Genomic DNA, 72089 nt, shown 5'->3' on the forward strand with positions numbered 1-72089 from the left:
TGAACATGTGTTAATTTGTCATCGATCGAACACCTGCTATGTGTCAGGTCTGTTATAGGCATTGAAATTAGAAAGCCAAAGAGGAAAACTCTTCATGCCCTTGGGGAGCTCACAGTTTAATGGGAGGTTTAGAGATGAATACTGATAATTTTATTACAGGATTTACAAGTCGCCCGAGAGGTAAGAGCTGGTAACACAGGAGCCCTTAGCTTGAGAAGACCAGCAGGGAAGGTCTCTGGTTTAGGTAGCTAACCATACAGTAAGAATTCGCCAAATAATATGTGGAGAAAGGGGAGGATATTCTTGGCTAAGGGAGGAGCACTGAGAGAGCTTGGAACAGGTCAAGAGTTGCAAATACTGTAGTTTAGTTAGACTGAGCAAGAGAATAATATGAAATGAGGCCAGGAAAACAGGCAGGGACCAGATCATGATAAGGAGTTTGAATTTTATCCTAAGGCAATGGGCAGTCACTGAAGGATTCTAATGAAAAGTGACATGATCTGATGAACAGTTTAGAAAATTCATTCCGGCAACCTTAGGGAGGATAAATTGGAGGGCGATAATCTTGGAGGCAGGACAAGATAGTTAGGAGGTGGTAATAGTTAGAAGAAGAAACATAAAAAGGAACTAGGTAAGTTTGAGTTAGCTCAGCAACAATAGCACATACATGATTGTGTGGGTAATGATGGAGCATGAACAACATGTGCAAGGTGCAACAAGAACTTGCACGAATTATGTTAATGCACTTTTTAAAGAGATATATTTGTGCTAATAGACATGTTAGTCATTTTCCTGCATCTCCCATGACCCCAGTTGTTGCTGTAGAGACTTGATAATGAATTATTATTGCTATTTCATAAATTTCCATATAAATCACTCTGCCACAAAGACACACGCCCAAGAATGTTTATTGCAGCACTGCTAACAATAGCAAAGACATAGAATCAACCTAAATACCCATTAATGACAGATTGGATAAAGAAAGTGTGGTACATATACACCATGGAATACCATGCAGCCATAAGAAAGAACAAGATCATGTCTTCTGTGGGAACATGGATGGAGCTGGAGGCTGTTATCCTCAGCAAACTCATACAGGAACAGAAAACCAAATACTGCATATTGTTACTTATAAGTGGGAGCTAAATGATGAGAACTTATGACCATAAAGAAGGAAACAACAGACACTGGAAGGTGGGAGGAGGGAGAGGGGCAGAGAAGGTAACTACTGGGTTCAAAGAAAACCCAACAGTTATATCTGGGTTACAACTGGGTTATCGGCTTAATTCCTTGGTGATGGAATAATCTGTTCAAAAACCCCTGTGACATGAGTTTATCTATGTAACAAACCTGCACATATACCCCCGAATCAAAAATAAAATTTAAAAAACTGAGTTTGGGAGACAGGAACTAGCAACGGTCTTCCTTTACTGACTTGCCTACTCCTAACCTGGTTTATGAGGTAGATGGGTAAACGGAGAAGAGTAAACCTCAAATCAATGTGTGCTCTTCCATTCAGACTTTATTTTTACCATCTTTGCTTAGAACTATGCCAGCCAAGTGATTAAATGCTACAAAAATGTCAGTGGCTACACAGACAGGTCATGAGTCATATTGGGATTAACTGGATTTATCCACAATTTAAAAAATATTGATGTGACTCTAAAAGTATTTTAGGTTTGGCAGGACTTTGGGGGATTCTCTTATTTATTAATTTGTTGATAAGGCTAGTAAAATCAGTGATGAAAAGCAATAAGATATCAATGCAAATATTGACTAAAATATTTAGATCACCAGATTCCAGAGTAACAAATATATTTCTGTATAAAAAAATCCAGTCTAGGAAACCAGTCTACTATGTCACACAATTAATAATGAACAAATAAACAAAATAGTTTGAGCACTTTATCTGTATCAAGCCCTATGCAGTGTGTGTGTGTGTGTATGTGTTTGTGTGTGTGTATTTGATGCATATTTTCTCATTTAAGACATTTACCTTAAGGTAAGCAGCCTATAAAAGTTGTGACCATGGTTCAGCCAAGATGTTCTGACATCAAACGCTAGGCCCTGTCCTCTAACCTGTTCATTTTACCTTGCCTGCTGTTTCTAATAGGCACCTAATTCTTTTCTTTCAGACCATTGACTACCAAGTTGCTAGGCCAGGATTCAAACTCGGGTCTGCCTGCCTCCTGAACCCAAGATTTTGAGCATCACATTGGAGTACACAAAAACATGCTAGAACAGTGCTACTCAAAGTAGCCAGTCCATAACATGTCACTAATCCCCAAGGAAATGAAAGAACTTGGTCCAGAGTATAAATGAACACATTGGTTGCTTTACCGGGAAATGTATGCTATTTAAAAAGGAGTGTCAGCTTACTGGTATAGTTGGCTTAGATTCTGGTCAAGCTTCTTGATTATCTTGTTGCAATGTGTTAGCAAAGGGTTCACAGACAGGTGGCACAGGTTCATGGACAGCATTTGACTAGCAACACACCGGATCACTGTGTGGGTGCCAAATTCATCTGACTAGACTATCCCAAGGAAACTGCAAGCAAAATGTTTCATAAGTCCATACATGCATCATGGCTAACAAATGTTTCACTAAGGAATAAAGACGCTTTCATAGGCATATTTGAAATTTTTGAATGAGCTATATAAATCTTTTAGAATTTTTCATCAAAAGTTGTGTTTCAAAGTGAAGTTAACTTTCTATTTAGAGCACTGAAGTTGATAAGAGTTCTACAATTATACCTTGATTTTGATACTACACTTATAGAAGTTATGATGACTACATTGTTCAACAATTTGGGCCTATGATTTATATAGTTCATGTTAACCATTTTTTTACATATAACCTTGGAAAGCCTGAATAAAGTGCACCCTAGAAGTTCTATAGAAATATATATATATATATATATATATAGCATTAAAATAATAGAAAAGAGGTGGAGACTCAAATGAACAACTACCCATTTCTTCATAACTAACATCTTTAGTAAGATTTTCATAAATTTTTACAAAACTATTTTGAAAAGCATGAGTTTTGCAATGCAATTTGGAGGTCAACAATGTCTTTATCAATGTGTTTTTTTGGTACAATGATATTTACCAACAGTATATGGGGGAAATTTTATTTCCAACATTCTTACAGGTTTTATTTTACTTCCTTTCTGTCCTTTTTTCTTTTCCTCTCTCTTTCTTTAAAAAAAAGTGGTCTACCCAAAGCAAAGTCCAGTGCATTTATAAATTCTAAGAGGCAAAAAAACCATTATTATTTAATTTAATATTCATTGTTTAGCTGGAAGCAATTTCAAGCCCAGTTGAGGTAATAGTTTTTAATACTTCACAGCACATTGAGACTTACATAATTTTAAAAACTGCTGCATGCTGATGTCCACTGATGTCTTAGACTATAATTTTATAACTTTGAATGATATAAAGGTTTACAGTTGCTATTTTTTTGCATATTGCCTATCAGAGGCTTGATTAGGAATGTGATATGAATCTGTCTAATGGAGCAGGAACTATCTGTATGGGGTTAAGCTTTTAACCCAAAAATGTTTACTGAGCACCAATTATGCACAAGTAATTTGAAGTATTGGCCTTGTCTCTGAAAGGTGCTAACAGATAAACAACATCATTCTTCCATTTAGGCCGTAATTCTGTTCAGAAATTAAAGAGCAAAGGTTGTGAATGTCAGTTTTTCTTTCTTTCCTAAAAATCAATAGGTAATTACACTGACCCAAAAGGCAAAATGAATTCACTCTGTGAGTTTACCATTCATAGGACAGGACTTCACATTTACATGCCCATTTAAACATGCCCTGCTACAGTCACTTCTGAACATGTAAGAAGAGCTTCTTTGACATTCTGAAAAAATATTAACTCTAAAAGTTAGAGAGTAAACAATTTTAAGTGTTCAAATAGTACCTTCAAAAAATGATAAATAATTTCAATTTCTCTTTCAGGTAATAACATTGAGATATTGAGGTTCACTGGGAAAAATATTTTTGTTGGCACTTGGCACTTGGAATGCTTATAACATCACATCTTTAGTGGTATTACTTCAGCTATACCCTGTCTCATTGTTTATACAGATAGTGATGCATTTTGGTTAAGAATCTTAATAACAATAATCCTTTATATTTGTACAGTCTTTTTCAGTTCCAGGGCAGTTTAGATTTACCATCATATTAAATTCTTGCAAGGACTCTGTGAGATGACTGTAAGATTATTATTCTCATTGTGCCGTTGGGAAAACTGAAGCTCACAGAGTCCAAAGGCTATGAAGCATGGACTGGAAGCTGCCTGTCTGGGTTCAAATTCTGGCTCCATAGCTTGCCAAATATGTATAATTTGGAGCAAGTTACTTAACTTCTTTTGTATCAGTGTCCTCATCAGAAAATGAGGGTAATAACAGCACCTACCTTACTGGATTGTTATGACAGCTTAGGTTAATGTATGTTAAATACTTAACAGCAGTACCTGGCATATGGTAAATGCTACATGCATTTCAGAAATTGAGCCCAGATTTCTGACTGCATGTCTAGTGTTCCTTTCATTACAATAGTGTTTCAATTATGTCTTGTTACACCACTTCATGTGGTGGTTGACAGGGTACTGAACTAGAGGCAAAAGTACTACTACAGAAGCATATTCTGATGTTGTAGCTTCTACATTTTCCTGAATTAAAAACAATTAGGTAGTAATAATGTTCATGTAAACTATTTAGTAATCCTTCATGTGTACCAGGCTGGGTATCAAGCAAATAACGCATCTTTTACATGTATTATTCTATTCAATCCTCACAGCAGACCTGTTCATCTCCACTTGCAAACAAGGAACTGGAGTCACCAAGAGGTTAAGTTGTGCAGCGAGTCAGAGCATAGTGATAGGCATCAAAAGGGAGTTTCACGTCTGACTTAATATTGGTATCTGTGGAATGAAACAGGAATGTGCTTAATCATATCAAGCGATCTGATACTCAAACCTTTGTCTTCACCAGGGGTCACTGTCCTGGCAGTTACAGCATATTGCAAAACTGAAATCAAAGCTAAAGGCCTTAGAAATTTTTAATCTAAGCAAGAGCTGATTGTGTTTTAGTGGTGGATATCCAGTATAGTTTCCAACAATTGCAAATTGAAAGTAAAGGGAAAGTAAGCTAACAGACTCCTTAAAGTATCCACAGTCTTGGATAAAGCTTTTTTCTTCCAAATCTGCAATTATTCTTTTAAGGATTCAATTTAATTTATTATTTAAATTATTTTTAACATATATTATTTTAAAACTAAATTACATACAAATTTTCTTTTCCCTAATCTAAAGTTAAAATAAATCACTTTGTAATAATAACTGTGTAGAATTATATGAAAACATCATGTCTGTATTTTCAGTGCCTTAAGACACTTGGAATCTTTGGAGAATCTCACGTTCTAATTTTATTGGATTAGATATGCATGGCTTGGTGGCCTCAGAGGACAAGACTTAGGAGTAGCCCCAAAACATAGTCATCAGAAAAAAGAAAGAAAGTGGGGATTATTCTTTTAAGCAATTTAACCCAAAATCCAGGTTCCATGTTGTTCCGGCTTCAGAGTGAAATTTTTGTTCTCATCTAATTTTAAAGTTATACAACAACAGGAATGCTGTTAAGAAAACTCTGAGCATGAACCAAACCCGAGTGACAATACAGAACCCTGTTTTTATAGATGTTTGCCCCTAAAATAATAAAGTATAAAATATAAACTGACAAAATGGAATGCCCAGTCAAATAATATGATGTGACTTTGCATACATTTTATATCTCCTTACATGTCCAAAGGAGACATATTTTGTCAACATACAAATTCTGAGTGGCCTAGGAGGCAAGCCTATTCACAGTAATCCTCCTGGGAAAATAAGAAAGGAAGAGTAAGTACTAACTTTAGTATTAATTAGTTTTTGTGACACCATGGAACTTCCAACTTACAGGCTGGTAGGGATAGGGCACTCTGTCTCTATAGCATTGCAAAAACTGCTTTTCCTTCCATTTCTGCTTCAGATCACATGTTCTGGCTCAGCAGGGGCTAACGAGATGGAGGGAGCAGAATCTCTGTCTCTCCCTCTCAGATATTCTGATAAAGCCCTACTCCTGTCAGTTGGAGATCAGGTGTGGAGTTTCTGTTGGGTAATAATTTCCAATTTTAGTTATCTAGAGTTTAATAGCTATTGTTTTAAGTTATTGTTTTAAAGAAATAAAAATCACTGGTATATTTTAAAGCATCTTAATTAGTAGCCATGTATTATTTTCAATAGCTGATAAACAATTAGGCTTTAAACATTAAACATCAAATCATTAAGAAATTCAGTTGAAGTAATCAGAACTAATATTGATGAAGAGGAGTATGACTGACTAGGAGGGCATTCATTTTTCCCCCAAAATCACACTGGGTAAATATGGTAACAGATGAATAAGGCCACACACAAACATCAACTTAGTCACTGTATAAGCATGCCATTTAAAGTGATTTTTAAGCTGACCATCACCTAATTTGGGTAACTACATTTCTAGGTTCTACCTGGACTCCTCTGATGTGTGTGCCAAGACAGACAACACTTTCATAAGCACATTATAGACTCAAACAAACAGAAGTGACAAAATGTGCAGAAGGACATTGTAAATTATTCTACAGGGGACAGCTTCATGTCTAGATAATTGTTTTCCTCCTTCTTAGTATTTGTTGCTAATCATGAGAATAATTGTCCAATTCACCTACTGTGTCTTCTCACAATTACTATTCAATGCATTTTTCAGATATTTTAAGACGTTCTCAAAACTGTGGAGCAAATCATACAAATGGGGTAATACACATGAAAACAGGTACTTCCCTTGCCCCGCTCATACATTTGATCTCTTCTTTCCTGGCTGCTTGCAGATTGAGTTCACAGAAACATATGGGGATAAAGGAAGAAGGCTGATTTTTAAAGAAGCAGATTAGAACCCTTCCCACGCTTGGATGTCATCCTCCTCAAAGTAGATTAATGTTCTCTACTCCATTTCTGTTTTCTTCTCTCTGGTTTTACTGTATTTTTTTTTCTTTTATTGCATTGGCAAAATCTGCAAAATTAAAAACTTGTCCTTTAAGGGTAAACATACACAGAGAGTCTTTTTCATCTGCTTAAGTTCTAAGTCAGCAGAATTTAATTTCCCTGAGCAAAATAGTTCCCTGACTGTGTCTTGTTAATTACTAAAGTGTTCCTTCCCTAAATTTGTTTTCATTCTTGTATCTCCTTTGAGTTTCTCTCAGGAAGAAGTACCCAATCAATCTCAGGGTCAGTGGCTGGGGGTGCCATGGCCTTGCACCTAATGCTGTTTCCATATCTATTGAACCCTCGTTTTGACAGGACGTTGGCTACCGAGTTCTCCTTTTGCATCTCTTTCCTCTCTTCTCCTGGGTCCACATCCTCCAATCACAATGACCCCCATCAGTTTCAAAGGTTCCATGATCCTTTGCCTTTCTGACATTATGATTTCCTCTGTTAAGTAATTTTTTTCTTTTGTAGCATTTTTTACAATTTGAAATTGTGTATTTACTTTGTGATTATTTGCTTAATGTTCATTTCCCTCACCAGACTAAGCTCCATGAGGTGGGGGCTTGATCTATATCATACATGTTTGTAATACCATGCTTTGCATAGCCAGGCACAGAATAGGCTCTCAGTATCCTGGGAATGAATACAAGCATGTCCAGAATTCTTTACCAATCATAACAAAGTGCCAGTGTCACACAATTTGCATTTACATAAAACAATCAGATCGTTTTCAGCTTCTATCGGTTATATTTCAGAATGGGAGTCTCTGATTACATTTCAGGAGATTTTCCTAGGTTTATCGGTGAGCTCTGCCAAAATTGTCTCAAAAACTACGTTTGTAATTTATAATTCTCATGGGAAGCACACAGACAAGGAAAAGAGCCTGAAATAGAGAATATAGTTAGTTTATGTTGAATCTATGCATTCTATTTCAGAAAGTAATGTTTTCCCTGCCTTAGAATCTGAAGGTTCATTCATTTATCCAATAAATAATTATTGAGTGACTTTTATATGCCCAACATTGCCCAAGGCCCTGAAGATTAGGCAGTGAACCAGGCATGGCCAAAAGTCTTCTATTGCACAACTAACTACAAATCATTCCCCAAGCTACCCTCTCCACCCTCACCCACCAGCACAGACAATCAGTCCATTTATCTCATCGTTCACTCTGGATCTTTCAATGAAGTGGAAGAGAAGAAAGACTGCTTATGAAGAAAGTAAAGAATTTTGAATTTTTTGAGATATATGGAATATAGAAAAATATAGATTTCACCAGCAATTGGGGTTGGAAATAATAGGCTAGTAGATTTAAAAAAAAAAATCCTTAAATATTAAAATGACAACAAACATATCCTGGAACAGTGGTTCTTAACTGGGGGTTACTGTTTGGGATATATCATAATCACCCGGACTGTTCTCTTCCCCCTGCCCCAAATGCAGCCCCATTTGGTCACATACAGACTCCACTTCAGAGTGTATTGCCCTACACAATGATGTATTTTGGGTGATAAGTTCTGCACTTATTAAACAAATGATCAGAACTTCTATTCTCCACTATTATGCTGAGAATAAATCATGAAGCTGTTGATTCTTAATCACATATCTACTTTGCTTTATCACTTTTTGCAATTCTAGATTGTGTGGCCATTATCCTGTGGGGAGAGATGAAAATATGTTTCATACATGATGCAGTCAGTCAAAGAATCTTTTTTATAAACCTCTTTGTCATATTTATAGAGGCGAATGCTCAAGAAGTAAATGTTTTTCCAGTTACATGAACAAAACAGTTAATTCATTTCACTTTCTTTTCAAGGTGAAATTAGTGAATCATCATCTCTTTTCCACCAGGAATTTACCTTGGTTATTGTTTTCACCTTTATTTGTGGCTTCTTAATAGGGTCATCTGTTACTATAAATTTGAATATATCAAAAAGTTGGTTAAAATAAAAGAAGAAAATATTCAGACTAATTTGACTGATCTTTCATTAAACTCTAGTGAGGGAAGAATTGCTCATTACTTTTTGGTTGGTGTTGTTATTTACTGAATACATTGGCCCTCTAAGTTGGCAGCACTAATTAGATATAATAAAACAGGTGTTTTCTATTAACTAAACAACAAGTAATTAAAATTTTTGTATGGTAGATTAAAAGTGTGACATCATGTTAAGAAGATTAAAAAACTCAAATAAAATTGAAATAAACCAGTGGAACTGTGGCTCATTTTTTATAGAAATTTTATAGTTTGCTCTATTTTACCTATTGGTCATCTGCAAAATTAATAAGATTAGTCTCTATATTAACTAAAATAATAGGTCTTATTCTCTGTAAGATGCATTTTAATATGCATAAAATCTCAAAATTTTTAGTGATATTTGACAATTTAAAATATATTAACTACCAAGTTTAAAAGAAATTCAAGCTATTGAGATACTGAATATGCTTATCAAAATACCCATGCTGATTAGCTCTGCCTTCCACATATTCTGCTATTCTTCTAGGGAGTGGCCCAATCACTTTCATATCACCACCAATTCTCTGCATAAGTCCTATTAGGAATCTAAAATTTTGGGAGCGGTGGCTCACGCCTGTAAACCCAGCACTTTGGGAGGCGGAGGTGAGCAGATCACTTGAGGTCAGAAGTTTGAGACCAGCCTGGCCAACATGGTGAAACCCCGTCTCAGAAATAATGCCACATATCTACAACTATCTGATCTTTGACAAACCTGAGAAAAACAAGAAATGGGGAAAGGATTCCCTATTTAATAAATGGTGATGGGAAAACTGACTAGCCATATGTAGAAAGCTGAAACTGGATCCCTTCCTTACACCTTATACAAAAATTAATTCAAGATGGATTAAAGACTTAAATGTTAGACCTAAAACCACAAAAACCCTAGAAGAAAACCTAGGCAATACCATTCAGGACATAGGCATGGGCAAGGACTTCACGTCTAAAACACCAAAAGCAATGGCAACAAAAGCCAAAATTGACAAATGGGATCTAATTAAACTAAAGAGCTTCTGCACAGCAAAAGAAACTACCATCAGAGTGAACAGGCAACCTACAGAATGGGAGAAAATTTTTGCAATCTACTCATCTGACAAAGGGCTAATATCCAGAATCTACAATGAACTCAAACAAATTTACAAGAAAAAACAAACAACCCCATCAACAAGTGGGCAAATGATATGAACAGACACTTCTCAAAAGAAGACATTTATGCAGCCAAAAGACACATGAAAAAATGCTCATCATCACTGGCCATCAGAGAAATGCAAATCAAAATCACAATGAGATACCATCTCACACCAGTTAGAATGGCGATCATTAAAAAGTCAGGAAACAACAGGTGCTGGAGAGGATGTGGAGAAATAGGAACACTTTTACACTGTTGGTGGGACTGTAAACTAGTTCTACCATTGTGGAAGACAGTGTGGTGACTCCTCAGGGATCTAGAACTAGAAATACCATTTGACCCCAGCCATCCCATTACTGGGTATATACCCAAAGGATTGTAAATCATGCTGCTATAAAGACACATGCACATGTATGTTTATTGCGGCACTATTCACAATAGCAAAGACTTGGAACCAAGCCAAATGTCCAACAATGATAGACTGGATTAAGAAAATGTGGCACATATACACCATGGAATACTATGCAGCCATAAAAAAGGATGAGTTCATGTCCTTTGTAGTGACATGGATGAAGCTGGAAACCATCATTCTCAGCAAACTATCACACGGACAAAAAACCAAACACAGCATGTTCTCACTCATAGGTGGGAATTGAACAATGAGAACACATGGACACAGAAAGGGGAACATCAGACACTGGGGCCTGTTGTAGGGTAGGGGGAGGGGGAGGGGGGAGGGATAGCATTAGGAGATACACCTAATGGTAAACAAATAGTTAATGGGTGCAGCACACCAACATGGCACGTGTATATATATGTAACAAACCTGCACATTGTGCACATGTACCCTAAAACTTAAAGTATAGTAAAAAAAAAAAAAACCTAAAATTATTATTTTTAAAATCACAACTTTCTTTTCCACTTCCTCCAGTTCCTTGAGGAATTTGTTCATCGTCTACTGGGCCTGTTATGTCATTTTCAGTTTTGCCTCTGCTCTCTGCCTGGAATGTTCCATAATTGCTTTTCAGGTAAGATACTTCTGGGTGGGAGAGCACTGAGCCATTTTCTTTGTGACTCTAAAATTCATAAAACTTCATCAGTCTTTAAAAGAGTAATGGATTCTGCCTGAGAGTGCTCCTTAACTCAGTAACTTCAACTGAAGGCTACATTTATTTTCTTCTATATAGGTTTTGTTTGTCAAAGTATATTTGTTCAGACAATTGAACATCTTTTTATTTACTCTAATTAAGTATATTGTTATTTATTCAATTTCCAAGAATTTAAAAAATATTTTAGTGATTAAGGATTCCTATTGAAAATAGTTAAATAATATTTTAGATAAATGTGGACACAGGCACAATTTATTTTCTAAGATCTTTAGGAAGCAAGGACTAATAGCTGGATACTAGCAAATATGATTCCTGTCACTGATGCTTTCAGAGCAAAAGTCACACCTACTTTTGCTTTATAACATACTGTACTTAGATTCGATCTTGCTATTAGAATAGGCAGGTCAATGGTCCTGCTGCAACAGCCAGAAAAAGCTGGATACATTATAAATATAACATTTTGAAAGTAATTGAATGATGTGGCAGCAGCAAAGACTAAATGAATTAAAATTCCAGAGAGAGGAGAACCTTTTTGAGGAAAGCTGATTATCAAGTGTTTCCCAGAAGGTTTTGCCTATTGTGTCGTTAGGCTGATGATCAAATATGGCCCAGCCAGAGAACCTCTGCTGTGGGGATAGAAAAACCAGCAAAGCTTTTAGTGCTGGGCTAGGGTGAAGCAATGGAAGCTCTAGGGCACTTCCAGTTTTCTCCATGGGACATTTGCTGAATCCTGAGGTTGCAAGAAAAGATGGGAGGCCAGGACACAAACTTCTGAAAAGCGGAATGCAACTCCCAAAGTCAGTCGTGCTTAGAAAATATACGGTCAGTCTTCCCTTCAAGACATTTAACAAATATTTAAAGCCATGTGGGGCAGGAGCTAAGCAAAATAATCTCTGAAGGGCATGAACAAAGCTTCTATAGCCTTTCAGGACTGAGAAGACAAAGACCTGTCAGACTTTCATGCAGAAGTTCAGGAGGGCCATGCCCTAAGAACAGGGTGGATTGGAAGTTGGCTGAGTCTTAATCAAACTACAGCCCAGCTGGGATCACACTCAGTCTCTGATAGAATTGAGGAGTTAATCCTTTCTCCTCCTCACCTTAAATGACTCTCAGAAGAAAGAGAGGATCTTTTCAGGTGGAAGATAAGATTATCTAGGGCCTCCGATATTTGTTTAAACACAACATGCAGAGAGAAACTAAAACTACCGGATATTCCTAGAAGTAAAACCATATGGCCATTAATAAAGAGGAAGCAAAAGACAGTAAAAGCAGACAGACAGATGATCTAGCTATTGGAGTTAGCAAACTGGGACTTTTTAAAACTGCTTAATATGTTCAAGGAAAAAGAAGAAAAGATAGATATAAGAAGGTAAAAGTTAGACAACTTCTCCAGAGTTCATCTCTGTTGGCTTGAGTCTTTAAATCTTCTGTTTTCTGGTATAGCCCTATTGGGTTTTGATACTATGCTAGGATTCACCTTCCATTTTAATCTCTTTCCATGGGCTTGGGCATGTGTGAGTTCAAGCCTTTGTTAAACTAGAAATGTGATTCCTGATTGTGTCACATTTTGTGACATGAGTATGCGATTAATCCTGTGTACAATTGTGTGACAGATTTTTTTCCTCTTAAAACAAAAGATTTTAAGCACTAAGGTTACTGAGGTTGATAGTTAAGTCAGTGACATGTGGAGGAGGTGATGGGGGGGCTCCGGCCCAGAGGAGCATTTCATCACTGACATTTTTTCGATTTGTCAGTGTGCCATGAAAATAAAAACTTGACAGCATTTCAGTGGGTTTACCATTGTTTTTACATGCTCTTCAGGCAATGCACACCTTTACTGCCCACACCCATGTTGGATATGGCCATCACCTCCTCCTGCCCCTTGATCAGCCTCCACATAGTCTCTTGAAATTGTTCATTTAATCTTATAATTAGAAAAGTCTCCCAAGTCTCCAATTGTTTCCACAAATAACTGGATTCCTTTAAAAAGATGCAACTTACAAGATTAGAAAACCTCTACAAAGCAATCAATAAAATCTTCAATGTGTCAAGTTGTTAGGCAGGCTGGGGAAAGAAAGGGAGCCACCACTGATCTCTTTTTTCGTGTGGAGAAAGTTGAAGGGGAAAGTTCATTCATAGGAGGTGACATATTGTCAACTGAAGTTAGATCCTAAGTAGTTATAGTGCCCAGTTGATATACGTTTAAAGGACATCTTTTAACAAAGATGATATGTCTCCAGGACATTCTTGAGCAAAGCACAATTATCAAAAAACCAATTATCCAGCAACCTCTCATATTTAGAAAATAACCCAAAATATTAAAAATCTATGAGTAACTGAAATTAGAATCAGAAAATCTGTATATAAAGCTGTGTCGGTCTTTAAGACTATTCACAAATCTTCTAGCCCTCTTACTTCCTAGAATGTGGTAGAACTGCAACACCCACCCTCTTTGAATTTGAGCGCAATCACGTGACTTGCTTTAGCCAGTGAATTGTGAGAGTTCTATGAAAATATCAAGAAAAGATATGTGAAGATCGGGCTTTCATAAGTCTTGAGACTTCAATGGCTACCATAAATGGAGTACTTCTGCTCCTGTTCATTGGACATATAGCACGAGTAAGAAATACCTTTGTGGTCTTAAGTCTTTGAAGATTGAGAGATATTAATTACTGCAGCATAACCTATCTTACACTGACTGCCTAAATAGTCTTCACAAAAGTGGGCATAAATGGTCACAGCCAGAGAAGAAATGTGAACTATAACTTCTTCCCATCAAAGAGAAGACTTTTAGGTTGCATTCATCCAGAAAGCTGTTCTCCCACCAAAAACCAAAACTTTCAAGGTGCTCATGGAAACAGAGAATATCCAGTGCCACACAAGTTGAATGGTACCATTCCCGGGATAATGTCATTTTGCAGTTCGAAGAAAGTACATTATAAGGTAGCAGACCTTAAATTTTGGCATGCAGCAAATCTGGACATTTTCTAGATCTTGGAAATGCAGATAACAAAGACTACAAAATTATAATAATTCTTACCTTCAAACAATTGCAGGTTCAGCATTCCTGGTGGAAGCAATCTGGGCCTGGTTAAAGGAAGTGGCTGTTCCAAAAGTAGAAGGGCAGACAAAGCCAAATCTGGGTGAGAGATGAAGAAGGAACTCCAGAGCAAGCCACAAATGACTTTAGCTTCAAATAGAATCAAAAGCCAATTAAAGAATCATGCTACATTTATAAAGTATATAGGTTCCATGATTCAGTTGATTGTGTATTTTTCTCATTCCATAGTGTAGATTCAGACATTTACAATTCTTTTACTGTGTTTATAAAATCTCAGAAGTTTTTTTCTAATCCCAAGTAATATTATTGTTTAGTGTTGCTACCTTCAACAGTTCTCTTAGGTAGATCTAGACAATTTGCTGCAGCTTCTATATCAACACTTGCTGCTTCACCTTGCACTTTTATGTTATAGAGATGGGTTCTTTCCTTTAACCTCATGAACAAAACTCTGCTACCTTCAAACTTTTCTTTTGCAGCTTCCTGATTGAAGCCTTCACAAATTAAAGAGAGTTAGAGCTTTGCTCTAGATTAGGCTTGGGCTTAAGGAAATACCGGGGTTGGTTTAATCCTCTATGTACTAAAACTTTCTCCATATCAGCAATGAGTCTGTCTTGCTTTTTTCTGAGTCACGTGTCCACTGGAGTAGCATTTTTAATCTCCTTCAAACATTTTTCCTTTGCTTTCACAACTTGGCTGTTTGGCACAAAAGATCTAGCTTTCAACCTAACTTGGCTTCAACATGACTTTCTCACTAAACTTAATCATTTCTAGTTGTTGATTTGTGACCCTTCCTTTCATTTGAACACTGAGAGGCCATTGTAACATTATTATTTAGCTTAATATCAATACTGTTGTGTATCAGGGAATAGGGAGGCTGGAGAAGAGGGAGAGAGACAGGGGAATGGCTGATCAGTGGAGCTGTCAGAACACATACAACATATATCAATTAAATTCTCCATCATATATGGGCACAGTTTGTGGCACCCCAAAACATGATAGTAACATCCAAGATCATTGATCACAGACCACCATAAAACATATTATAATAATGAAAACATTTGAAATATTGATAGGATTACAGAAATGTGACACAAAGACACAACATGAGCACATGCTATTGGAAAAATAAGGCTGATAGACTTGCTTGATTCAGGGTTGCCACAAACCCTCAATTTGTAAAAATACAGTATCTGTGAAGCACAGTAAAGTGAAGCACAATAAAATGAATATGCCTGTATTTAAGGAACAAGAAAACTGAGCTAACCTTGAAACCAACCTGCCTCGTTTTCCGGTCTTAGGTCACCTACCTCTTATGTCCTTCCTCTCATAACAAAACACAATTTGACTCTGATGATAAAGAACCAAATTATGCCATGCTGAAAAAGACCATGTGGCTATAATCACATTGCAATAACTCAATTGGGAAGAGGAGGGAAAAGCATATAATAGAGGGTATCATAGCTAACAAGCAAATTGCAAATGTGTTTGAAGATGATAAGCTGAGTCCATGATTTTCAAACAAGAACACCAAACATGAGCTGTTCAATGTGTTGCTATCATTGAAACATAGAAAAAAATGAAGAAAATTCCTGAACTTTTACTTTTACCTATATTATTAACCACAGTAAACTATTCAGCTCACCAAACTTGAATTCAGGCATCCCAATTGTCCCAAGGGTTTGGTTTAGAATAAAATGTGTTGCTAAAAGTATAGAAACACTCCAGACTGTTGGTATTTTCCCCTTTAAGCATCACAACTATTATTGTTATTACTATTTTGGGGTAAACTGTTTCCAAAATGTGCAATCCAAAGAGGATATAAAATAGAATCTCATGTTTTCTTGATGAAATTCTGCCATAGTTGTGAACATATATGACTCTTCAGTGCTGGCAGACAGTAACATCGTGATGAGCTATTGAGGTATAGAAGGCCACTTACCCCTATCTGAAATGTGCCAGACTAGAGTGTTTTAAAGTTTTTAGGTCTGCTTTTTAGATTTCTTCTTCTTCTCCCATGCTATCATGCCATGCCATATTCTTCTTGCTATTGTCAGTATCTGCATCTAGTGACCCAAATCTCTACCTCACCCCCAAGCTACTTACCACTACTTCTTGAAAAGCTTTGGTTCATAAATAACAGCCAACATGGCCAGATAAGAATAACATTTAAAAGACAACATCCTAAGAATGCAGTTCCTAACCTTTGGAAATTATAGAAACATGGAAGAATCTAAAATAAAGTTGTAAACACTCTTCCCATATTCATGTCTGCATATAATTTGGTGGCAGGGTTTGTGAAATTCATTTGTAGATGTTGGAGCACACAAATAATGATCTAGAAGTATGAGAATTATTCTAAGTGCTTTTCTGACCAAAGGAGTACTCCTACTTACTGCATCCTTTGGGCACCAAAATATTTCCTCTCTCTAATGATTGGTTTGAACATTCTAATGCAGCTGCTTGTAATGGGAGCAATCAATAAATATTTGTTAAATATTCATCAATAATATTGATGGATTTTCAATGTAGAGAAAACAGCCTTATATTGGAAGAAATTATCTTCAACTTTCCTAGCTGGGGAAAAGTCAATGCCTAGCTTCAAAGCTGCAAAGGAGAGGCTGACTTTCTTGCCGGGAACTACAATGCCTACCTTCAAAGCTGCAAAGGAGAGACTGGCTCTCTTACCAGGAACTAACACAGCTGGTGACTTTCAGTCAATGCTTATTTACCATTCCCAAAATCCTAGGGCCCTTCAGAATTATGCAAGATCTTCTCTGCCTGTGGTCTATAAATGGAAACACAAAGTCTGGATGAAAGCACATCTGTTTGCAGTATGGCTTACAGAATATTTTTAGCACACTGTTGAGACCTGCTTCTTAGAAAAAAGATTACTTTCAAAATATTACTGCTTATTGACAATGCACCTGGTCACCCATGAGCTCTGATGGAGATGTACAAGGAGATTAATGTTGTTTTCATGCCTGCTAACACAACGTCCATTCTGCAGCCCATGGATCAAGGAGTAATTTTGAATTTCAAGTCTTATTATTTAAGAAGTACATTTTATAAGCATATAGCTGCCATAGATAGTGACTCCTTTGATGGATCTGAGCAAAGTAAGTTGAAAACCTTCTGGAAAAGAGTCATCATTCTAGATGCTATTAAGAACATTCATAATTCATGGAAAGAGGTCAAAATATCAACATTAACAGGAGCTTTTAAGAAATTGATTTGAACGCTCATGAATGACTTTGAGGGATTGAAGACTTCAGTGAAGGAATAACTGTAGATGTGGCAGAAATAGCAAAAGAACTAGAATTAGAAGTGGAATCTGGAGAAGCGACTGAATTGCTGCTATCTCATAATTAAACTTTAACAGATGTGGAGTTGCTTCTTATGGATGAGCAAAGAAAGTGATTTATTGAGATAGAATTTATTCCTGGTGAAGATGCCATGAACATTGTTGAAATGATAATGAATGATTTAGAATATTACATAAACTTAGTTGATAAAGCAGCAGCAGGGTTTGAGAGGATAGACTTCAATTTGAAAGACATTCTACTATGGGTCAAATGCAATCAAATAGCATCACATGCTACAGAAAAGTATTTAATGAAAGGAAGAGCCAGATGATATGGCAAACTTCATTGTTGTCTTATTTTAAGAAATTGCCACAGCCACCCCAACCTTCAACAACCCCCACCCTGATTTGTCAACAGCTATTGCTGTCGAGACAAGACCCTCCACCAGCAAAAACATTATGACTCACTGAAGGCTCAGATGATCATTAACATTTTTTAGCAATAAAGTATTTTTAAATTAAGGTACGTACATTGTTTTTCAGAAATAATGTTATTGCACATTATTAGACTGTAGTATAGTGTAAACATAACTTTTATATGCACTGGAAAACAAAAAAAATGTGTGGCTGGCTTCATTGCAATATTTACTTTATTGTGATGGTCTAGAACCAAACAGCAATGTCTCTGAGGTAGTTGCTATCTCCAGTCTCCACTAAGAAGATATCTAATACACAGAAATAATAAACAGAATGTGTAGATTCTATTCCTGAAATGTACTGTCTAGGGCAAGTCACAGCTTCTACATTGTGATTGAATCTTTTATAAAGTAGAATTATATAATTGCAATTCCCCTCCTGTCACCAGGGATGTGGTAAAGATAAATGAGGTGATTCATGCAGAATGTGCTGAGGCCCTTAAAAGGTGCTTTGTCAATTGGAAGTGATTTTTTTCTTGTTGTTGTTGGCATCTTCCATGCCCTCGCCCATTAGCAGTCATTACTGTGCTCTGATGGACTGACACAGCAGCAAAGCCGAGACAGCCAGTGAGGTTTAGAAAAGAAGCCAAGAAGCGGCAGGATTAGATGGACCTATGCAGCATGTAGAAATCAGAAACTGGGAGCTTCTTCCTCGGGACCTCAGCCAATTGTGAGCCAGCCTTAAAAGGCAATGTTAAAGCCATAATTTAGCATTGCCTTCCCTTCACCTGTCCCTTCACCACTCCCATCCGTAGTGTCTCGGGAAGTGTCTTTACCTTTCTCATTCTTTACCTTTCAGGACAAGGGACAGCAATGAGAAGCCATGGGTGAATTCAGAGAGAAGGAGATTTAAAGAGTTTAAGGCCACATCCACATGTAGAGTGGGCACAGTGTTAGCTAGCATTCATTAGCCCACCCCTGGGGGTCAGCAGTGTCCTGTGCTAGGATGTGAAGTGAGGAGACATGGATTATATGGATGATGATCATGAACCACTTCCCCTGCCATTCTGCGAGAGCAGTCATTTTGTATCTGATGGACTCATGCATTAGGATGTGGGAATAGGAACAACAGGATGGAATGAGAAGTCTGGAAAGTCAGTCAATGCAGAGGGCAATGCAGAAGACTTCCAGCAGACTCATCAAATCAGGGAGAGGGCTGGGCCCTTAGAGGACCTGCGTGAGAACCCCAGGGAAACCAGAGCTCGAGGAACTCTAGTGCAGGCAATTCTCTTCAGATGGTGCTATTGTGTTTACTCCCAGAGAAGAAGCAGTGCTTTCCAGTAATCCCTCAATGCCTTTGAGGTTAGGAGAGGTTAAAAATATAATTGATTAGTTAAAACACCCGGGTTTTGGTACAGTAAACTCATGAAGATGGATTTGTACATTTGGGGGCTTGGAGAAGAAAAATGAAGTCTCTGATTCTTGCATACCTAGAGAAAGCAGAAGTGGGAGACTTTACCAGAAAACCATAGTAACAGACTTGTACTTCAAAACAAATTTGCAAACAATTTCTGATAAATCTCTGCCAAAGTAGCATTGAGCATTTCTGTTCAAACAATGGGAATGTGTCAGTGACTGGGTACTGCATCATTCATTGCAATTGTGCATAGCAGAATTTTGCATATATGTGACCTACAGGGTGGAGATTTCAGTCATCACACAGTGGGCACCTACTACACATATGGTATCTTGTTATCTCTCATTCCAACTCTATGAAGTATTGATTACTATCCATTAACGGATGAGGAAATCAAAGCTCAAACAATTTAAATGACATACTTAACATCCTATGTGAAAATGTAGAAGAGCCAGTCTAGAAACCAAGATCTCCCATCTTGAAGTTGGCATGCTACACAGGAGCCACTTCCATTCAGTACTCTTTAAAAGATGCAATATACTGTCATGTTTGACAGACATAGAGGGAATAACAAAAAGCAGTATTAAAAATTCATGCATGTCAGAATTTCAAATTTTGGATTTACGGTATTCAGGGCATTTCCTCCTACCATGGGAAAAAAAAAAGAAAAGAAGAGAGATAAAGGACAAGCTAGTATTGGGATCCTACCTCCCCATCTACTTAACAGATCATTAAGTAAATTCAACTGAAAATGTGAAAGATTTTCAATTTTAGTTGTTCTTGGAAACAACCTAAGTTGCTTCACATTTGGGCCCTCCTACTCTCCCCCATGTGTTGACTGTAGTGCCACAATTATCTTTCCAGAGGTCCTCTTAGTTCACATGAGGTATATATGTAGCAAGGGAGTGGGGAAGAAAATACAGCTGCATCTATGAAATACTCCATTGTCAGTAAGGGGGGTCACTGGGATTAAATATGAGAAGGCTATAAAAGTTAGAATGATGATCTAGCACTACTATTTATTATTTTGTAGTCGTATTTCTCATAAAACTAAATGAAAAATGTAAAGCTTTTTCCTTTTTTAGGTGAGAAAATAGAATTTCAAAACTGACAACCTTGGCTAAGCAAGGCAGCTCATGGCTGTGATCCCAGCACTTTGAGAGGCCAAAGTGGGAGGATTGCTTGAGCCCAGGAGTTGGAGACCAGCCTGGGCAACATGGTGAAACCCCATCTCTACCAACAACAACAACAACAAAAATGCAAAAATTAGTGAGGCATGGTGGTCCGTGCCTATAGTCCCAGCTACTCAGTAGGCTGAGGCTATCACTTGAGCCCAAGAGGCAGAGTTCCAATGAGCTGAGATGGCACCACTGCACTCCAGCCTGGGCAACAGAGTGAGACCCTGTCTCAAAAATAAAACAAAACAAAAAAACCTGATAATCCTGACTTGCAAATTCATATAGAAACTAAGTTTCCAGTTAAAAGCTCCTTCCAAAATGGCAGCAAGTTTTCAGCAAAGGGAGAGAAAGTGTAATTTCAAGCATGAAATCAACATACATTTATTGAGGACTAAACTTATGTTAGATGCTGTAGTGGATTGAATGGTGATCCCCAAAAGATACGTCCATGTTTTAACCCCTGAAACCTGTGAATGTGATTTTATTTGCAAAATGGAATTTTACAGATATAATTCATTATTTTGAGGTGAGATCATCCTGGATTACAAAAGTAGGCCCTAAACATAATAACTAGTTACCTTACAAGAGACAGACAGGAAAAGGCAGAGGTATAAAGGAGAAGGCCATGAGAAGACACAGAGATTGGAGTTACAGAGCTACAAGCCAAGGAAGCTAGAATGGTAAAGAAAAATTCTTTCCTAAAGCCTTCTGATGGAGCACAGCCCGGCCAGCACCTTGATTTCAGACTTCTAGGCTCCAGGACTGTTGTTTTAAGTCACCCAGTTTGTGGTAGTTTATTATAGCAGCCCTGGGAAACTAACATACGTGCTAGGAAAAGAGAGATCCACAAATTCTGATTTTTAGCCTTGATGCCGAGGATCACAGTCTAGTTGGAGAGCTTGTGAACAAGTATATGGAAAGTGCTTATTCCTGTTTCTGGAAGTCACTGTAGGTTAGCAGAGCTAGCAGGAAGCCAATGTAAATATGAAGTGGGAAAGAGTGAAGACTAATAGGACCTACAAAAGCAAACTGAAATCTATACTCAGTTCTCGCTGACCTGAGTTTCAACAATGAGTGTGGTGGATCCACAGAAGTTGACACCTTTGGGAATTGCCAGACAAGCACACCTAATTTAATTTCAATTTAAGATAAACAACAACTAATTTTAGTATAATTATGTCCCAAATATTGCCTAGACACACACTAAAAAATTATTTGTTTATCTTAAATTCTATTTTCTTGGGCATCCTGTGCTTTTATTTGAAAAATGTGTCTTCTTTACCTTTTCCACATAGTGGCTTGGGACTCAGAGATGCTATAGAAGATCAGTCAGCAGAGACTGCCCCTACCCCAAGACAATCAGTGGTCAGCAAATCAGCAGCAGCACCTGGTGCCCTACATAGACCTTCCGGTTCCAATGACAGCTGCTTCACTTCTGCCTTCCTCCTTCCAAATCTCCCACTAATTTATCTTGTGGCTGACCCTTACCCAGAACCACAGAGAAGGGGAAATTATAAAAAAGCTTAGCTAAGTTGATGCAATAAAATAGCTATAATATTATTAAATAAATATTCAAACCCTACCAACAAAAATGTGTACCTTTCTCTCTGTCTTCAAGAAAGTAACTTAGAATGGATAATAAATTCTGCTCCAATAACATCATTTTTTGCCACTTTTGTCTTTCTACCATTCTTTATAGAATATTAACAGATTTAAACTGTGGGAGTCATGAACTCCAGCCAATGTATTTTTTCAATGGGAAGCAGGGGCCCAGATAGGTTATGTGAGTTACCAGAGAGCAGACTTATTAATGTATTAGAGTTAAGCTAAAACTTCTGGTCTCCTTTTTCCTAGATGTCTTTCCTCCCTGCCAATCTACTTTATTACTTCCGTCAAACCTGGGTTCAGTTCTGTTTAAGTAAGTCTTCCCTAATTAATTCTGGTCCCTGACCACTTTTTTGTCCAATATTGCTTTAAATATTTAGACCTTATGGTTATGTTATAAATTCTACACAAACAGATGTTAAACAAATCAGTTTTACTAAATAGCTCTGCTTTTTAAAAGCATAAATGCTGTTTCTCCCAAAGAGCAAATCTTTTTTACCTCAAGTAATTTGTAATAATAGTTCCATTTTATTTGGCAAAAGGGCATGCTGACAGAATTCTATACAATAAGTGGAAAAACAGAAATTTGCTAATGAAAATTTTTCCAGGTTTAGAATGTAAATAATAATGCATTTTCGCCTATGAATTAGGGTGACTGATAACCCTGTTGATACCAGGAATTTGTTACATTTCACTGCCGTATTCATGGATCGCATGTTAGCTTGTGTCTGCAGGTGTTTCTATTGGAATAAATAATAGTTTGCACTTTAACTGAAACATTATTTCATGATAAACTAAAGGAATTCAAAGCACTAATCACATCAACAAATTATGCAGAAATAACAGCCTCCATGTGAAATATAAGGGTCATTCAAAATATGAGATAATTTCATGAAAATAAACAGTTTTTCTATTTATTTGCTACAGTGGAAGATGGCAGATGGGTTAACTAAATCCAGATTGTCTTTTGCTACAGGTATAATAGACATGAATTGAGCTGAGGATGCTAAAGAGTATTTAATGTGTTACACAGGAAGTACCATGATGTCGCTTGATGCATTCTGTCTACCAAAGACAGAATCTAACTGCAAATAGTGAGAAATAATGCATTAGGCAAAGAAAACACGGTATTTATGCTCCTGTGAGGATCAAGTTTAAGAAAAGATTAAAATGCTATCATCTAGATAAGCAAGTAGAACAAGATGCAGTATTTTGCAGAATATGTTGAAGGAAAGCAAAATATCTGCAAGACTATTTACAAAAAGTACTTTGAGTGTGTGCTGAAAGAAAGACAAAAAGCTATCTGCAAATAATGGTGAGAACTTTAAAATGAGCCAGATGCATTCTGCCACAGAACTGCCTCAGACAGGAAACCTCCATGGCTCACCCAGAAGAAGGCCAATAGAACTGTACAGGACACCAGATTCAATTAGGGAGAATTACCAGATTCTTGCTGCAAGTTTATCTTGTGATCTTTAATATTTAAATATATAAATATGTAAGTTAATGAATTGAAAAAATTCCCTGCCAGAGCTTGACAAACTAGCACCGATAAGACAGGGATATAAATATATGATATCATCTATTCTCCCACCTCCTCTGTGCAGTAAGTTTTAGAATAATGACATGCATGTCCTGTCTATAATAAGATAGAGAAAACTTTATTTTCTTAACCAATAACCAGGCTCTCCAATTTTAAGTCCTAAAGTTTACCTCTGAAAGAAGGAGGTCACAGCTAGATTTGTTTTTTTAACTCCTAGATTAAAATGTGTATTAATTTCTTAAAGCTGCCCTAACAAAACCCCACACACTGGGTGGCTTATAACAACAGCAATGTATTCTTTTACAATTCTGGAGGCTAGACATTTGATCAAGTTTTGGCAGTGTCTTCCTGTCTCTGAAGCCTCTAGGGGAGGGTCCTTTCTTCTCTCTTCTTTCTCCTGGTAGTTGCTGGCAATTCTTGGGTTGCCTCCTAGTAGTCCTGAGCCTGATTGGCTGATCGTTCCAGATCGGTTCCTTCTAGTTCTGAGTTGAGATCACCAGTGCATTTTTTATGCACAACTTTGGTTTTACCTCTGCCCTGTGTTTTATCTTGAGGTTAATTGCTTTTGAGAATAAAACCATAAGCCATCAAGACAGAGCACAGCTGGGTTAGAATGAATTCCTTCCAGCAGTAATTTACCTACCTGATGCTTGACAGGGATATTTGCCCAATTGAAACATTTCTGTTATTCCCCACTCTCTTTCTTCTCTGCTTTCTGATTTGCATTGTAACCCTAGAAGCATCACAATTGGCCCTCCTTTCCAAGTCACAAACTGAAAAATCTTTCAATGAGAGTCTTGAATTTCAGAGACATCAACAGTTTGCACTTGGTTCTCAGAGCTGATGAATAACGGAACCTTTGGAAGTAGAGTCCATCAGTTTCTCTCAGCTGCTAGCCTGAAATTCTAGGGTTACTGAGAGAAGAACAGTGGTTCAAATATTGTGCATAAGTATGTCTCAGCATGCTCCATTCTGGTACCACAGTTCCAAATTTCTAATTCTGTGAATTGATCTGGAGATTTTAAGGAAAATCTGCTTCCCATCCTGCCCATCCTATATCCCCTGTTTCTTTCTACTCCCACCTGGAAAACTTTCTTCCTCCAGTAACACCAGCGACATTTGGTTTCTGCCTACTGACTGCCAAGCACAAGTGTGCCTTGTGCTTTGTGTAGAGGTAGGTATTATTTCTATTTTACATGAGGAAACTGCAGTTATTAACTCAATCTGGCTGTCTCCAAAACCCCATGCTTCTACTTCATCATGCTGTATGAGTCTCCTGTTTATTTTGTTTGTTTGTTTGTTTACTTGATCCCTTAAAAATGTTTTTTGTTAGATATTTATTTCAAGTTTCAAAAATAATACATACTCACACGGAGAAGCTGACCAAAATAAAGTCCCAAATCTCCCTGGCACCTGCTCTTCTACTCAGCTTCATATTATCTTCCATTTGAACCCTGAATTTACTTTACGTGGCTATCCCTCCAGGTAAATATTTACAGAAGGAATTTGTTCCTTTAAGGGTTACGTAATTGTCTGCATAGAATGAATAAACTAGAAATTATTCATTCATGTAATCATTGATGATCATTTACATTTTTCCTAGGTGTTTTTGGTTTGTTTGTTTGCCCACGGGAATTATAAATAATGCTGAGGCCGGGCACAGTGGCTCACTCCAGTAATCCCAGCACTTTGGGACTCCTAGGTGGGTGGATCACGAGGTCAGGAGTTCGAGACCAGCCTGGCAAACATAGTGAAACCCCATCTCTACTAAAAATACAAAAAATTAGCCGGGCATAGTGGCAGGCACCTGTAATCCCAGCTACTCGGGAGGCTGAGGCAGGAGAATCGCTTGAACCGAGGAGGCGGAGGTTGCATTGAGCCAATATCACGCCATTGCACTCCAGCCTGGGTGACAGTGTGAGACTCCATCTCAAATAATAATAATAATAATAATAATAATAATGCTGAAATTAACATGTTTGTATATATGGATGCTACATACTGATGCTTTCCTCTGTGTAGAATAGAATATATCCCCAAAGCAAAAACATGGAAATATATTTATTTTAATATGAATTTCCAGTTAACCTTCCAAAAATTTTGTAGTGATTCATTTCCTCATCCATAATGCATCAGTGTGCCCATTATCCAAAACTATGACCATCATTAGATATTATCAAGTTATCATTTTTTTTTTGAAAAACTGAGAGTAAAAATGACTTCCATTCATTTTTGCAAAACAATTTTGTTTTAGCACAAGAGTAACCTCCACTGCAAATTCATATTTTATAGTCATGGAAAAAAGTGTATATGTATGTGTGTGAATTTGCATGCTTTTCAAAAGACAAAAAAAGTTATAATGTTGGAAGATGAAGGAGACAGATAGCTGCTTAAACCCAGAGAAAGCAGTATGTGTGATGTAGAGCTTTAATTTCTAGACACCTCTGTCTCATTGAACATCCAGAGGTTGAGGCTGAGTCCTTGTCTGTGAAATCAGGAAAATAACATCTGACCCTTAACTACTAAAAGGTGAGTAGGAAGATTAATGAGTTCATATCATTAGCACATTTGAAACTCCTGGGGAAAAGGTGCTTTGGAAATGTAATATGTCTTATATTTGTTCCATAGGTTACATAATGCAATTTCAAAGTACACAGTGCCTATTTTGTAAGAGACTCCAAAAATTTTACTTTGTGCATAAAATGAATCTCATTTTAAAAAATCCATTGTACCTGTTATATAAGATGCATATCATAACTAGATGCTTTTCAGCTTTATTCTCACAGCAAGGGATGCTAACAATCTCAATTTAATACATTCCTAATTCCAGGGATGTTCTTTAGGAGAGATTGCATTCTGGAGTCCTTGAGAGGAAAAAAGAATTTTGACTAATGGTTAAAAAGATCAAAGATATTTAAATGGTGGGTTTTCTATGGGGATGTGGAGCTCTCCAGTTTGCAATAAAAATTCTGCTCAAGCAAGGATGGTCAACCAGTATATTTTTAATTATGTTGGGAAATGTGTGTCATTTGAACACTTCTGAACAAGAAAGCTGAGATGTTACTAGTTTCTAGTTAAAGTCATTGCAATCGGTTTCTATGAAAAGCATAAACCCTTATTCATTGGGGGCAATCATGAAATACATCACTTCAAATAAATGGCCTGGGCTGAGATGGTCACAAGAAGATTGGTCTGAGATGGTCACAAGAAGATTGGCCTTAAAGCAGATAATTTAGGCTAGTCTCCACAATGCCAAAACAGCTGGTCAGGCTTTCCAGTGGGTTCAGTGAAGCTGACTTTCAGGCCAGTTGTTTGGTTTCCTAGACACCTGCTTAAGTCATGCTTACAATTTACCATTTAATGAGTGTTCTGGGGGAAAAAATATCAAATAGGTAAAACCACAGATGCAATGTGATTGCAGATGATGCCTCTTAAGCTCCATTTTTTTAATCTGTCTCAATGTATTTATGAATATTCTGATAGAGCAAAGAAAATGTACATTTACATCTGTAGATGTGAGCATAGATTGTAGCTAGGCAATTATCTTATCAAACTCCATCTAGTTGATGGTTATAAAAGAAAGGAATCATCTCTAGCAAGATGAAAATGGAGGTGATTTTTCTCCAATTTATAAAATGCTATAGCCAGGATCAAGAAGAGGGTGGATTTTGAAGGCAGATAGATTTGAATGAGCACCTAAGGTCACTGGCTATGAAAGTTGAAAATGCAATTTAATTTTTATGAAAGCCTCTATTTCCTCACTGATTTCTTTTTTTGTTCCTCTGACATGCTTTAGGATCAAAGGTCTCTAAATTCTGTATTCCCTATGCTTGGATTCCTCTTTCTGTAATTATCCACATAGTTAATTCCTTCATCTTATTGAAGTCTTTGCCCAAATGTCATCTTCTCGATGAAGCCTATCATGTCCACCTTATTTAAATTTTAACCCAACCCCTACCTTGAACTACTACTTTCCTATTCTTTTCACTTTGTGCACATTATGTATTGCCTTCAAGATTTTTATCATATATTTATTTTATTTTCATATTTATTGTCTATTTTCTCCCCCTAGAATATAAAATCTATGATGGTAGGAAATTATAGTATGTTCATTCACTGATATATTCCAGTACCTAGAACTGTGCCTGGAAAAGAGTGCATGTTCAAAAAAAATATGGTGAGTGAATAAATAAAAGAAGCTGCTAGAGTCCCTTGCATATAATAAGCTCTCAAACATATTACTTCCCTTTCCTCCCCTTTAAGCAGCTAAATCTAAATACAGATTATTGCTCAAGCTTTCACCCTATTATACTGCCAAGTGGATAAATTCAATGACTAATGCAATTGAGTCCTGAATGCTTCTGCTATTTTCTTTAAGAGGTACGGTCATCTGCAAGATTTTTAAAAAATATATTATTTGTAATAAAACTTTTGAAGATGACCACTGCCTCAATGGAATAAGTAATCCATTCTTTAAAATGTGCTTAAAGAAAGAAATTCCAGGCCAGTCGTGGTGGCTCATGCCTGTAATCCCAGCAGTTTGGGAGGCTGAGGCATGTGGATCACCTGAAGCCAGGAGTTTGAGACCAGCCTGGCCAACACGGTAAAACCCCGTGTCTATTAAAAATACAAAAATTATCTGGGCGTGGTGGCTGGCGCCTATAATCCTAGCTACTTGGGAGGCTGAGGCACGAGAATTGCTTGAACCCGGGAGGCAGCTGTTGTAGTGAGCCGAGATGGTGCCACTGCACTCCAGCCTGGGCGACAAAGTGAGACTTTGTCTCAAAAACCAAAAAAAGAAAAGAAAAGAAAAGAAAAGAAAAGAAAAGAAAAGAAAAGAAAAGAAAAGAAAAGAAAAGAAAGAAAGAAAGAGAGAGAGAGAAAGAAAGAAGAAAGAAAGAGAAAGAAAGAAGGGAGGGAGAGAGAGAGAAAGAAGAAGAAAGAAAGAAAAAGAAAGAAAGAAAGGAAGGGAAGGGAAGGGAAAGGAAAGGAAAGGAAAGCAAAGGAAAGGAAAGGAAAGGAGGAAGGGAGAGAAAGAAAGAAAGAAAAGAAAGAAAAAGAAAGAAAGAAAGAGAAAGAAAGAAAGAAAGAAAGAAAGAAAGAAAGAAAGAAAATTCCATCAACCCCCTCAAGTATTTATTCAATGTCTAACAAACCTCCAGTGTAGATCCACCATTTATTCCATAAGTTCAATGTATTTTCCATACTGTTTTCATTGATTGTGTTTTTGTCTGGCTGACTTCCAATGATACAGAGGCGCCTTTGTGTTATCTATTCCTACTATAGAAAGGAAAATTTCAGTCCAACTTGCCTGTTGACCTATGTAAGGTAGATCTTTCTTTAAGCCCAGAGACTGACATTTTCCAAACCTTCCTTTAGAATTGGTATTTGTTGCATGTTGAGCTCTCCAGGAAGCAGATGCCAATCAAGATGGAGTTAAGGTGGCAAAAGGTTTACTAGGTAGTAACCCTGAGAAAGGGCATGAAGCTGGACTAGGTAGAGATCTGTCAGGCTGAGATGTACCTAAGAAATTCTTTGCCATAGGGAGCCATGGAGTAAAGATTGCCTATTGGAATCTTTCTTTGAGCAGAAATAGACAAGCCCTTATACCCCTGCCTTGCTCAATCATTGGCTGGGGGATGCCCCAAGGATAGCAGCACCTCAGCTCCAAACCTGAGGAGGATTCTGAAGCACTAACAGTTGGAGGCTGTTAGCTAACCATCCTTTAGCTGAGCAGCTATCTGGTCTCTAAGGGGCATCTGAGCAGTGCCTCCCCATGTCAGCCACTGTATTGTAGCATATGCTGTCAGGACTCCACCATGTCTCCTCTGTACTCACTCTCTCCATGTGTGTCAATGGCTTTCTTGTGCAGGCACCTGTGACACATCACTGCATGATATCTCTGACATGCTTGGCCAGTATGCATGGCAGGCCAGAGGGTGAGGGAGTTGCTGTTCCAACAGTAGCCTTCAGCCAATGACTGTGAAGGGAACTGGAGAAAAAATGACCAACTTCCTCCCTCCTCTGATGGGACAGTTCATGTTCTATACAGTCTCTCAGAAGTCCCCAGATAGATTGAGCCCCAGTTATCTGCAGTGTTAATTTCCTCATGAATGCAACTCTATACTGACTTCTTGATCTTGCCTGTCTCATTTCTCTACTTCCCTATCAGCACTTCTTGGGAATTACCTCCCAAATGAACCACTAAGACTCGAGTTCTTGTCTCACAGTCTGCTTTCTTGGGGAACCCAGCCTAAGATAACTAGCTAGCTCTGTATGTGGTTTATAGAAAGAACTCTGCCCACTAACTAAAGGTAAGATGGAGTGAGCAAATCTGGAGAACATCAGGTAACTGGTTCTAATAATCCCAGGGAGGTCAAATATCTTGACAAAGTTTACTCCTGAACTAATGGAAGAGTTAGAAGTGAAACCCAAGGGTCCATTTATTGCATTTTGAGTTGGATGAATTCTAATCATATAAAAGGAGGCGGATGAGCATCTAAAATAGACATGGGATATCATTCTTCACATACAGGTCCTGTGTGTTTCTTCTAGCTAAATAGGACACATTACTTTTTACTGAGGTACTCTAATAACATAACTTCACATTCTCATGCCTTTGAATTTTAAAATTACTTACATTTATTTTATTCCATTTTTCACAGTGACCTAATTATACAGCTAGGGATTTGAGGCTCCACTTTACCATAAGTAAACTGAGGTTTAGAGAATTTAAGTGCCTTCATTTGACCGTTGTTAAATTTTTAGCAACTAGAAGAGATAGGGGGCATACCCAGATTTTCTGGTTCTAAATACAACCATCTTGCCACTTTATCTTGTTAGTTTTTCTTAAATCCACACATGAACACAAGCAAGTATTTTTCTCCCCCAGTTTTTCTATTAGCACTATCAAAATGTTGTTCCATATGTGTACATTTAATGCCGTATTTGCATTCTAGTGATCTCTAGATGGGATTAACACATTAATAAATACAAAGAAGACAACTTCTAAGTAATATAGATAACTAAATTTAGTTATTAGCATTGTTATTTTCCATCAAAACTTTCTGCAAGCTGGGTGCAGTGGCACCTGTGATCCCAGCATTTTGGGAGGCCAAGGTGGGTGGATCACTTGAGGTCAGAAGTTTGAGATCAGCCCGGCCATTATGGTGAAACCCCGTATTTACTAAAATTACAAAAATTAGCTTGAAGTGGTGGTGCGCTCCTATAGTCTGAGGTACTTGGGAAGCTGAGGCACAAGAATCACTTGAACATGGGAGGCAGAGGTTGCAGTGGGACAAGATCATGCCACTTGCACTCCAGCCTGGACAACAGAGTGAGACTAACTAAAAACAACAACAACAATAACAACAACAACAACAACAAACTTTACTTTGCTATTTGATTATCTTTACTTTCTTACTAAGCTAGAGTTCAAGAAAAAGAGAAATGAAATTAATCTGATAAAAGAAGTGAACAAAAAAAGTCCCTTGAATCATCTACACACTGGAAAAGAAATCCTTCAAGAGTCCTCCTACTTCAGACCTGGAGAAAAGCCATAATTATTCAGTGTGTACAACTATAAACCCTGATATGAATTTTGAAGTGTTCTCTACAAGCAATCTTTTCACATCTCCCACTCCAATTATTTAATCATATAATTCAGTGCCAGCCATGTATGAGAATTTGGAGGGTAAAAATAAAGAACATTAAATTATATTTTGAAAGAGAAAATATTTAATTTCAAGTTGTAGCAGTGGAAATTAAGGCTGGGTGTTTTATTCAGAACAAACTGAAACATGAGCAGAAATGAGTGGTGCAAATATGAATATATAATGAGGAACACTAATGAAAGAAGTCAATCACTTGCGTCCTAACTAGTGAGATGATTGTATCTGACTGTGGAAGTTGTCCATGAGGATCCTCATGGTTCAGCCTTGAGCCTCAGCTGTGTGGTTTGTGCCTGGGCCTGGGGATTGAGACCACAGCTGGGAAAAGGTCTCCTTTGATTACCTCCCTGCTCTTGGAGTTGACAACCAAAGAATTCAAAGTCTAAAATTCTTTCAGAGAAGTAGAGACTTTCCCTCAAGGAGAAATAAAAAAACCTTCAGGAACAAGAATGCTTCATTCCCCTTTAGGAAAGCCAGGTCTAAATGAGCTGATCCCAATCATTAAGACCAGCAGTCATGCTGAGGGAAATGATCTAAAAAGCATGTCTGAGCCAATCAAGTTGAAAACAACCAGTGTTCCTTCAGAGTATTCCTGTCTCCTGGCTGGCCCTGCTGCAGCTGCCTGAGTCTACATCCCTGCCTAAATTCCACATTCCTGATTTAAGATCAGCAATATCCCTATCACCCTGCCTCCATCTTTCAGAAATCCCAACTAGAGCAGACCCAAGGACAACTCTAGCCCCTCTTACCTGGTATCTACCTACCATTACCTTACCTAGGACAGCCTAGGATGTCCTTCCATGCTCCTGTGGGGATTTCAGGACAACTCATAACAGGAAACCATGCTGGAAAACCCAAACAAAGGATCAGTCACCTCACTAGAATAAAAAAGGTTCAGGAGGTTGGAGCCAAGATGGCCGAATAGGAACAGCTCCAGTCTACAGCTCCCAGCATGAGCAACTCAGAAGACGGGTGATTTCTGCATTTCCAACTGAGGTACCAGGTTCATCTCACTGGGGAGTGCTGGACAGTGGGTGCAGGACAGTGGATGCAGCGCACAGTGCGTGAGCCGAAGAAGGGTGAGGCATTGCCTCACCTGGGAAGTGCAAGGGGTCAGGGAACTCCCTTTCCTGGTCAAAGAAAGGGGTGACAGACAGCACCTGGAAAATCGGGTCACTCCCACCCTAATACTGTGCTTTTCCAATGGGCTTAACAAACGGCACACAAGGAGATTATATCCCGCACCTGGCTGGGAGGGTCCCATGCCCACGGAGCCTCGCTCATTGCTGGCACAGCAGTTTGAGATCAAACTGCAAGGAGGCAGTGGGCTGGGGGAGGGGCGCCCGCCATTGCCAAGGCTTGAGTAGGTAAACAAAGCGGCCTGGAAGCTCCAACTGGGTGGAGCCCACGGCAGCTCAAGGAGACCTGTCTGCCTCTGTAGGCTCCACCAATGGGGGCAGGGCACAGACAAACAAAGGCAGCAGTAACATCTGCAGACTTAAACGTCCCTGTCTGACACCTTTGAAGAGAGTAGTGGTTCTCCCAGCACGCAGCTTGAGATCTGAGAACGGGCAGACAGCCTCCTCAAGTGGGTCCATGACCCTCGAGTAGCCTACTTGGGAGGCACCCCCCAGTAGGGGTGGTCTGACACCTCACACATCTGGGTACTCCTCTGAGACAAAACTTGCAGAGGAACGATCAGGCAGCAGCATTTGCGGTTCACCAATATCCACTGTTCTGCAGCCACCACTGCTGATACCCAGGCAAACAGGGTCTGGAGTGGACCTCCAGCAAACTTTAACAGACCTGCAGCTGAGGGTCCTGAATGTTAGAAGGAAAACTAACAAACAGAAAGGACATCCACACCAAAAACCCATCTGTACGTCACCATCATCAAAGACCAAAGGTAGATAAAACCACAAAGATGGGGAAAAAACAGAGTAGAAAAACTGGAAACTCTAAAAATCAGAGCACCTCTCCTCCTCCAAAGGAATGCAGCTCCTCACCAGCAATGGAAGAAATCTAGATGGAGAATGACTTTGACGAGTTGAGAGAAGAAGGCTTCAGAAGATCAAACTACTCCGAGCTAAAGGAGGAAGTATGAACCAATGGCAAAGAAGTTAAAAACCTTTAAAAAAAGTTAGACAAATGGATAACTAGAAGAACCAATGCAGAGAAGTCCTTAAAGGAGCTGATGGAGCTGAAAACCATGGCACAAGAACTATGTGACAAATGCATAAGCCTTAGTCGCCGATGAGATCAACTGTAAGAAAGGTTATCAATGATGGAAGATGAAATGAAGTGAGAAGAGAAGTTGAGAGAAAAAAGAATAAAAAGAAATGAACAAAGCCTCCAAGAAATATGGGACTATGTGAAAAGACCAAATCTACATCTGATTGGTGTACCTGAAAGTGACAGGGAGAATGGAACCAAGTTGCAAAACACTCTGTGGGATATTATCCAGGAGAACTTCCCCAATCTAGCAAGGCAGGCCAACATTCAAATTCAGGAAATACAGAGAACGCCACAAAGATACTCCTTGAGAAGAGCAACTCCAGGACACATAATTGTCAGATTCACCAATGTTGAAATGAAGAAAAAAATGTTAAGGGCAGCCAGAGAGAAAGGTCAGGTTACCCACAAAGGGAAGCCCATCAGACTAACAGCTGATCTCTCGGCAGAAACTCTACAAGCCAGAAGAGAGTGGGGGCCAATATTTAACATTCTTAAAGAAAATAATTTTCAACCCTGAATTTCATATCCAGCCAAACTAAGCTTCATAAGTGAAGGAGAAATAAAATACATTACAGACAAGCAAATGCTGAGAGATTTTGTCACCACCAGGCCTGCCCTAAAAGAGCTCCTGAAGGAAGCACTAAACATGGAAAGGAACAACCAGCACCAGCCACTGCAAAAACGTGCCAAATTGTAAACACCATCAAGGCTAGGAAGAAACTGCATCAACTAATGAGCAAAATAACCAGCTAACATCATAATGACAGGATCAAATTCACACATAACAATATTATCCTTAAATGTAAATAGGCTAAATGCTCCAATTAAAAGACACAGACTGGCAAACTGGATAAAGAGTCAAGACCCATCAGTGTGCTGTATTCAGGAGACCCATCTCATGTGCAGAGACACACATAGGCTCAAAATAAAGGGATGGAGGAAGATCTACAAAGCAAATGGAAAACAAAAAAAAGGCAGGGGTTGGTTGCAATCCTAGTCTCTGATAAAACAGACTTTAAACCAACAAAGATCAAAAGAGACAAAGAAGGCCATTACATAATGGCAAAGGGATCAATTCAACAAGAAGAGCTAACTATCCTAAATATATATGCACCCAATACAGGAGCACCCAGATTCATAAAGCAAGTCCTTAGTGACCTACAAAGAGACTTAGACTCCCACACAATAATAATGGGAGACTTTAAGAACCCACTGTCAACATTAGACAGATCAATGAAACAGAAAGTTAACAAGGATATCCAGGAATTGAACTCAGCTCTGCACCAAGTGGACCTAACAGACATCTATGGAACTCTCTACCACAAATCAACAGAATATACATTCTTTGCAGCACCACACCACACCTATTCCAAAACTGACCACATAGTTGGAAGTAAAGCACTCCTCAGCAAATGTAAAAGAACAGAAATTATAACAAACTGTTTCTCAGACCACAGTGCAATCAAACTAGAACTCAGGATTAAGAAACTCACTCAAACCGCTCAACTACATGGAAAATGAACAACCTGCTCCTGAATGACTACTGAGTACATAACGAAATGAAGGCAGAAATAAAGATGTTCCTTGAAACCAATGAGAACAAAGACAAAACTTACCAGAATCTCTGGGACACATTCAAAGCAGTGTGTAGAGGGAAATTTATAGCACTAAATGCCCACAAGAGAAAGCAGGAAAGATCCAAAATTGACACCCTAACATCACAATTAAAAGAACTAGAGAAGCAAGAGCAAACACATTCAAAAGCTAGCAGAAGGCAAGAAATAACTAAGATCAGAGCAGAAGTGAAGGAAATAGAGACACAAAAAACCCTTCAAAAAATCAATGAATCCAGGAGCTGTATTTTTGAAAAGATCAACAAAATCGATAGACCACTAGCAAGACTAATAAAGAAGAAAAGAGAGAAGAATCAAATAGATGCAATAAAAAATGATAAAGGGGATATCACCACTGATCCCACAGAAATACAAACTACCATCAGAGAATACTATAAACACCTCTACACAAATAAACTAGAAAATCTAGAAGAAATGGATAAATTCCTCGACACAAACACCCTCCCAAGACTAAACCAGGAAGAAGTTGAATCTCTGAATAGACCAATAACAGGCTCTGAAATTGAGGCAACAATTAATAACTTACCAACCAAGATAAGTCCAGGACCAGATGGATTCACAGCCGAATTCTACCACAGGTACAAGGAGGAGATGGTACCACTCCTTCTGAAACTATTCCAATCAATAGAAAAAGAGGGACTCCTCCCTAACTCATTTTATGAGGCCAGCATCATCCTGATACCAAAGCCTGGCAGAGACACAACAAAAAAAGAGAATTTTAGACCAATATCCTTGATGAACATCGATGCAAAAATCCTCAATAAAATACTGGCAAACAGAATCCAGCAGCACATCAAAATCTTATCCACCATGATCAAGTGGGCTTCATCCCTGGGATGCAAGGCTGGTTCAACATATGTACATCAATAAATGTAATCCAGCATATAAACAGAACCAACAACAAAAACCACATGATTATCTCAATAGATGCAGAAAAGGCCTTTGACAAAATTCAACAACCCTTCATGCTAAAAACTCTCAATAAATTAGGCATTGATGGGACATATCTCAAAATAATAAGAGCTATCTATGACAAACCCACAGCCAACATCACACTGAATGGACAAAAACTGGAAGAATTCCCTTTGAAAACTGGCACAAGACAGGGATGTCCTCTCTCAACACTCCTATTCAACATAGTGTTGGAAGTTCTGGCCAGGGCAATCAGGCAGAAGAAGGAAATAAAGGGCATTCAATTACAAAAACAGGAAGTCAAATTGTCCCTGTTTGCAGATGACATGACTGTATATCTAGAAAACCCCATGGTCTCAGCCCAAAATCTCCTTAAGCTGATAAGCAACTTCAGCAAAGTCTCAGGATACAAAAATCAATGTACAAAAATCACAAGCATTCTTATACACCAATAACAGACAGAGAGCCAAATCATGAGTGAACTCCCATTCACAATTGCTTCAAAGAGAATAAAATACCTAGGAAACCAACTTACAAGGGATGTGAAGGACCTCTTTAAGGAGAACTACAAACCACTGTTCAATGAAATAAAAGAGGATACAAACAAATGGAAGAACATTCCATGCTCATAGGTAGGAAGAATCAATATCGTGAAAATCGCCATACTGCCCAAGTAATTTATAGATTGAGTGCCATCCCCATCAAACTACCAATGACTTTCTTCACAGAATTGGAAAAAACTACTTTAAACTTCATATGGAACCAAAAAATAACCTGCATTGCCAAGTCAATCCTAAGCCTAAGCTGGAGGCATCATGCTACCTGACTTCAAACTATACTATAAAGCTACAGTAACCAAAACAGCATGGTACTGGTACCAAAACAGAGATATAGATCAATGGAACAGAACAGAGCCCTCAGAAATAATGCTGCATATCTACAACTATCTGATCTTTGACAAACCTGATAAAAACAAGAAATGGGGAAAGGATTCCCTATTTAATAAATGGTGCTGGGAAAACTGGCTAGCCATATGTAGAAAGCTGAAACTGGATCCCTTCCTTACACCTTATACAAAAATTAATTCAAGATGGATTAAAGACTTAAATGTTAGACCTAAAACCATAAAAATGCTAGAAGAAAACCTAGGCAATACCATTCAGGACATAGGCATGGGCAAAGACTTCATGTCTAAAACACCAAAAGCAATGGCAACAAAAGCCAAAATTGACAAATGGGATCTAATTAAACTAAAGAGCTTCTGCACAGCAAAAGAAACTACCATCAGAGTGAACAGGCAACCTACAGAATGGGAGAAAATTTTTGCAACCTACTCATCTGACAAAGGGCTAATATCCAGAATCTACTATGAACTCAAACAAATTTACAAGAAAAAACAAACAACCCCATCAACAAGTGGGCAAAGGACATGAACAGACACTTCTCAAAAGAAGACATTTATGCAGCCAAAAAACACATGAAAAAATGCTCACCATCACTGGCCATCAGAGAAATGCAAATCAAAACCACAATGAGATACCATCTCACACCAGTTAGAATGGTGATCACTAAAAAGTCAGGAAACAACAGGTGCTGGAGAGGATGTGGAGAAATAGGAACACTTTTACACTGTTGGTGGGACTGTAAACCAGTTCAACCATTGTGGAAGTTGGTGTGGCAATTCCTCAGGGATCTAGAACTAGAAATACCATTTGACCCCAGCCATCCCATTACTGGGTATATACCCAAAGGATTATAAAACATGCTGCTATAAACATACACACGTATGTTTATTGCAGTACTATTCACAATAGCAAAGACTTGGAAACAACCCAAATGTCCAACAATGATAGAGTGGATTAAGAAAATGTGGCACATATACACCATGGAATACTATGCAACCATAAAAAACGATGAGTTCATGTCCTTTGTAGGGACATGGATGAAGCTGGAAACCATCATTCTCAGCAAACTATCGCTAGGACAAAAAACCAAACACCGCATATTCTCACTCATAGGTGGGAATTGAACAATGAGAACACATGGACACAGGAAGGGGAACATCACACACCGGGGACTGTTGTGGGGTGGCGGGAGCGGGGAGGGATAACATTAGGAGATATATCTAATGCTAAATGACAAGGTAATGGGTGCAGCACACCAACATGGCACATGTATACATATGTAACAAACATGCACATCATGCACATGTACCCTAAAACTTAAAGTATAATAATAATAAAATTTTTTTAAAAAGGTTCATATTCTCTTCATCTCAAATGTACCATTCAATTATGAAGCCATAGACACTGCTCCTTGAGTTGGTCCAGCCAGAGAAAGATGGGAAAATTTTCCAGTGTAAGAAACACCAGGGCAAATCCTTCTCTGTGAGCAAGCCCCTCTTTGGCAAGCAACAGTTTGTGGAGGATAGACTTCTGCATGCAAAAGTTTTTACACTGTTGGTGGGACTGTAAACTAGTTCAACCATTGTGGAAGACAGTGTGGCGATTCCTCAGGGATCTAGAACTAGAAATACCATTTGACCCAGCCATCCCAATACTGGGTATATACCCAAAGGATTATAAATCATGCTGCTATAAAGACACATGCACATTTATGTTTATTGTGGCACTATTCCCAATAGCAAAGACTTGGAACCAACCCAAATATCCATCAATGATATACTGGATTAAGAAAATGTGGCACATATACACCATGGAATACTATACAGCCATAAAAAAGGATGAGTTCATGTCCTTTGTAAGGACATGGATGAAGCTGGAAACCATCATTCTCAGCAAACTATCCCAAGAACAAAAAACCAAACACCACATGTTCTCACTTATAGGTGGGAATTGAACAATGAGAACACATGGACACAGGAAGGGGAACATCACACACCGGGGACTGTTGTGGGGTGGGGGTAGGGGGGAGGGATAACATTAGGAGATATACCTAATGCTAAATGATGAGTTAATGAGTGCAGCACACCAACATGGCATATGTATACATATGTAACAAACCTGCACGTTGTGCACAGGTACCCTAGAACTTAAAGTATAATTTAAAAATAATAATAATAGTAATAAAAAGTTAGTGCATCTGCCAAAGTCAGAATTTCTGATCAAAGCTGTCTCTAGCCACTTAACAGTAAAAATTATTTCCAAAACTTGACCATAGCTTTCAGAAAAAAAAAAAACAGAACTTATTTGTACAAGGATCCAAATATCAACCTGGAAATATTGGTTATTTTAATTGCATCACCATAGATAGTTCACTGCATCATAGGTATAGGTTATCTTTTGGCATAGTTTTACTTTTAAACGATAATGCCTTATATTTGTATAGAACCTGAAATTTCTCTAAGTGGTCTCACATGCATTATGTCTATTTTATTAGGTAGCATGCCAAGGACAATTATTGCCATTTTAAAGAATAAGACAGTAATATGATTTGTTATCTGTATCCCCACCAAATCTCACATGGAATTGTAATCCCCAGTGTTGGAGGAGGGGCCTGGTGAGGGGGTGATTGGATCATAAGGGCAGTTTCTCATGAATGGTTTAGTATCATCCCCTTGGGGCTGTTCTCCTGAGAGTGAGTGAGTGAGTTCTCCCAGATCTGGTTGTTTAAAAGTGTTTAGCACCTCCCCTGACCTTCCTCCTGCTCTGGCCGTATGAAGGGCTGGCTCCCCCTTCTCCTTCAGCCATGATTCTAAGTTTCCTGAGGCCTCCCAGCCATGCTTCCTGTAGAGCCTGTAGAACCGTGAGCCAATTAAACCTCTTTTCTTTGTAAATTACCCAGCATCAGGCATTTCTTTATAGCAATCCAAGAACAAACTAAAACATTAAGGATCATAGTAGTTAAACAACTTGCCCCCAAATCATAGTTATTAGATGATAATGCTTGGATTTAAACCAATATTTGATTAACTCCAAAATTCACATTATGGAAGACTGAGGTACAAGTTTACAAAGCTAATTCACAGCAGAGCACAGTCTAGAAACCAGGATTTCCAAACCTTAAGGACTCTATATTACACAGCAGATTCTTATTAAGTTTCTACATATTTAAGTATGGGGGCATATAAAGCTTTGAGTTTCCATAGATGAGAAACTAGTCATCAATCTAATCTTTATAGAATTCAGTCAGGTAAGCTATTCAAGAAAAATATAACAATAAGGTCCTCGGGTAGCATAACTGTGCAATTTTAATGTGATAACCGTTAAGATATTTCCCTGACACGGAGAAGGAAAATCTATTAGTTTATCACAGCTTGCTTAAAATATCCTCAAAGATAATCAAGTCTTTTGCCATGAAGATCGTGACTTATAAGGCAATCTTTTTTATATCAAATAGTTTTCCTGGAGCTTCAATGTAGAAAAGTAGACACTACAGGATTATTAAAATTCCTTCTCTATCCTCTGCATCTTTCCGCCATCTTTATAATGTTCTATAATAATTTTTAAGTGAACAAACCATATATATCAAAGACATAGCCTCCACAAGAGAATTCATCCACACAAAATGAAATTTCCATGGCGAGATGGTAGTTATGACAGTAACTGAACCCGTGAAGTAGCATATGTTTTGTTTTCCATCCAGTCTTCCCAGATAAAAATTGCCTGATAAATTCTGCTCAGGTCCATGGGGACACTACAGACCTGAATCAGGCCAACTCCATCTTCTTCCTCTTAGCTAGGACCGGTTTCTATTATCTAAACAATGTTTCCTAGTGTTTTTAGACATACACTGATAGATATTGTGTTTTTTATGTTTTTAATAAAAAATCCATTAACTCTTGACTTCATTTGCCTGTGAAAATATTTCAAGAGATTAAAACAGTTTGTGATAAATTCTTTTTTATAGCACAGTAAATGATGATGGAAACTTAACTGCCAAATTGCTGGAGGGAAGAGTTTTAATCATTTCACTCTGGTTCTAACATGTTATAGGAAACATCGAAGAATCAGCAGAAGCTTTATTTAGCCCCACAGGAAAAAACACTAATATTTGGACTTCTCATGGCATTCAATTTTAGTTTCCTAACACGTGGACAATTTTGCTCTATTTCTCAATTCTCAACAGAGATGAGCGATTACCTTAGTCAAAAGTTGTTTTTGTAAAAGGTTATTTTTGTGGCCGTGGTGAAACCGTTAAAAATAGTTTTGCTTTCAGAACACTAAAAGGAAAAAGGCTTTATCAAACTTAGAAAATGATAGCATTATTGCATCAAAATTTCAATACAATGTTAAACCTTTGAAAATGCTAGATAAAAAAAATCTGCTTGAAACAGAGAAGACAAACAAAAAGCAATCCAAAATGTACAATAAACATCTACTCTTTACAAAATTAAGAAAGAAAATATCAGCTGTATGTTTTTATTAATCTTCCCTTTTTAAAATGTCCATGGGTATAGTAGATTTTTAAACATTTTATTGCAATCTCTATTGGGCTCTCATTAATATGGTTGAAATTCACTGATTGACCTGATTCTCTTCTCTGACTACTGAGGTTTCTACTCCTCCAACAGAAGTATAAATCACAAACACAGCATCCAATAAAAGTGGAATCCATAGCTCTACTTCTTTTCAGGTCTTATAATAGTTCAGAGGGGTTGGGAGAAACTATTAACATTTGTTGAGCTCCTTCTATAGTCTCAAGATGGATCATAGACTTAAATGTAATACATGAAAGTATAAAACTTTTAGAAAAAACCAGGAGAAAATCTTCAGGATCTAAAGAGTTTTTAGGCATGAAACTAAAAGCATGATCCATAAAAGAAAAGCAAAGATAAAGTGGGCTTTATCAAAATTAAAATTTTTATTTTGTGAAAAACACTATTCATAGAATGAAAACATAAGCTAAAAACGAGAACAAAATATTTATACATACCAAATAAATATTTTCTGTCACATATCCAACAAATAACTTGTATCTAGGATATATTAAAAAAATTATTAAAACTCAAGAATAAGAACACAAACAACCACATTAAAATACAGCCAAAAGACTGAAAAAAAATGCTTAAGATGATATAAGAATGGCAAATAGAAACATGAAAATATATTCAGGCCAAGCATGGTGGCTCATGCCTGTAACCCAAGTAATTTAGGAGGCCAAGGCATGCAGATCGCTTGAGTCCAGGAGTTAGAGACCAGCCTGGAAAACGTGGTGAGACCACATTTCTAAAAAAAAAAAAAAAAATACAAAAATCAGCCAGACTTTGTTGCACATGCCTGCAGTCCCAGCTACTTGAGAGGCTGATGTTGGAGGATCGCTTTAGCCCAGGAGATAGAGGCTGCAGTGAGCCAAGATCACCCCACTGCATTCCAGCCTGGGTCACAGAGCAAGACCCTGTCTCAGAAAAAATAAAAGAAAGAAAAAGAAAGAAAGGAAGAAGGAAGGAAGGAAGGAAAAAGAAAGGAAAGAAAGAAAGAAAGAAAGAAAGAAAGAAAGAAAGAAAGAAAGAAAGAAAGAAAGAAAGAAAGAAAGAAAGGGAGAAAGAAGAAGAAAGAGAGATCACTACAGTGATCCTCCAACCTCAGCCTCTCAAGTAGCCGGGACTGCAGGCATGTTCAACAAAGTCTGGCTGATGTTTGTATATATATATTTTTAGAAACATGGTCTCACCATGTTTTCCAGGCTTGTCTCCAACTCCTGGACTCAAGTGATCTGCATGACTTGGCCTCCTAAACTATTTGGATTACAGGCATAAGCCACCATGCCTGGCCTGAAAGAAAGAGAGAGAGAGAGAGAAAGGAGGAAAGAAAGTTCAAAATGATTAGCCATCAGGAAAATGTAAATTAAAAGCACAATTAGATACCACTATACATCTTTGAGAAGAGCCAAATTTTTTTAAAAAAAAGAGAATACTGTCAATACCAAGTGCTAGAGAGGATATGAAGCAACTGGAACTCTCATACATAGTTGATAGGAATGCAAAATCGCATAGGCACCCTGGAACCTTTGGATATTTACTGGAAAAAAAACTAATGTCCACACAAAAAATACACAACTATGTATAAGAGCTTTATCCTCAAATTTCCCTAAACAGGTTAATGGATAAACCCACTGTGGCACTACACATCCATACCATGGAAAAGTACTCAGGAATAAAAAGGAAAAGCTACCAATATATGCAAATTTGTAGACAAATCTCAAAGTCATTATGCTTTGAGACTTTGGGGGCAGTATTATGCTGAGTGAAAGAACCTGTTCTCAAAAGATTGTATGATAGAGGTCCAAATTTACAATGGTTTGACTTAAGGATTTTTCAACTTTACGATGGTCCAAAAGTGACATGCATTAAGAAGAAACTGTACTTCAGTATAGTATTCAATAAATTACATGAGATGATCAACATTTTATTATAAAATAGGCTTTGTGTTAGATTATTTTGCCCAATTTTAGGCTAATATAAGTGTTCTGAGCATGTAGGGTAAGCTATAATGTTCAGTAGGTTAGGTATATTAAATGTAGTTTTGATGTACAGTATTTTCAATTTATGATGGATTTATCAGGATATAACCCAATCATAAGTCGAGGAACATCTATCTGTAAATGATTCCATTTATATTATATCACATTCTCACGAAGTCAAAACTATTGTGACAGAGAACAGATCAGTGGTTTCCAAGAATTAGGAGTGGAGGAAGCTTTGATTGCAGAGGGGTGACATTGGGGGAATATTTTGTGATGATATATCAGTTTTGTCTTCTGATTTTGGGGGTGGTTACACAAATCTACTCATGTGTTAAAGTTCATAGAACTGTATATCAAGTGAAAAAAATCAATTTTACTCTATAGTAATTTTTTTAAATACAATTTATTATAAAAATAATAAAGGAGATTTTTTAAAAAAACATATTTCATCACTATTTCTTCTTTTGAAAGAATTCTTCTGCTGCTAACAGATAACAGATAATTCCTTTTCTCCAATATCTTGGGCCTTCCGAAGCTAACACTGGCTTTTCCTTCTTAATGACAAATCCGGCAATGATGAACATACTGATAGCATCATTAAGTATTCAATTCGTGGCATGCCTTTTTCTAAGCACTTCACATCCATTTCTACATTTTATATTCACAACGTGCTTGAGGAAGTAGGTTTCATTAGGATCTCCAATGTATAGAGGAGAAAACTGGAGCATGAAGATGTTAAATAATTTGGCCAAGATCGCTCAGCTAGTAAGTGCCTGACTTCATATTCAAATCGAGGCAGTCTGGCTACAGAGTCTCTGCCCTCAACCATAGTATTATACTACTTCTTTCTAAATTCACCTGGGTAAGCCTTAAAAATAGACTGTATGCAAACCACTTGGCTATACTTTGTATTTCTAAACTCTTGCAAAGGAAGTATAGACACAAGATCCACCAAGTCTTTTCATCTGCATTTCAGCCCCATCTTCTAGTCCTCCTTTTCCTGAAGGAATGTTACCAGGGCTAAAACATTTTGACAATTTCCTTGAGTATATTTATTTAGATATATAAAAATAAATACATTTGATTATAGTGTTTGAATCTAAAAGAGAGGCTATCTATCATCTTCCTTTTGCCAACATAGGTTAGATATTAAAGCACTGGATCCTAGGAACAGGCAAATATTTTGCCTTTATTGTCATATTTTTTTGTGAGAGAATGACATAGATCATTTTCAAGAGCTCACGTAAATGAAAATTTACCAAGCAGGCAGAATTTTAAAATATTTCTCTTTTCATTTGGATAAAGACAAAATGATTCAATTTTGTATCTGTTCAATTTCTGTCAGTGTATTATTACCATTGAGTAGTAAACTGAGGTTGTTTAATATCTAAACAGAAAACAATGAATTATAAAAAAAGTATTATTCATTTTCTTTCTTTTTTAATTTTATTTTTTTATACAGACAAGGTGTCACTGTGTTGCTCAGGCTGGTCTTGAGCTCCTGGGCTCAAGTGATCCTCCTGCCTCAGTTTCCCAAAGTGCTGAGATTACAGGCATGAGCCACTGCACCTAGCCATCATTCATTTTAGATATTGAAATTCCCTTCTATTTTTTAGTGATACTTAAATTATTTGCACCTTATAACCCTTCAACAGATCAAAACACAACTATTCTCACCCTACTTAACACTCCAAAAATAACAAAGAGGAATCCAGAGAGTAAAATCATTACCAAGAATAAATCCGTCAATCCATCTCAGAGAGAAAAAATTATGGTCGTACATTTCTGTGCAATGACGTATAGCTTGGGTCACACCATGGACCCAGAAAAATGGAGCCAAGCATTTCACCTGAAATAATATAGAAGGGCACAAGCAATCACAGGAATTTTAGCTTCAGGATGTGGTAGTAGACCATGGGGGCAGGAAGAAATAAAAGGAACAAACGTCACAGAAATAAACAATAGGAAAAGGTAGGGGACAGATCATGGTATCTGAATGACAAATTGGCAACACCAGGAAAGTGCACCTCAGAACAGGCTCTGGAATTGGAACATCTACTTGGCGGATATTAGTGGTGAATTTTTCCTCCTCTCTCTTTAAATGGAGAAACAATAGAATGACTCTAGCATATTTGATCAACCTGAGTCACTATATGAATACTTTATTGATATTAACCAAATTAATGAGGGAAATTCTAAGATGTCTATTTTCCTCATACATGCAGGGCTGATAAGGAGGGGAGACACCTACGGTTTCTTCCACTTGCAAAGAAAGGAACAATAGAGACAATGGTGACATCATGTCACTCCCTCTCCAGGTAACCTTCAAGTGACTTCCTATCAGTCTAGCTAGCCAAGATCAGAAATAATATGGTTGTTGTATAAAGGCATTTCTAGGAAGACAAGAAACAGAATGTAGAAGCAATTTCCTTTCACAAGCCTACTTCTGATTTCCAGCTCAGCAACGTGATATTATAGAATAGTTTAAATGATGGAGCTGACTGTATCAAACTGAAATATTAAAATGATTAATCTATTACAGGAACTTGATTATACCATGTTAACTTATCAAGATTATCAAAGAAAAACGGAAAGGTCTTAACTAAATGCTTCCTTCTACTAACAGCTCTCAGCTTTTTGTTGTTGTTATATCAGAAATACATGACTGTAAACAGTGTAATAAGTTTCTTTCTCTTATTTTAATTTAGCCCTTTGAAATTATATGCATTTTTCCTAGGACATTGACAAGCAATGTTGGCAGAATAAAGAATCCAGTTCCCTTTGTGCCCTTATTTTGTAGAACATCAGAGAGTGCTTTTCTCAAGTCCTAAAGTGTGACGCAGAGAAAGGGATTTTCAGTCCCCTCTGCCCTCTCACACATCTCTTGACTATTGCAACTCACTTTGCAGCTGGGGGATTATTTTCTCACACTGAGATTCATAAACACCATGAGACTCCTCCACTTCATCCTGGATCCACATCAAACCCCAGTGATGCCTTTTTCAAGCTATAAACATTTGCCATGCAGCATTAGCATGCTACATATGGCCTGAAACACCTCCTGCTCCCCACAAAAGCATGGGTAGGAAGAACAGTTCATGTTTGTGACTCACAGAAGGCCACAGAATACTCCCGACTTCTCTGAGATTTTTTTTCTTCTCAAATCTACCCTAACTCCATAGAGTTTATATTCAGTCATGAACCAACAAAAATAGATGCATGATGAAAGCTGAATTAAAAAGGAAGCCTCCCACGTGCATTCACCATTGATGGGGGATAAATTGGTATATCCCTTTCTGAGGACAATTTGGTAACATGTCAAAATCCCCTAAAATAGCATATTTTAACCAGGTGGTCCACTTCTAGGAATATATCCTAAGGAAATAGACAATTCAAAAGATGAATGTTTCGGGACATTCGTTCCAAAAAAACCAACTAAATGCCAACAATCAATAAGAGACTTCTTCAATAAATGATGGCATATTCCTGCAAAGTAGTTTAAATGTTGCAATTCAAACTATTGCAATCTATTTTTACTGACATGTAAAAAGGCTCATAAAATGCCATCAAATTTTTTGAAGACCATAAAATGGAAATAGCAGTCTGTTGCCATTAAAAATTTTTATTTATATATACACAATTTAACTGCATAAAAAAATTTTAAAGAGCTATACATACTGAAAGGTTATGTGTACCAAAAAAAAGTTATTATGGATTTTTCCCTGTTTTTTTTCTTAATTTTTCTAACAAAAAGGTTTATTTTCCATAATGAGAAAAGCGGTAGCTATTTCTGTTTTGAAAACAAATAGCTGGGGAAAAATTAAGAGAGAGTGCTTTTTCTCTTTTACTTCCAGACCTCTGATTCACAACGATGGCAGTTCCCTTCTTAACTGTTAATAGACCATTAGGTTCTGTAATTTTCCATCAGTAACATGCCTCTGAGAAGCCTTTGGAATGGCCAGGCACAAACCCAAAGGCCCAGGTAATTCTGAAGTTGGGGAAAAATATGGATTAGTAAATGATCCCTTAAGGGCTTGGATGATTCATGCCTATTCCAAAAGTTGTCACTTAGAGCCAGAGGTATTTAGGTGTGTGTAGGTTGGTGTCAGGGTAGAGAGCTGCCTGGGTGGATAAATGCCACTGTAGGAGGGATCTTAAAAATGGCAAAGTTCCAGGGAGCCAGGCCCTCCAAAGTATGTAAATTTTCATGCATCAAAACAAATCCAAAAGTGGATTATCAAATGTAAAACTAAAATATGTAATTTCTAGCTATTTAACTTGTCTTGATGTGTTTTCTTTTAGCATTGCTTTAGAGACACATGTGGTGCAAAAACCTTAATCAGGAAAATTAGTAATACTTCTATAAAATCAGTTTATTAACTTTCTAGATATTTGAAGAGGCAGCCCATGAAGTCCACTCTAATCATTTTATAAGGGTCAAATTCAAACCTAGAGATATTCTGGTCTTCTTTTCTGACAGTAAGTTTCATGAAAAATAAGACCATTCCAAAAACACTAACTTGGCAGCAATTTTTGCCCTCAAAGTTATACAATTTAATGTTCATAGGTATAGTAAGTATTTTATAGCATTAAATAGCTTAAGATTAGGTAATACTTATCCTTTATTCCCCCACAAACCCACCAAAAATCCTCAGAGCAATATATTAGGTTTAAACACATGAAATTGCCATGATCACACTAACTTTTTGGCATAATAAGTCAATGCCTAACTTTAAAATATATTTTAATGGTTATATAACATAGCCAAAATTGTATTTGGGTAGAATATAATCATCCTTCCTTCATATCCTATCTTTTAAATCACCTCTATCCCCCAAAGATTCCAATCTATTTTATAACCTCAATCTCAAGTGGGGATATTTTGGGGAAGAGAGTGGGACATGGCTGGTCCTATAGTTTAGATTATTCTGTGTTAGCTAGAAGACAGAATAATGCCCACTATTTTAGAAGAGATGCTTGAAGGTGATTTTACAGCCATAACTGAGATTTCAAAATCTTATGCATTTTGCCTACAAGGGTAATCAGAACAATGCCTAGGGAACTGTGACGTGAGCCTCTCTTTGTATGAGCACTAACATTCTTCCCTCCTCTGCACACACACATACACAAACGTAATAGAGTAATAAATCTAATTCTTCACACGAACCATCAGCTACACTACTGAATACAAATCAAAAATGCGGTGTGTTATTAATCTACTCATCCACATACAATCTTTACGGTGAAGTTTCTTTCTAGTCTGTATATTCTGTACTACAGGTATAGTCTGTGCTGTAATTCTGTACCTGTAACTAACCGTACTGCCCCTATCTGTGGTGAGATTTCAGAATGGGTCACAGACAAGTAAATATAATAAATAATGTGCAGTACTGTCATTGGAAACAAAAGCTGGACATTTACAAAATATGGCTCAAATATATTTTTGTTTAATATCTGCTCAAATATTTGCCCTTGCTCAAAATCCTCCAATAGTTTCCCATAGCAATCAAAATAAAATCCTTACTATGGCCAAATGTGCTCCTACTCTGGGATTTGCCATTTTTATGGTTTCTTCCACATGGAGCATTTTCAGAGAATTTTCACACTCTCATCTTTGCATGCCTTGTTTTGTTTAAATGTCTCTCACTCAGAAAAACCTTTCATGGGCCGGGCGCAGTGGCTCATGCTTGTAATTCCAGCACTTTGGGAGGCTGAGGCGGGCAGATCACAAGGTCAGGAGTTCGAGACCAGCCTGACCAACATGGTGAAACCCCGTCTCTACTAAAAATACAAAAATTAGCCAGGTGTGGTGGCATGCGCCTATAATACCAGCTACTCAGGAGGCTGAGGCAGGAGAATCACTTGAACCTGAGAGGTGGTGGTTGCAGTGGGCTGAGATCGCGCCACTGCACTCCAGCCTGGGGAACAGAATGAGACTCCGTCTCAAAAAAAAAAAAAAAAAAAAGAGAGAGAGAAAGACCTTTCACGACTAGCGGATTTAAAATGCAGTCACAGATTTATCCTTCTTTACTTCTTTATGTTTCTTCCTAATTTAAACACTCTAAATTCTTTTATTTTAATGTCTAGTTTCCATTTGCTGCATTCAAATGTAAACTCCATAAGGGTAGATGCTTTGCCTCGTTTCTTTACGACTATACCCTCAGGAGCTGGAAAAATGCCTGGTACATCATCAGCAATACTCAATAAAGGGATGCTGAAAGAATGAATGATCCATTGCCCATAGTGAGGTGCATGAATAGTACTCTTCTATATTAAGACAAATGCAAGCAGTTATTCTTTGTTCTCTTGGACTTTATGGACAAATGCAATATTTATAATATTGTTTGAATGGGGAGCACTGTGAGTGGTGGGTTAGGAAAGAGCTGATTGGAATTAGGCTTTATTCTAGGCTCATGCTGTGATGCTGCAAGGATTACACATCACAATGCAATCTAGAGCTTAGATTTCCAAAGAACTTTCCACCATCAAAAGGTGCTATAGACTTAATGCTTGTGTTCCCCCAAAATTCATACACTGAAAGCTGGCCCCAGTGTAATTGGAGGTGGAGCCTTTGGGAAGTTATTAAGACAAGAGGGCAGAGCTCTCATGATTGGGATTAGTACGCTTGTAAAAGAAACCCCAGAAAGCTACCTTGCCTTTTCAGCCATGTTGAGGACACAGTGAGAAGACGGCCGTCTATGAGCCAGGAGACAGGTCCTTACCAGAACTCAACCTGCTGGCAACCCCAATCACAGATGTCCAGCTTCCAGAACTGTGAGAATAAATTTCTGTTGTTTATAAGCTACCTAGTTTATTGCATTTGTTACAGCAGGCCATACTGAGACAGACAAAGGAGAACAGAGTTTGTTCAGTTTAAGAGAAGAGTAAACTGAAGTTTGGTTCTATCTGATACTAAAGAAAACATAATTAACTGAAAGTTTTCAAGTGAATATCCTAATTGACTGGGAACCTTTGTTAATTTCTTACTGTTAAAAATCATTCTAGATCATTATCTATTTCAAATAATAATGACTCTGGAACCTGAGGCTATGAGCTCTGATCTGCTTTGGGGTGATCTTAAGTAATGCATTTAACTGCTCTGTTCCTCTTTCATCTGTAAGATGGGAGATGCAACAATAATGCTGGAATACATACAATTCAATAGAAATGTTTTTCTCATTCTCAGGCAATGCAGAATATGGCACAAACTTCAGGGGTAATCATGTGATTATTCATGATAACGGTCCAATTCTAGAAATGAGGTTGAATGTATACAAATGACAGAAAATAACCCATAGAATTATTTTGACTTTGCTTTTGTAAAGCTATACTAGTTTTATTTTATGCCTCTCTATATAAATAATCATTAATTATTAACATTTTAAATTATACAATCTAGATTAGCTGTTCTCAATTAGGGACTATTTTGGCCCCCAAGAGATATTGACAATGCTTAGAGATATTTTTGATTGTCACAACTTGGGGAGGGGTGTTACTGGCATCTAGTTGGTAGGGATCAGGGATATTGTTAAATATCCTACAATGCATAGGACAGCCCTCACAGTGCTGAATTATCCAGCCCAAAATGTCAATAGTTCTGAGGTAGAGAAACTGGACTAAATAAACTATGATATTTGTGTTCTTGTTGTTTGCACTTTCCCTAAACATAGAGAGTCAAATAAAATTTTAGTTAACAAAGGGCTCCATTTAAATGAAGCTAAAAAATAATTTAGCAAAAGCAAATAATCAGTAATGAGCAAAAATCAAACAAGCACAACAAGCAAACACAACAAAACAAAAAGCTCTGTCGAATCTAGATAAACTGTTTCTAGCCAGTTGACATTGTACAGAGAAAGAGAAGCAGTTTTGTTTTTTTTTCCTCTCAGTAAAGCTGCAAATTTTTTCTACAAAGTGTCCCTTAAATAAGTCTGTCATATCATGGAAACCAGTCTAAATTTTCTCATGGTGTTCATGGCTAGTAAATACTTTGTAAAGAAGTATTAATACCTGAGTTGTGTAAAACAGAGATCTTTCAGCACATTAATTCAATGGAAATGATTAAAGACTGTCTTTTTATTGTTATTTTCTTTTCTCTTTTCTTCCATATCTGCAGCCATATCACTAGGAATAAATGAAATATTTGCAAACAGGGTTGCACATATCCCTGTCTCCTTTGGGCTAAGCCCAGGACTTCTCAGTAATCCTTTCACAACCACCCTACTTGTAGGCATGTATTTCCTCAAACTTCCTCATACTTGTTGCTGCTATTGCCACATACGTTCATGTTTGCCAGTCTCAGCTGAAATACGTAAACCTCCTGCTAATGACATCTGGGAAATTGATGGCCTTGTGACTAAATATGTGATGCACAGCTTTGCATACTGTCCATCTTCGTATTTAGGACTCAGTATTTGGCATATTGTATTTGGCATATTTAGGACTCAGTATTTGGCAAGAATGTAATATCTGACAACCAAGAACTTGCACAACACTGAAGAGGACAGTGTATTTAAAAGAGACTATTAAGACAACTTGATATTAATATGTAAAATACATTTAAAGTTAGAAAAGTTAGTATAAAGATCATTATTCTAATTCTAGGGTAACATGGTATGCTCATTGACCTTGGAAATTTTCTTATGATAAAATAATTCTTTTTTTTTTTTTTTGAGACGGAGTCTCACTCTATTGCTCAGGCTGGAGTGCAATGGCACAATCTCAGCTCACTGCAACCTCTGCCTCCCAGGTTCAAGTGATTCTCCTGCCTCAGCTTCCTGAGTAGGTAGGATTACAGGTGCGTGCCACCACGCCTGGCTAATTTTTGTATTTTTAGTAGAGACGGGGTTTCACCATGTTGGCCAGGCTGGTCTCAAACTCCTGACCTCAAGTGATCCACCCGCCTTGGCCTCCCAAAGTGCTGGGATTACAGGCATGAGCCACCACACCCGGCGCTGATCAAATAATTCTTAATGAATATCTATAATGGCCCAAACAGTATGCTAATCATAGAAGATCTAGTAATGAATCAGGCATTGTCTCTATCCTCTGGGAGCCTATTACCTAACAGAGCAAGGCAGACATTCAACTTGCAGGTGCCTAAGGGTTAGAGATGCTAAGATGGAAGCATGTATTGTATTTGATGAAATAAAAAAAGGGTGCAGTCCATTTCCCTGAGTAGTCAGAAAATATATCACAGTGAAGACTCCATAGTGAACTAACAGGACTATGGGGAACACGGTCCATGTGATGTTGTTAAACATACCGTAAAAGTTTTCATCATTTTATGGAGTAATATGGCAATTTGAAAAATTAACCCCATGAGCCCCTAATATTCTTGATGCATAGTTTCCCTTTAGAAAATTCCCAACTCTTCAAACTAAGTCATCTGCACAAATATGTTAATGAAGGAGATTGTCCCTTTTCCTTGTTCCCAGTGATTCCCAAGCATCTTTGTTAAAGCATTGAACATGTTGCATCATACTTCTTTGCATATTTCCCTCAACTCCTAGATTGTAAGAGCCTTAGGGCCAGAGAACAAGTCTTATTCATCTTTCTACCTCTTAAGATGCCAATTCTGTAATGGGTGCACCACATGTTTATTGGATGTACTGGGAAAAGCTGGACTCCACCTTAAAGGACGACGGCAATAAGGGAATAAATGACCCCGCACACTATGACATGACAGGATTCTGGAGATGACGAAAGCTAGAAAAGTGTGGCTAAGTGGCAATATGGAAATATATAGGATGTCATTTTATGTATAAAAAGCAAAAACTAAAGAACACATACATATTAATTATAACTATAAAATATAGTTTTATGTTTATGTATTAAATTATGAAATTTAATATTTTTCCTTGTAAAGATGCCTAAATTTATAATATTTTAATTGCCAGTGAAAAATAAAGTCACTTATTGTATTATCTTCAATCCTTTTTCTTAGCCTTTGAAATAATATTTTCTTAAATACTCCCTAAAAGTGGAGAGGAAATAGAAGTAACTCCTTGAGAGGCACTGTGCTCTGAGCTTTACATAGTCATGTCAACTTAATTATCTCTCCAAATCTATTATTTAAAAAAATCTTACAGAGGTAAAGAAACTGAGGCATGGAAAGATTATACAATACACACAAGAAAAAGGAGTCTGTCTGATTCTCAAGGCTATATTTTTTTCACCATGTTTATTTTTTAGCAGATGAGTAAATTAAGCAAAATAAAGGAATTCTATTTTAGCAAGATGATCATTCTGATTTTCAAAATGTTCGTTGCATGGCTAATAAGGTGCTGCATATCAGTTGTATAACTTTGAGAAACTGGCCTCAGTTTCCCTCTATGCTAATTGAGGAGGTTGTACAGGGGCTAGCTACGTGGATGTTTTGCCTTTATGGTTTAAGATGGTGCATTATTCTAAACTGTTAAAAATTATCTATCTCAGAAGCAACTATCTTCATGTCAAATAATAGAAACTTAATAATCGACTGAGAAAATCTACTGCCCAAAATCTCTGAGAGGTGGCATTGTAGGAAATTAAGTGGATATAGACATTTATAATATTTCAATTCCTGTTAATATCCAGGGCATACTTATTTGGCTTCTCTTAGCTTATGCTTATATAATATGCAAAAGCAAAATAATTATAAGGAAAAATACAGTCAATTGCTAATGTACTGGTGTATTTTTTTAATTTTAAGTTTGGTATTATATAACTGGGTCATTTAAAATAAAGATCAATTTTCCTTAGAAGAGAATTTATTAATGATAATTTTTAAAGATTTAGAAAATAATTTTCTACCTAGGTCAGAGTTAGTCACATTTAATTCAGCAGTATTTAGTGAACACTTTTTAAGTAACTGAGTACATATCACATTGCTTGACATAGTTGCAAAAGCCATAGTTACTGTTATTTATTTAATATTTTTAGTTACTGTTGACTTGGAGTTTTAACTGAAATAAATTTATTTTTTAACTTGATAAATGTTAATTGCTTGTCATAGTTAAAAACTGAAGGTAGAAGTAAAATGCATCATAAATATTTGTGTAATGTTTGCTCTTTACTATCTTTACTACCACATTTGCATTATAGAATCCTGAAAGCAAGTTACCCCCAACGTGGACTTTAAAAATTAGCACTCAATCAAATCACCACAATGCCTCTACAGTTTCTTATCTGCTATTTGCTCTACAAATAGGCATTTTTTAGACGCTAGAATACCTGATGATTACTAAGAACAAACAGATATAACTTAAACATGTAATAGTAACTTTATTTTATCTTATTTATTTAAGATTCTGGTGAACCACCAAATGAATTCAGAAAGGCATCCACTAAGAATTGGCCTTGAGAAAAATTACAAAGCTAGCAGTTTGCCTTTGAGAATCCCTACCCAGGACCAACCACATTCTGAACTTCCAGCCTTTTTTTTTCTTTTCTACATCATATATTCCTCACTTTATTGATCTCTTAGTGATCGTTTTTGCTTTTTATAACCTTCAGAAAAGGATCTGCAAGTCATTCACATTAAGCTGATCACAGCTTAAAAGTGTACGTCTCCTCGGCCTTACTGTGTTCAAGAGGGATGAAAGCCAGGAGAATCAAGTCTAGAGTAGTAGATTTGGGTTTAAACCCTACTGTGCCTCCCCACCAACCTGCCCTGACCACCACCATCCCAAGCCACTTAACAGCTATGTGATATTGAGCAAGTTATGTAACTTCTCTAAGCTTGTTTCCTCACTGGCAAAGTGAGAATAAGAATATTTCCTTCCTCATAGGTTTGTGATGAGACTTTAATGAGATAAGGTAACAGGCTTACATAGTGCCTGGTGCAAAGTGTGAACTTCATAAACAATAGTTGATATTATTATTACATAAACAGTTTCCACCAAAGAAGAAGGCTGGCCCTACCCATAAGTAACATTCAAAACATTCTGTAAACTACAGGTGGAACCTGGTTACGTTGTGCTGTTAAGCAAGTGTTTGTTTATAGTCAGGTTTGTTTTTGTCAAGATATGACTTTATTTCTTAAAAAAAGTGATATGATTAATAGAAATGACTCAAAAGGTTTGCAAGAGTACTAATCAGAAGGAAGACACTTTGAATCTATTTTACTCAAACAGCAAAGTATGAAAATGAGTTTTAGGAACAGAAAGTCTTTCTTCCCCCACCCACAACTGTCACAACTCCACCCAACAATGGTCTTAAGGTTTAAGTCCAAAACAATGCCTAGCTTTCTATTTTTCTCTCCTACAAGGGCTGAATAATTTACCTTCCCAATTATTTCTATAGGATGTATAATTATAAAGATTATTTTGACAGACATGTCTGACCTAAAGCTTTGTTTCTACTCTACTTGAGTTGCAGCAGGTGAACCATGAGAACCTACAAATCAGGCAAGACTTGAGTTTTACAAGTTCTTTGTACAGGGATGGAACAAAGGTTATGATCAGCAAGAAATGCATTGTTTCTTGAACGTGAAGGTGTTCTGAATCTTTCCATGGGGATGCGTTTCAGGATTATCAACAGAGAAAATAATCTCCAACTGTTGTTGTTTGGGGGATTTTCTCTTCTGGGATAACTCTTCTGAAAGCACCTGCTGGGTGACTTGGTAGAAAAGGTCATGAGAAAGTAAACAATTTGACAGCCATTTCCTGAGCCATCTGATCTTATCCTTGAAGATGGATCACATTCTCCAGCAGAACCTGTTATAAATAGCAGTCAGTAGTGGCTGGGTGCTACTAACAAGGCTTAGCACAGGATTGACAGTTTTGATCCCCACTGTGGACTCTTCCCAGGAGCCAGTTCCTACCTTAGGCATTAATGGATCACATATTGTCGCACACGCTCCACCACCCCCATCTCTAGCCGATCTTTTGCTTCTCTCAACCAGCAAAGATTCTCTTGAGCTTGTTTTTCTATTGATTGTATTGCAGAAAACAATAAATAGGCTTTCTATTGTATTTACTATAATTTTTAAAAATTACATATTATCCCATTTGATAGTGTGCATTCTTCACTATTTGAGACTCACTGGCTCAGAGATTTTAGACTGACTTCAGAGATACGATTCTTTCATTCCATAGAAGACCCAAGGACCAAGTTTGTTTAAGAAGACTGTTTCCGTCTCAGGTTCAGCATCAAAGGATCTGAACCTTCAGGATGGAAGGCAAACCCATATGCAGCTTTCTCTGATCAAAATAATGTTTCCTGCAATCACCAGCCATCACGAAGGCATGACAAAGCCTAAAAGAATCAACATGAACCGGAAGTTTCTATCTGAATCATCCACTTGGCATTATGTTTCAGAAAATGCTAAAGGATTGTTTTTAAAGTGATATTTGATAGTGATATGATAGGCATGATTTTGTTTCTTCCTTCAATAATATGCTCCAAGAAAATATCTAATGTTTATGTAATAGAAGTATTTAAATTTTGTATAAGCATGAGCAAGCATGGCTAAATATTACTCAACAAGAATTTTTAAACACATACCATGTGCCATGCACCATTCAGAAGGGTGGAAGGTCTTACCTTCATGTAGACACAGTCTTGTAGAAAAACTTAACTGAGGAAAATTGTAATAAACCAAGAAGAATCCTTGTTGACAATATTTTAGATGCAAAATCAAAGCTGTGGGGTTATAAGAATCTGAGATTTTATTGGAAATAGATAAAAGTTTTTCTGAATTAGCTTCATTTGGATTAAAATCCTATTAGAGATTTAGTGGCTGGCAAAGTATTTCTGGGCCTTAATTTCATCATTGTTAAAATAAGAGGTTAGATGAAGTATCAGCTTCCTTCCAGTTCTACTATTCTAGGTCTATTATTATATATTTTCAAAATTTATAAAACAAAGTACATTATTTGACAATAAATTTTGTTGTTTCTCTAAAAAGTGCACATATATATACATATATATGTGTATATATGTATATATATTGTATATGTGTGTATATATATGTGTATATATATATATATATGTGCACTTTTTAGAGAAATAACACAATTTATTGTCTCCATATACAATATAAGAAGCACCTTGTATACGATAGTATCTTTTAGTTGGTGGTATCCTAATTGTCGTGATGACATGTTGTCTTTATTCCTCTTATAAGGATGTTGAGGAAGGTCAGTACAGTTGTCAACAATAAACACATGTTGAATATCCACCATGTATATAGCATTGAAATCAATACAGGTTTAGAAGATGGTATTAAGGAGAGCAAATGGTGTCCCTGTGTCTGAGACCCAGCAATTCTGTTGCTCTTGCATAGAAGAGCAAGGTTGGACCTGAGTTGGGCTCTGCCTGACCAGTGAAGGAAGACGAGGGAGACTCCACCCTCTGACCTTATCCGCTGCCTTCAACCTCTGAGAACGGTTATTCCCAGTCCTATTGTTTGGTACTTCCTGATCCTGCTTGCTCCCTCTGACTCACCAAACATGAAATCATAGCTAAGAAAGCTTCAAAGAGACCCTGGATAGCCCTAGACACACACTGTTTAAATGATAAAATGGTGTCAACCATTAACACTATAAACAAAATCATGTGTTTATCATGACAGCTGCACTGTGTAAAGACCTGCCCCTCAAATAAAGCCTGAGTCCTTTAAGCTGCTTCCCAAGGTCTTCTCAATCTAGACCCACACATTTCTTCAATGTGTACAAACTTAATGCTCTAATAATTAATTCCTCATAGTTATCATTCTGTGGCATGCTTATTCTTAACTGTTTTCTTTACACCTACAGTTGCATATGCCCATATGCCTTTATTTTTCTACTCCACCTGACAAAGCCTTCTTCTGTGAAGCCTAGCTAAAGTGTCAACTTATCTGTAAAGCCTCTCCCGATAACTTTGGATAAGTTAGTCATGTCCTCTCTCTTACTAGGTGTTCGTATTTCCACCATAGTTATTGTGATTCTCTGCTGACATGTTTCTCTTTATCACCAGATTTCAAGCTCTTTAAGGGAAAAGGCTGTGTTTTATTTATCTCTGGATCCCTAGAATTTTATGGTTCCTGAGGGTCAAAGTTTGTTTAATAAATGAATGTATTCTGACTTCTTCCTCAAAGCAGAGAAGCCTTTAGTATGGGCATGTATTAGTCTGTTCTCATGCTGCTAATAAAGACATACCCGAGACTCAGTAATTTATAAAAGAAAGAGGTTTAATTGACTCACAGTTTAGCATGGGGAGGCCTCAAGAAACTTACAATCATGGCAGAAGAGGAAGCAAACATGTCCTTCTTAACATGGTGGCAGCAAGGAGAAGTGCAGAGCAAAAGTAGGGGGGTTGAGGGGGTGGGGGAGTGGGGAAGCCCCTTATAAAACCTGCAGATCCTGTAAGAACTCACTCACTATCACAAGAACAGCATGGAGGTAACCAACCCCATGATTCAGTTATCTCCCACCAGGTCCCTCCACAATTATGGGGACTACAGTTCAAGAGAGATTTGGGGTGAGGACATAGCCAAATCGTATCAAGGCACATGTAATTGAGTGGAAGGTGAAGAAAATAACAGGGGTTAGGGAGGGCAGTGAGCCTGAGCAGTCACCTTGAGCCAAACTGGAGTGGTGTAGAGGGCCCCTAAAACTGCAGCCAGACAGAGAGAGAGGCCAGGAAGCAAATCCCAACTCACTGTTCTTTCCATTTGTTCATAAAAATTGAATAATATGGAAGGAGTCCAAGTTGATATCTTTACATAATGTGTTTTGTTTCTCCAATAAACATTGGAGGAAGATTGGGCATGATAGAATAATCAAATAAGCTGAGGAGTTGCCCAGGCCCACTTCTGAGGAGATAAGTTTTTAATCCTTTAATAGACCACAAATGAAATTAAAAATTAAAAAATAAATCCAAACAAAAATTGAAGTCTTCTTCATCTACCTAGCTGGTTCCAAAGTTAGAAAAGATGTACAGGAGAACAGCTAGAATAATTCATTCATCTTTTCAGGCTTTTACTGAACTTCATAGGAAAAAGTGAGGAGGAAGAGAAAGTGTATTATTTAAAATGATTAACATTAGTTGCTGTAACAAACATCCCTTACATTTCAATGGCTTGACACAGTAAGTCTGATTTCTCCCTTCATACCAAGAACTACAAGTCAATATCCAACCAGCAGCACATGACTGATGATAGGGAAAGGTTTAGTGTACAAGCCTGGAAATGGTGCACATCAATTCCTTCACATCCCACTGTCCAGAAAGCAACAAAAAGCCTCCCTCTTTCATCGAGGGGCTGCTTACTGTGGTTTAGCTATTTCTAAGAAGAGAAGAAACCAGCATTCTATCACAGAATGGAAGTAAAAAGAAAGATAAAAGGCAAAGGAAAAATAAAATAAAGGGAGAAATTTTGAAAAACATTTAGGAAAAAATTGTACTCTCTGGCTTCTCTTATATAGAACACCCCTTACCATAGATTATCATACAGCTGAAGAATAGAAGACATATATGAGACATCTATACATATACACATGTACATATATGCCCCATTCAGCTGTGTAACTGTGTGTGTGTGTGTGTGTGTGTGTGTGTGTGTGTGTAGGTGTGGGAGAGATGAGGTCCAGGGTGTAAAATAATGAAAAAAGATATTTAAAAGTATATATTAAAATCTATTTCTACTAACTATGTACTTTCCTTCTAGCAAACTTGGTTTCTTGTAATACTCAAGTCTTTGAGACTTGCACTGTGTACACCACCTCACAGAGATCATTTTCTTTCATGGTTCTTTAGTTTGGGCATGTGTTGTTTCTTTTGCCTACTCCAGTTAGAAACAATATAGTGATTAATTGTGATCTGTTTTCACCCCACAACTTTCTTCTCTTTAACCTTCAGCCAACTGCTACTATTTGTTCAAGATCTAAGCAAGTTTTCTCAGGAATATGTATTATTTCTTAGCTTTTCTTGATGGTGTTCATTTAGTTCCTAGGCTTGTTTTGCTTTCAGAACTGTGAGTCGCCTGAAGACCAGCTCTTCTTGTAGGCCCAGTGCCTCACAGAACTCCAGGCATATAAGAGTTAGGATGACCATATGAATTCTTGACAAAACCAAGATGTTTTTGAGTGAAAGGGTGAAGTTGTAATTATATTATGCAAGATAGCAGGAGTAAACCAGGGCTATCCCTGAAAAACATGGACATATGGGCTCTATAAATATGTGTTGATGAGAATACAAGCTCTGTTCTGGAATCCAAACTCTATTCATCTCACATCACTTTATCCTATATCCTCATCACTTAAAACTGTGCATGGCACATAGTGAGTGTGCGTTAGAAAGGTGCTGAGTAGATGAAGAACTGGGAGAACACAAAATATGTAGCAGTTCTACAAGGTTCTAGTCTCCCTCAAGGAGAAAGCCTTGAACAGAACAATTTCCTCAGCTCTCTTCTCACTTTTCTACTTGATATGTTCCTTCAGCAGCTTTGCCTAGCACAGTGGACTGCCCTCTGTCCCCCATCCAGCTGCCTTCCCATAACCATGCTAGGACACAAAGCTTCCCCTCCGAAGCAATGAGATGCATAAATTCATGATCCTTAAAATACAATCTGCTACAGATACCAGCTACATTGGTTAAGGGTTTTTTTTAAAAGTGATTCAGGTATTGTCATTACAGCTTCAAGACCCATACCAGAGAGCAGTTTTTAAAACCTGATTTATCTCCTTTTGTAGGCTCGGTCACAGAGTTAAGTAGCAGCAACAGTGGGAGGCAGGACACTTCTCTTTGCTCCGTTTTGACTGCTGTCACCCAGAAGCTGATGCTGCTAGAGGGGATTGAGGAGGTGGGGGAGGTTTGGGGCCATTACAATCAGAGGAAGAAGGGGAGGAGCTGACTGAGTAGGGAAGGACTGTGTTTAATGTGATTGAGTAATCATCACCCAAAATAGCTGACTGTCAGAAAGGAGAGTGTGTGTTTGAGGGAGCAGGTGAAGGTGAAGGTGAGCTATCTTAGAGTCTGCTGGAAGTATTGCGGAGGAATTTGGGGAATTAACTCTAAAATCATGAAATGGATTATTTCTGAAGTCAAGGTCAGTAGTATCCCAGAAACCGAGGCTTCTGGCCCAAGCAGGAAACCCCTCCTGAGAAGTGCACATCCTCCTCTTTCTGGGCAGGCCATGATGCGGAAGTACAGTCTTCCATATCCTAATTAGCGCTCCTGGTTTGACAAGGGTGGCTCCCTCCCTAAAGTTTCCTTTCTCTGCTGTTTTACAGAGGATTTCACGGGAAAGGACCACAAACTCTGCTCCTTTTAAATTTCGTTGAAGAATGTCAGCAAATTACAATTGTTCAAAATCAAAATTTCATAAACTTGGCTGCAGAATATTTATGATGCAAAAACAATCGCAAAAGGCTTTGCTGCAAAGCTTTATTGACACAGCCTTCCTGTCCCCACATCTTGCTTCCTCTCAGGAAAGTGGGACGTGTTGGATGATTTCCCAGCTTCTATTTGGAGAGGAAGTCTACAGGTTTTTCACCATCAAGCCAATCTGCACTCACTGAAGAACACCTGCAACCAAAGGCTGTGCCTATTCTCTTTTGTGCGTTTGCAGCTATCAAAATAAATGAGTTATGAGGATGGGAAAATTACATTTCTTTTCAGAGTAACTTTGCTCTCCACATATGCACAAGGAGGTTTACACCCTGATGCCCCGATGTTGTGAACGGTGCTTATGATTAGAATTACAATTTAGGCATTTTGCACTCAAAACCAATGTCAATAATTGTTCCAAGAGAAGGAGCTTCTAAAAGGCCTCATGCACAGGCAGATTTTCCCTGGTACTGCCCCTTTATTTTGTACACAGTAAATTATTAAACCCACATAATAATGGAAAACAAGGAAACTGCCTGTCTCCTCTACCCAGATGTATCACCAATACAATACTAATCATTCTCCCTGCATGCAAGTCCTTTCTCCTACCTACTCATTCACTTCCTTCAACAATATCTGTCTCAGCAGACATAACAGTTGTCGCACTCCTCACCCATCTGCACATCTCCCCAGGTCTTAAAATGTGGCTCAGACAACCCTGAGAGCTTATAACGCTTTATGCTTAGCCTAAGGCTTGACACAGGGAGAGAGTGTGTTGTTTGCTCAGATGTGTCCTCATCTATTGTTTATTATTTACAACCCTGACTTTGAAAGTGGAAATAGTCATAAAAAATTCCTTCAACAGAAAAAGAGCAAAAAACAACCAATTCATAGACAAATAACCTGATCATTACATTCAAGGAGCCTTGGCTCCTCAGTAGCATTCTAATGTGTCTGCTATTATGTCCTGTCCTATCATATCCCCTTGCATCTGTAGCTATGTTGGTGATGATGGCATGACAGCAGGATGTGTAAGTGTACAAGGTCTGTTTGCATGAAGATAGATTGCTCAGTCGTACAAAATCCAGCTCCACTTTGGAATTTCCTCAGTCAGGATGGCTGCGTTTGATGAGAACCAAGAATGTAGTACATGATCATCCTTTTCCAGACTTCCTGACACGGTGAAAGACACCCCAAACCAAAAGTGACCATATCCTGTGTTGTCAATCACTCTCCAGAGACTGGCCACTTCCTTTGAAGTGACTCAGTGTCAGGGGATCAAAAAAATCTAAATAATGACATTTCTAAGTGTCCTTTTCTGCTCAGATTGATTTCATAGCACTCTCCACCCTGATGTACATCTCTTCCAAATACCTCTAAAGCTTTTAGTCATCTTAGAATATTCTAGTCTCATGTTTCACTATTGTTTTCAGATTATTCTGAGAGCATTTTAGCTAGAAAGTGCCACCTCTCCTTACATTGACTTTTGTTGTCTGTCCCAAGCTCATCTTCCTTTCTGCTTATCTGAAGCCTACCAGTTTTTCAAAGCCCCAATCTTCCTCTCCATCAAATTCCAGTAGTATTTACTGCCTGCTGGACTTACTTGGCAATGGTCATGTTCTGCCTTCTATTTTTGGCCGCTTTTTATGTGTAGGTACCTTGGCACCCCACTAGACTGGAAAAGTCTCCAAGGGTCAACAGTTTACTTTGCAACAATCAGTGTAACTCATGAGAAATTCTCAGCGTATCTTGAATGAATACAGTAATAGAAGTATAAATGGCTGGCTGGTAAGCTTATCTTCTACAGAAAATTGTGGCCATTAGGTGTGACCTCCTTCAACTTTGTCTCCCTCCTCTTACACACCTGCAAACATCAGCACTACTCCTTTATTTTTTTCCTTATTATAAGAAGATGAAGCATATTTTGCAAAATGCAGATGCCTCTGCATATTTCATTAATTCTTTTCCTCCCACCCCTCCTGTCACTGATCATTCACTGTCTCTCCCATGATTCTTTATTTAGTCTATAAACCAGCCCTCCTCTCTTGACCTCAAATCCTGCTCATTCAATACTTTCCTTTCTACCCCCTTCAGCTTCTTAAAAAGCGAGTCTGTGTTTGCTATTTCCATTTTTTTTCTTTTAATTCCTGACTCTCAGTCACCTGGTTTCAGCCCTGCCACTCCACTCAAATTGCTTTAAGTTCATCAGTAAGCAAACTTCCTACTTCTACAGTACAATAGACATTTTTATTGTGTTATCTTATTGGCCTTTATTTTATATTGGACATTGTTGATCACTTTGTTCTTAGAGCTTTCTCCCTGCTTGGCTACTTCACATAAACTGAACCTCTTTAGTTTTTCTACTATTCCTCTCTCTTTATTTTTTGTTTTTAAATCTTGCCTGAGCTCTTTCTTAAAACCTCTGCTAATGTTGATCCTTTCCATTCACAACTTCTCTTCTTATTCGGCATGTATTCTTGGATAGTGAACTCACTCTGGATACATGAGATTGTTACTGAAGTAATAATAATTACGAATAGTTATAGAGTACTTTGCATCAGCCACTGTTCTAAGTACTTTCACATGCATTTAACTCAATCATCATACACAGTGTATATTGCAACAAACATTTTATAAATGAAAAAACTAAACATCAGAGTGGTTAAACACCTTGCCCATAGTGAAAAGGAGTAGACTTGGGATTTTAACCCAGGAAGTTTAACTACAGAGCCTGTACTCCAGTGCAAGTTCTGGGTTGCGTAAAGAGACTTGGGGATTCCAATCTCTATCCATAATTCAACCCAGGAATCATGGAATTATTTTTAGCTCTTTCTGTTCATCACTCTCACAGCCCATAAACTGTGGACTCTTGATGATTTCCTTGGCTTTGTGTCTTCAGTCTGTGTTCCCTATTTCCACAGCCCTGTCACCACTGCCTGGATCCAGGCCATCACTGCAGACTACTGAAGTCATCTCTTAAGCTGGTCTCCTTGCTTCCAGGTCCTCCTCCAACCCATAGTCACTAGGCTGCAACAGAGTATTTCAAATAAAACACAAGTCTGACCACATCACTTTCTTGCTTTAAAAACTTTCAATGGCTCCTAATCCCCCATGATTTGAAGTCCATTTTCTGTAGAGTGACATAGAAAGCACTTAGCCTTGCCAACCCCTTCAGCTTTATCTATCACATAAAATTACTTGAGTTCCCTGCACATAGGCCTTATGTCCTGTATTGATACTGTTCCCTCTGCCTATCCTGTCTGCCTGGCTATTTCCTATGTGCCCTTTAAGTCTTATCTAAGGCTAAATATCCTGTCCTTGCATTTAGTGCCATTGCATTTTTTGCAAAGTACTAACAATACATTTATGTATCTGGCTTCTCCATTGTGTTATTAGCTCCTAAAGATAAGGATGTTGTCAAAATTTCTTCAAATTTGCAATATTTTGTGTAGTGCCTGATACAAAATAGGTACTTATAAATGTTTGTTTTAATGTATACATTAATGAACAAATAATTTAATGACTGAATATAAATCTCTGTTTCCTTTTACTGTGAGTTATTTTTCAGTGGAGCACACACACATAAAAAAAAGTCTTGAATAAAAGAAAGTTTCTGGCCAAGTGCAGTGGCTCATGCCTGTAATCCCAGCACTTTGGGAAGCCGAGGTGGGTGGGTCACCTGAGGTCAGGAGTTCGAGACCAGCCTGATCAACATGGCAAAACCCTGTCTCTACCAAAAATACAAAAATTAGTCAGGCGTGGTGACGGGTGCCTGTAATCCCAGCTACTGGGGAGGCTGAGGCGGTACAATCGCTTGAACCTGAAAGGCAGACGTTGCAGTGGGCTGAGATCGTGCCACTGCACTCCAGCCTGGGCAACAAGAGTGAGACTCCATCTCAAAAAAAAAAAAAAAAAAAAAAAACACTTTCTGTTTATACTGTTGGACATTCTATAGCAATAAGTATTAACTACCATATGTTTGTTTTTCTTAAAGCAAGACAAACTTTATGGAAAAACAGCACTAAATCCCATAGCACTGCTCCCTACTTGTGTTTTAAATCTTCCCTTACCAAAATTTCCATCTATATTTTCCTAATGCAAAAAGTAAAATGTTTATTTAGTCATTGTATGTGCTCAACAGTAGTATGATTTTTGTTAGGATAAGTGGCACATTGTAGAAAAACACCAAGATAATAGTGGTTTAGGAGCAATAGAAGGTTCTTTTCACCTCACGAAAGAATTCCTGAGGAGCCCTTGTAGGACTGATCTGGCAGCTCCAAGGTCATAAGAAATTCAAGCCCCTCCTGTTTTGCTGTTTCTGGATGCATTGCTTCAGTGTCCAGGATGGCTGCTGGAAATGTAGCTATTATAGCTGCATTCCACATAGCAGGAAGAAGGAAGAGGAGAAGGGTGTGCCCCTTCTTTTAAGAATGCTTCCTGGAAATCACATACAACACTTCCATTTACACTCACACTAACAGCCAGGAACATTACAAAATATAGTTTGTTTGTGGGTTTTTTGTTGTTGCTGTTGTTGAGGTTTGTTTTGTTGTTGTTTGTTCATTTGTTTTTTGCTGGTGGTAATGTGAGCAGCCACGAAAAATCTGGATTTTCTTCGTAAGGATAAGGGTGGCTCCATGTTGATATAGGCAATCTAGAATTACTACCATAGTCTAGTGAGAATATATGGAAAATACAAAAATCTCTAAAGTAGTATGTTGGTGAACAATCTCTGGTCAGCTGAGGGATGAACTGGAGGTGATCATTATGTAGTTGGTGAGCCTGCAAATAAAGCCAGAAGAAAATAAATAGCATGAAGCTGCACACCTGGCCTTACAGAACTGAAGGCTGAGAAGAGTGGATTCAACCCACTGAACAAAGAAGACGTATTGTAATCTTCCTGCCATTATTTAAATTTACTGCAACAAAACATCACAAAGCAGATTACAGAGGTGTTCTTGTTATATATATATATTCCTAGTAAGTGTTGGGATTATAAAGATAATGAAGGCCAGGCATGTTGAATCGTGCCTGTAATCTTAGCAATTTAGAAGGCTGAGACTGGTGGATTGCTTGAGTCCAAGGAGTTCAAGACCAGTTTGAGCAACATGGCAAAACCCCATCTCTACAAAAAGATAGAAAAATTAGCTGGGCCTGGTGATGCACGCCTATAGTTCCAGCTACTTGGGAGGCTGAGGTGGGAGGATCACCTAAGTCCAGGGAGGTGGAGGCTGCACTGAGCTGTGATCATGCCACTACACTCCAGTCTGGGCAACTGAATGAGACTCTATCATAAAAACAAAACAAAAACAAAACAAAACAAAAAATGAATAAGATGAAAAAGAAAAAAAAGAAAGATAATGGGATTTATTTACATGGTTATCTTGTTTGGATTGGTCCATTAACTTAGCACAATGCTTCTCAAACTTGCTGGACATAGGAATTTCCTGATACATTGCTAAAATGCAGATTCTGGTGGGTCTCAGTTGAAGTCAAAGTTCTGTTGCATGTCAAGGAGCAAGGCTTTGAGAGCCACAGCATTTGTTGATCCAGGTGTTAGTTCAGATCTCTGTAAAGTGAATTCCAAGATAGTAAAGATATGCAAAAGATTTACAGGAAAGCCTATGGAGGATAACCAGGAAGGGGACAGAGAATGTGGGAGAGCCATCAGACTGCCATGAAAGTTTTACCTGGGCAGAAGAGAGGGAAGGGAGGAGTATGTTGGAGGAGTTTCACACCACAGAGAGGCCAATGGGAAGACCTGAGCCAAAGATGCCTATCAGAAGAATCTTACATATAGCAGAAATGGCCTGCACCAAGACCCCAGTCATGCTCTGCCATTGGCTGAAAGCAGCTCATGAAAAGCATATCCTTGGATCTAGAGGGACAGCAGCTGGTACCATTAGTCAATCATGCTCCCTGAAGTAGGAGATCTGAGTGGTGCTTTTTTATGGTTCCCATGATCCATATTCTTGCCTCTCTACATACACTGAATATAATTCAATGTTTCTTTGAAGTCCTTGCAGAATCTGAGAATGTTTATTACAAATATTAATTTTGCAACATAAATTTGTAGTGCATGACGGCCTTTAATAAATATATTTTTATTGAACAAACAAGATTGAAGAAAAAGAAGTTAGAGCAATAAAGATTGAATTTCTTGGTACCTGATCCAAGACATACCATGAAAGTTGCATGAGCAAGAATGATAAATTATTTCCAATTTAGAGTTTTCTTATTTGCTTCTTTCTTATAAAAGCTGATTGCAGCAAATATTACCCAATTTTAGGTTCCAATTACTTGATGTTTAATTGTAATTAGTTTAACAGTTTGGATTTATTTCCTTTAAAGAGACCATGGGAAAAAATTGTTTACTGCAAACAAATTAACCATCATGGAATTTATATAATTCACTCATATGCACTTTGAACACTCAATATAATTACATAATTTTGATTCAAAATGAAATCACTTGGCACTTCAGCAGGATGAAATGTGCAAAGTCCAATTTAATTTGTGTAAGGTACCAACGTTATCCATTTTTAAAAATAAAAGGCCTTGGTAGATAAAAACTCAATTGGAACTATTATATTTTCATTCAGAATAATTTTCAATTTGTTATAGTTCATAAAGTTACAAATAAAAAATAACTATTTCTGAATTCATAAAATGTATAAACCTTGATTGACAGAAAATGACATTACATATTTTATGAGTTTGGGGTTCAAATTTTTCTCCAATTTTTTTCCTCCTTATAAGAATAAATTGTATTCTATTTGTTGACATTGTCTAATGGCTTATGTCTTTATTATCACATGAATGGTGATGCAACTTGGTACTCTTTACCTCCAAGCAGTTGTCAGCATTCATAGAACAACTTACTATGTGTTGCAGAAAAAAACTGCTGTACTGATAAAATTTATTTTTGAAGTTTCCTTTGCACATCAAAATAGAATCAACAATCTATTGATCTAGTTCATAACTCTATCTAAAAGCAACTCAAGCTGATGTGGTGGCTCACGCTTGTAATCCCAGCACTTTGGGAGGCTGAGGCAGGTGAATTGCTTGAGCCCAGGAGTTTGAGACCAGCCTCGGCAACATAGTGAGACCCTGTCTTTATAAAAAATACAAAAATTAGCCAGGTGTGTGGCATGAACCTGTAGTCCCAGCTACTCAGCAGGCTGAGGTGGGAGGATCACCTAAGCCCGGGGAGGTTGAGGGTGCAGTGAGCCATGATCGTGCCACTGCACTCCAGTCTGGGTGACAGATTAACACCCTGTCTCAAAAAAATTCAGAATAAAAATAAAAAATATAAGCAACTCAATATCTAAAAGCATCATCCATTCACTCGATAAATCATTATTGAGTCTTCTAAGGACAAGTCACTGTGTTAAATTCCACAGGAAATTCAAGACCAAATTAGGCCAACAACACACTCTCAAAATACTCGGGGACATACAAGGGCTAGGAATATTTAGATAAGTTCCCCTGTTTCACTTTCTCTGTGACACTTCGAAGCTGGCTCATTATCCCAAGTAGGTGCAAAGGCGATGGTATGGGAGTTCTATAAGGATAAGATCTATGTTTTGCCTATTGTATTTTGAGTTCAAGTGAGTAGTGGTTTTCTAATTGGGGTAATCACGTTTCTGAAAGAGGTTACATTTGACTTTAGAGTGGAAGGATAGTTAGCATTACAATAAATGAAAATGAAAGAGAGGATGGGCAAGAGGACAGAGGGAATGGCTTGAGCAATGTCCCGAAGAAGAAAAGCCAGCCAGTCTTCCAGACATGATGAGTATCCTGGTTGGCTTAGAATGTAGGAAAGCAGTAAGTAGAAGAAATTAAAAGGTCGAGATAAACTTAAGGATGCTTTGAATAACATGCTGAGGAATTTGAATAGAAGTCTCATAGGCAATGAGGAAGCTTCAGGTTTCCTCAAGATATCACTAAGACTGTCTTTAAGAACATTGATCTGGAAACAGTGTACAGGATTTACTAGAGACGGTCAAGATGTAAACCTCTTGCTATTTGGAAAATAAAGTTGTTCCATGGCCGTTGCAGGGAATAAATGAGGTAACCCACGGAGAAAACAAGAAAAATGTCTAGGTAATGGGGAAACAGCTAAGTTAATTACTAAACAGGCAGTGAACTACATCTGCATAATTTACCGGCTTTATCAATAAAATTGGAAGAAGAAATTGAAAAACAACAAAGTTGGGGTGGCATAAGATTGGAATACAGAATAACAGACATGAAGAGCATCAAAAGAGCATGGAAATTTGGGATCTGTTGTTAATGAGGATGGCACTGAGAAGGCTGGCCACCTCTGGAACTATTCTCTCTGTCTTGTCTTTTTCCATCATTTTCACCCTTTTCCCCAAATTCACAGATGCACTGGCAGTTTGTGTAGTGATTAGGAGAGTGAGCTTTGGAATCAATCCTACATGGATTTGAATCCCAGCTCTGTCAATTAGTCACTAGCTAATTTACCTTGGGCAAGTTACTTTACCTCTCTAATCCTCAGTTGAATGATTAGTAATATGAAAGTAACACAAATAATCTACACCATAGAATTATGAGCCTTGCATGAGTAAATGCATATAACACACTTATAAGAGTGTCTGCCATGTTCTGAGCACCCAGTTGTTATTTTTATTATTATCCTTAGCTAAACCAAGCTACCATTTTTTCTCTCCTGGCCATCCCTTATCAAAATCTTGAAAGTAGTCTTATCTTATTCCTCTAGTGATTGGCAGTTAGCCAATCCTCAAAACACAGCTCTAGCTCAAAACTTACTGGGACTATTGTTTTAAAGGTAGCCAAGGAGCATAGAGAAACTAAATGCAGTGACCTGTGCTTAGTCCTCAACCTCTTTGATCTCTCTCCTTTGAGCACTTCCATATCAGAGTTCCTCTCTCTATGACATACTGTCTAGGTTCTACTCTTATCTCCCTGGCTTTTACTTCAGTTCTTTCTGACTTCTCTTCCAGGTGAATAAATGTGGGTGTTACCCAAGATCTTTCCTTGACTCTTCTTCTTTCTCCATGATCATGCCCAGATGGGTTTTTGGTGTGGATGTCCTTTCTGTTTGTTAGTTTTCCTTCTAACAGACAGGACCCTCAGCTGCAGGTCTGTTGGAGTTTGCTAGAGGTCCACTCCAGACCCTGTTTGCCTGGGTATCAGCAGCGGTGTTTGTAGAACAGCGGTTTTTCGTGAACCGCGAATGCTGCTGTCTGATCGTTCCTCTGGAAGTTTTGTCTCAGAGGAGTACCCGGCCCCGTGAAGTGTCAGTCTGCCCCTACTGGGGGGTGCCTCCCAGTTAGGCTGCTCAGGGGTCAGGGACCCACTTGAGAAGGCAGTCTGCCCGTTCTCAGATCTCCAGCTGCGTGCTGGGAGAACCACTGCTCTCTTCAAAGCTGTCAGACAGGGACCTTCTCCAAAAGTTTAAACAAGTCTTCGTAGAACTATCTCCAAAATCTGCATCTGTAGTCTTGACTGACTTTCTTAACTCCAATACTACATGTCAACACCCCAACTAGATATTCTATATCACTATAAACTTGGCAAGTTCAAATCAAACCCAATTTGCAACCAATACACGCCTTCAGCCGTTTCATTTTCATTAGCAAAACTCTTTTAACTAGACAGCAAGAGGGGAAACCTTGTGGCTAATCTCATTAACTCCATCACATTTTTTTTCCTCCCTCACTCCAGTGTAAATAGTTGTCAGATCATATGAGGTGAACCTCTTCAGTGCCTCTCACATCCTTTCCAAAAGTTACCCTTGTAGCTCAGGTCTTGATTACCCCTTGTCTTGATTACTGTTTGTTATAAACCAAGTTCTCTGCCTCTATCACCTGACTTTCCCAAACCCTCCTAACAACTTTTGCCACATTACTTTCCCAAATGCAGTTGTGGAAAGGGGTCCTTGCTTCTTCAAAAATTCTAACTTCTTGAGGCTTAAATTATACTTCATAAACAACTCTATCATTAGGAGAATAGTCAGACATATTAACTATATATATGCTTGTCTTGCCTCCTCTACTAAAATTGAGCTAATTAAAATCAGATGTCATGCCATAGCA

At 37.8% G+C, this 72089-nt stretch overlaps 1 long non-coding RNA gene across 1 annotated transcript; it reads right to left on the bottom strand.

The window, feature by feature from the left end:
* Positions 1–3200: 3200 nt before the first annotated feature.
* Positions 3201–35396, bottom strand: LOC105378983 (uncharacterized). Its single transcript, XR_948350.2, has 4 exons — positions 35359–35396; positions 32283–32352; positions 14357–14420; positions 3201–4937 (listed from the first exon to the last, which is right to left on the bottom strand). It is a non-coding gene; the product is annotated as an uncharacterized LOC105378983 (long non-coding RNA).
* Between the last annotated feature and the right edge of the window lie 36693 nt (positions 35397–72089).

The sequence above is a fragment of the Homo sapiens genome, chromosome 5 (assembly GCF_000001405.40).
Source record: "Homo sapiens chromosome 5, GRCh38.p14 Primary Assembly".
Classification (NCBI taxonomy): Eukaryota; Metazoa; Chordata; class Mammalia; order Primates; family Hominidae; genus Homo; species Homo sapiens.